Source organism: Dermacentor andersoni, chromosome 8, assembly GCF_023375885.2.
Source record: "Dermacentor andersoni chromosome 8, qqDerAnde1_hic_scaffold, whole genome shotgun sequence".
Lineage (NCBI taxonomy): Eukaryota > Metazoa > Arthropoda > Arachnida > Ixodida > Ixodidae > Dermacentor > Dermacentor andersoni.
Window position 1 is genome coordinate 102593504 of NC_092821.1, and position 59007 is coordinate 102652510.

The window sequence follows — 59007 nt, forward strand, 5'->3', positions numbered from 1 at the left end:
GATACGGAGAACCTAATTTTTGGAGCGCGTACAATTCATACTTACCTGACCAAACCATCCAGATTACACATTCCACTACTGTTGCCATCCAAGGGTTCCCTGAATTTCTGGTGGCTCCTCCGTTATGCCGCGCGTGCTCACGCTATGCGCAGCAGCCGCAGCAGTAGAACGCCCCCTCTCTCTCCCCCGGTGTCTCGCGCGCCACGGAAGACATCACGCTTCCTCTTCACTTTCCAGCCTTGTGCCCGCAAAATTGATCCGCTATCGTGGACTAACCTTTGCAATCTTTCTCTCTCACATACAAAATACGGCGCGCGGAAACGGTGCTATCGCCCTTACAGCACTGAGACGCTGACGGAAGAAATGCGCCTGGAGTGTCCGCATGATTATTATTGCATTAAAATTAGTGGTCGATGCTACTGTACTGCGGGGAGGACGGGATACTTTGTGACGAAAGAACACTCAGATGGAGATAGAAGTTTCCGGTGTTATGGAGGGCACACATAGGATCCTATTGTGGAAGTGAACTCTATAGTATAGATTAAAACGAGGGATGTTTCTCCCGTTTGCGAGAGCAGTAATGGCTGGCGTGGCTTTCACGACAGGGACGCTGCCAGTTGGGTGATCATTGAAAACGAATAAAGGGACTGACCTGCTTTGTAATCTTCATAAAGCATTGGTTAGAGTTACTTGACCACAGTGTCAGAAAAAACCGAATATGGTGTCTCAAACAATGTTTGCTTTCTTTTCTTTGTTGAAAGGCTAGGGTAACATTTGGTAGTTTACCAGGTACATGGTCATGATGATGCTATGTTTTGTTTTCTTGTCTGACGCAGCCTGCTCCTCACGCGGCGGCGGCTGCTGCTGCAGCTGCTGCGGAGGCGGCGGTATGCAATCATGAGTTGGTATGTGAATGATTCTTTGGTTCTGTCGGTATTCTTGCGATATTGAATATAACAGTCACTTTGCGTCGCCTATGATTTTCATCCACAGTTCAGTTCCGTCAAGCTTGCGGCTGCTACGGCGACCGAACGTCATCGTAGATGGTCTCTCGCTCATTTCTATTTCTGTGATTGGGATTTCTCTACGCTCGTCGCAGAGATCTCTTACTAGTTTTGCATGTTTGCTTTCATTAGCTTCAAAGCCCTTGGCGGAATTCAGCGGGTGGAGGGAGCACATATTAATTTGCATTATTATAATGTAAAAGATTATTTGTAGCGAACAGTGATGAGATAATTAACAGAGTATCTACACAAAGCAAGATACAACATCGTCTTGATATTTAAACATTGTGCTAAATCTCTCGCTGACGTTGTTCCAATAAGAATGACTGATTGAGTGCTACGCTAATGCAATACGTTCTCATTAAAATGTTCAGGAAATGTCAGTCAAAGATCTCCCTGACGTATTTCTGTGTCGCTACATCATATACGTTCATATAGAAACCTAAGGTTAGCGACATTAAAATCTGTCAGAACAATTAGAATAAAATGGTGTCACCTTTAATACCCTATTTCGCGCGTCATGCACTTAAATGAACAACCACAAAGCAGATAATAAATGCCAGAATATATGTAATTTTTTGCACTAATTTAATGATTTCTTATGAAGCGAATATAACTACAAAATGGGACAACAAATTCTATATCTTGCAGCCACGACAATATTTTGAAATATTACACGTTCACATGAAAATTAAAAATCTTACTCAACATCTTTCTCAATATATTTCTAGCGCTCACATTTTACGAACTACATCAAGACGCCAAACGCACCAAAGTTAGCTCAATATATGGGTGTCTACTGAAAAAGCAGCCGGTATAAGCTACTTCATAGTGAAATGAGGCTTATCGTGTGGGCGTAATTAGACGGTACGCCTAGTGTTAAGACATACAATATTACGGCGGAACTTGAGCACCATGTCTTCATGTACCGTAGTGACGCGTAAAAAATAATTACTGCATTAGCAATCTGCGTCTAGTGCCTAACTTTCAAGGTACTCAATTGATCGAAAGCATTTAAAATGATTTTGCCTTCTTCATATAAACGCTGCGCCTGGCAACAGCAGACTGGGCGTGATTTATCATATCTTCAAGCGAACGTCAAGAGCAAGAACATGCCAGGAGGGCGGGCAGAATAACACATTTACGGTGCGTCCTCTGATATAAAAATCGTAATAAAGTAAGTAATAGTGCAAAAAGTGCGAAGAACCATTTCCGCGCGATATGTATTCTGATCTGGAGTTATTATATTTTTGCATGACTTAATAATAAATTTTTCATCATGAAGATGAGTGAGGCTGGGAGAAAAAGCTGAAAAGCAGACTGAGTAGCTCCGGCTTGCCTGAAGATACACTTTGGCAACCGCAGAGCGTCCTGAAAGTTAAATAATCAACATCACAAGGTGGCGTGTACAGAAAAGCACAGAAAGAACGGTATAGACTGAATAACAGCATTGCCACCATCAATGCAACCCATCTTCATTACAACAAAACATTGAAAAGAACACACTGAAACAAGTTACATAGTGGAATTGACACTTTACAAACCTATATATTCATGATGTCTGCCAACTGCTGACTTGAGACATAACTGCCCAGTGCTAAAATGTTTTCTGAAACATAAAGTCGACAGTATTGTGTCAGCAATAAATGAATATACGTAAACAACGTATTGCCACTGCCGAAACGAGTTATTTATGAGACGTGTTCTTCAGCACGACCCCTCTTTCGGATTTCTATAAGAACACTCTGAGTCATTTCATGTGGCCTCCGAAATTAATGACGCGTTGAAGTCTGTGAATGCTCTATATACCATTTGGACTATGTGAACACAGTCCTAATAGCATGTGCTCCTTGATATTACTTTATGTCAACAGTTTATTTGAAGACCGGAACAACTACAGAGGCCCATACCCAGTGTACCACGTTAGCGTGGAAGAGTTTCTTCGTAGAGCCAAGCCTCCCAAATTCCTCGTCTAGAGCAACGCATAACAGCGTGAAAGAGGTTCGTTGAATAGCGGTACGTTTGTACAAATTTCCGCACGCTCATTGACCAAAGCTGGTGCCTTGGTCAGCTAGGAACTGTGTTATGTCCACATAGTAGCATGAACCAGTACCCATTCGACCCCGGACTGCCAATCAACACGGGCAGGCGCAAAAACGGTTGGGTACAAACGCAGATAAAAGCGCAAAAATAAGTATAGTTAGCTCCTCAAAAATGCAAGTCCTCAACGCACACAGGACGCAAGACCTGATTCTGCATGGTTACTTGTCTTGTTCCACGTCATTTAACGCTAGCTAAATAAGAATCAGGTCTAAAAACAGAATATTTAGTCAGCCATTTTTCTCTGATTGTACAATTTGCAGCCGCAAGTCACACGAACAAGACAGAATAAGCTAAGTTTGTTGCCTGGCTCTCCGAATAACATTCGTTACTAAACGATCACCGCTTGGCCAGCTCTCATCTTTACTCACTGTGAAATTTAAAAGTGGAAGCTCGACAGCTGTACACAAGATCCTATGCAGTAAAATGTCTACAGTGTCGTAAATGGTGGGCATCGTGTTCCAACATGGCATTCAATTTCCGGAGCGCTAAGGCGCGTTATACAACTGTCAGCAACTTAGGTACAGTTATAAGGAACGTACACAGCGTACTTTACTGCACCATACGCACAGCGTATCACATGTCCCAAAATAATGATACTATAGTTCAAGCTTCGTAGATAGCCTCTTATAAACCACCAGATCGAAAGAAAATAAGAACGCAGTCTGGCGCATATTCATCTCAACAAGGGTTTGGTGCGAATATGCCAACCGCTGTTACAGCACGTGTCCTCACTGCTTCTCACACAGTTGTTGTCGAAAGTACGAAGCCCCCTGGGATTCCGAGCCATGAAGTTAAACCCAAAATTCTAGTCTCGTCTCAGCAGTGTTAGTTTTACGACAGCCATGATTTCACTGGTATTGTTGCGCAAAGCAGCTGCTCTCACTTGTTTCTCATATACTTGAAACAGAAACATGGGCATATAGAAGACAGTGAGAGTGACCATGAAAATTAACGGTGTTTTTGACTACGCTTGAGGTTATGCTGATTCAAAATGTTTTTATTTGTCCATGATTGTTGCACAAAAATTACGAAATAGCGGGAATAACGGACAGGAAAGGGCATTTTTGAAAGGAGCCAATATGCGGTGGCACGAAAGCTCATATGAGTTTTTTGTAATAAGAAGGGTGAATTAAGTGCCAGCATATAGTATGTTTCCTTCTACAAGTGAGTTTAGTTGCTTCAAACCACGTCTTTGGTCACGTGGATGTATATTGTTTGATGATATCTAAGTCCGTTTCTTCTTTCTTTTCCAACATTGACATAAAAAAACATTTTGGGTGAGAAATATTGGCGCCCTATAACTACCCCAACATCACAATTTGTTAAATAATATATACTTATTTCTCCATTTGAGCTGTTTCCCACTTCAAATATTGCCTCATCATGTGGCCTAATCTGAAGAGGCAGAAGCACGGTGTCTACTGTTATGACAGCACGGTATTTTCAAGAAAGCACTATGAAATGTGCTTGCGGGCGGGGGTTGCAGCGGCTTCATCAGAAGGGTCATGCATGCCTTGTATTCCTCATGTTTTTGTTTTTTTTGTAACAGATATCGCGTCAGCGGTCCTAGAAATATGTGCTCAGCTAGCTACAGCTGCGTGAATATGGGGGTTCCCCTTCCCTGTAGCCTAAATTCAACGCTGGAGCCTTCTGGAAAACGTTTATAAAAACTTATTGAGATTGTGGTCATTTTAGGTTTTAAAAGAAAACCGTTTCATATATCCCATTGGAAATACCGAAAATCTGCAAAACCAGCTATTTACATAAGGACGAAGGCATTATTTACAAGAGATATTGCTGATTGATGGCTTAATGAATCACTTGGTCTACTTTAGTATTTATCTACTTTTGAACACGCCAACATTTCGCAACATTGTGCCGTGAAGTAATAGGTAAACATATGGTCTGGACAAATCCTTTGTTTATAGCCTAGTTACAGAAATGTATTCACTTTACTAGTAACACGTCTTTCAAGAGTGAAAAAGAAGCTTTTGTTTATGCTACCATTGTAAAATTGTTTATTTCGAGAGCAGTTACTGCTTGAACTACCGCCAATTTGTATTCAGGTCAAGTTCCTTAGATATATCAGAAATTATTGTGCACAGTTGAGCATATTCTGAAGGAGGTCCCAAGGAAAACTTAGTCATTGTTAGCAGGACCTCTTTTTCAAGTAAATTTAGTATAACAACAAAAATAAGAAAGCAGACGAAAAAGAGCATATAAATTACAAAAAACGCATATATGAGTCATTAATAGGGTTCGCTGGTAGATGGGATTATTTATAGTTTCAAAACACAAATTGTTTCAGCATTTCAATATTGCACCTTTGCGAATAACTTCAGAAATACAACGTGCACTGACCTATACAATGCAATCAAGATAACGGTATGTACCACGGCTGTGGCATGACGGCAAGAAACGCGACGAAGATGGCGGCATGGTGAATATGGGACGTTAAAGGAAAATGCAAAAGTGACCAATGAACAATCACGGCATAGACGGGGAGGCAATCAACAGATTCATACCGACGTCTGAGCACGCGTTGTTGAGTGTTATTAAAACCCTTGGGAACAAGACCTATGTTACAAAAAGTTTGTTTGATATGACCTGCCGTTGTTGCTTAATGGCTACAGTGTTGCGCTACTAAGCACTAGGTCAGAGGAGCAAATCCCGGCCATGGGGGCCGCATTTTGATGGGGGCGAAATGCAAAAACGTCCGTGTTCCGTGCGTCGGGGGTAGGTTAACGAACCACAGGTGCTCAAAACTATTCCAGAGTCCCCCGCTACGGCGTGTTTTTAAAGAGATTGTGGTTTTGGCACGCAAATCCTCATAATTTATTATATTGTTTTATAAAGCCCATAGAAAACATGCCTTTTCGTCAATTCCATGTTTCTTTAGTTTAAGTTTTTCATGACAATGAAATATCTGGAGCCTCATAATCTGTTCGATTACCCTATTGTTACGCACGAACTAGCTCGTCAAAGTAGTATGGCTGTGTGAATTAAGGCTTAGCCATAGAACGCCAAGAGAGAGAGAAGGGAAGGAAAGGCAGGGAGGTTAACCAAACTGACTCCAGTTTGCTACCCTACACGTGGGGAGAGGAACGGGGAGTGAGAGAGAGAGAGAGAGAGAGAAAACATGAGTCCACCGCACTTTCACATGCACTCAGTTAGGTGAAGGATGTATATAGTCGGGCACTCAAGTCTGTTGCTTTCAGGTAATGATGAAGCGCTCGAACTGCTTTCTGGGCTAATGAACAGTGAGGCCAGGCTCCCAAGATTTTTGCTTCTGTAAATTGCTTGTCATCCAGTCTATTCAAGGCACACCGGAGAGTCTGACGTTGGTTATCAAAGCTACAACAGTGGCACAGAAGATGACTCATGGTCTCTTCACACTTCACACGCCAAAAAAGATCTGCCTCATGCCTGCTGCTTAGGCGACTATACGTCCCATATGAAGTTGCCTCCCCCCCGCCTCCCTGAATAGTACGAATAGAAATAAACTCGTAGGAGCAAGGAAGCGTGAAAGCAGCATTCTTCCCCGCCTTTTTTATTATGTGGCACAGGGGTTAAACTGAAAGCCGCACTCTGTTGTGCAACATGCGCAATCAGATAAACGGAAAACCTCTCATCATTTCCTTCGGTCTAAATGTGCTCTCCTATAACCACGTACCCCAATACTTATAAAGAGCCCATTCAACTTTAATATTACAAAAGCTGCTGTACGTTTTAGGTAACACACAACGTAATATTGCTGTTTGTTCACGTAATAAATGACTTAGTTTTAGTTTTCTGCACTGGTAATGTGGCACTGGTCAGGGCCCCTCGGTTAACCCCCGTTCTTGACGTTTAGTAAAAGTGTAGGGTGCTATCTTTCTATCTCGCTCTCTAGGTCTCTTTCTCTCTGTCGCTCTCTCTCTCTCTCTCTCTATATATATATATATATATATTCATATATATATTCATATATATATTCATATATATATATATATATATATATATATATATATATATACATATACATATATATATATATATATATATATATATATATATATATACACATAAATAGGGAGGTCGTACCAAAGGGCGGTATGTCCACAGGGATGTTATATCTGCGAAACCCTGAAGAGTTATTGGAAAGTGTCTTCATATCACGTATATGATGTACCGTAAAGGCCTAGAAAGCAAAGGCGTCCTTCCCAATCGTAAGTGCGATATTGTGCAGTGAGCTATCTTGTGCCTACTGTGAAACTCGACACCTTTTGTGAAGCTATAGGAACGCTGCTTTCAATTTTTTTTTACTGTGCTTACTACCGCCGGCTCACCGCCTTCGTAATTGGGAAATTATGCTTTCGGTAGAGCTGAACGCACTATGACTCCTTTTTGTAGAAATATTTAAATACGGTTCTTTTAAATCTTGCGAATAATGACTGCCTTGCGTACGATTCGTTTACATACCACCTGCGCCATTTATATCCAGTGCCATACTAGGTGCTGGAGCTCTTGTTTCACCATTATTCGTCACATGTACGTATGTCTGGTAAACTCCACCTCAACGCAATCCACTTTTACGGCTGCTGGGATATTGCCAAAACAACATAGTGACGTATTTTGAACAATTTCGAGCGTCGAAATTCTCAGGGGCTTCTTTCAATACTTCTGACAATATAAAAACTGCGGCCGCAAGGAACAAACTTGTTGGTAAGTGCTGCCATTTTATGTCTCAGCTCTCAAATACAGAAAATATCATGGGTCCGTAATGAAGAGAAGAAAGCAGGCAGGTTCACTCTACCTAATTCCAATAATTAGGCGGCAGGGATAAAAAGAAAATTGGAATATCTAAAAAAAAATTTCGCTACGTTGATGTTCATATCATGACGCTGGAGTGGCAACGATGCAATGACGGCAGTGTGATGACGACTGCGTGAATAGCATTGGATGACGCTGCAGTGACGACAATGGTATGCCGACTTTTCGACGGCAATGCCTTGAAGACCTTGGGATGACCATTATGCAGAGGCGACACTGGGTCCGGGACTGTCAAGGAACAGCGATGACGTGAAGGCAATCGTGTTACGACAACGTAATGCCCATGTTGAATAAATGTCGATGGCATTGCCACCCCGGCATGACGCCAATGATACGACGATGATGCGCGACGTCAAATGGATGACGACAATGGGATGGCGAAAGTGGAATCATTACCACAAAATGGTGACGACAGGACGACCACGACGGTGTAATGGCAAGCGTATGATAACTACAGGGTAATGACAATGGCTTGACGACAATGGAGTGATGAAGATTCATTGAATATGACGAAATATCGAGAATAGCTTGAAGAAGGCGCCGTGATAACAATATGACAATGAAGTGATGGCGGCCGTGAAAAGGGCGAGAAGATGACGACAGCATAAGAACGAATGAATTATCATATCGGCATGAACGCAATGAAATTACGACGACGGAATGGAAGTTGCAGTTTCGTTCGAGAAGGACAGAGCAGCAACGCAAGCGGCGCAGGGCCAACCGACAGTGAATCGGCCCCGAAGTCGTTGCCAAGCGCCTGGTACGAGTGGACAAGTGCTGCCGGGACGAAACGCGCCAGCAGCGGCAAGCGAAGTGACCTTCGTGCTGTCTATCATCTGAGCGCAAACGGAGTGGTGAGAACACAGCATACACAAAGGTATGACCCGTCTGCACATAGCGTTCGAGATACGGCGTGGGTCGTAGTGCAAGCTAGGCAGCTGCTGCCAGACTACAAGCCATCCGTCCCGCACTGCCATCGCACCCCCCTCCCTTGCGCACGATTCGGCAGCCCGTCACATTATATAGAAAGAAATTCAGCAAGAAGGGAAACCCGGTGAAAACTGATAGCAAGCAACGCGTCATATCTGGCGTTCACCTCATCAATTAGCTTCTAAAATGCGCGAAACAAAATGTGAAGTGTGAACTGAGATACAACGTTTTATTTTTTTTACATTACTATTTCCTGCTAAAACTAAAAAACATTTTGCCTACGAATGAAATTTTAATTTGACATTTATTTATTATGCGTCACATAGCAACAAGCTAATGGCACGCCAGGCGGGCCAGGTGCATGCCAAGGTCGATCCAAATAGGTCGCGAAGCTTCGGGCGAAAAGCTGGTCAGGTGCGCTATTCTGGACATTTCGCCATTTTCTTCGATGCGTGACGTAAACGCGACGCGAATAAAATGGCGCCGATGGCCCCACTTTTCTTGCGTAACGTGACGCCAACTTGACGTTTTCCCTAAGCAACTGAAATGAAGGCGCTGAACGTAATTTTTTCGGTAAAGCAAAACAGTTTTCCTCCGCTTTAAAAGTAAAGCAGCTAGCTCAAAGCGCATGATTATAACGTCGAAAACGCTTCTTGCTTCCGTCGCCTGCTGCGTACAAGCCGCCGTCTGCTTCATTAGGTAGGATGCGTGTCCCCGGGAAACGGAATGAGTCATCGTATGTTGGCGCGAACACGCTCGTTTTCTAACTTGAGACAACATACGCGACCTACCAGTGGTGATGCGCGCGCGTTCTAGGCCACGTTATCGCTATCTCGTAAAACGCAAGTGACTCAGCCCGACTCGGCTGGCTGAGAAATGGCCGAATATCACCGATAGCGTTGCGCGCGCCAGAGATATCCACTAGCGCGACGCAAGCGCCGGCGCTGCCATCTCTTCTTCACTTCGCTGGTTACTCGCGTCGCGGTAGGAAACTTCGAGGCGCAGCCTTGCGTACATTTCTTTTTTATAAATCAGAAAGACGCCGTTGTCATAACTTTTGATTGTGCGAAAAGGCTATAATCTTGATTACAGTACAAATGCAACAGTGAAAAGTGGACAACATTGCCGAAAGTTTGCTATGTTCAATCAATATTATTTCTTATAAACGCGTTCTTTTAAAAAAATGATGGCCAAAACACAAATGCCAACACCACCCGAGAGCGATGCAAATACTATGAGCATGCGTTATAAGCAAAATATTTGTATAGCGCCAAACGACGGGGGAAATGTGGCGATACGTATTCCTCTCGGCTGCCATTGCATATGGCTGCTCATTAGCATAATTCGCGCGGCTCGTCGCACTACAAATTATGGCGGAAAATCTCAGCAATGGCGGCCCAGCGCAACGTCACGCATCGTCAAAATGACGTTTACGAAGCAGCCCTTCCTGTGACGATCCTCACGGGAGATTCCTTCAGCCAATCAGCAAGCTGGCATGACGGCTATCTTGGATCGCAGCCACATATTCGCGAGATTGCTGATGCATTGCACTGGCTTCTGTACGCTACCGCTCACTTTCTTTTGGAAGCGCTAACGTCGCAATATAGCCGCCAAGGACAAAAAAAATGTATTAGTCGATAAAATTTGCAGCTCCACGTCACGTTTCGTCATCCTGATGAAAACGCAAAATTGCATTTCGCCAAACATCCGTTTCCCGGCACAAGTTGGAAGGCACGTGAGCTCTCCGCAGCCAATTATAGAGTAAACATGACGGATAATCGGGGCCGTGCAACCGCCATGCGTGTAGAGAATAGCGCCCCAGTATAAATTCTGAACGACGTCAGCAAGGGTGGTTATGGGAGCAGCGATTGAACCGCGACTATGTTTGGAGGGAACAAACATTGGGAAAGAAAAAAGCGTTTTTTTTTTTATTTCAAGCGAGACACTTAGGTTCATTCAACGAAAGTAAAATTCCTGGTGAATTATACACATTCGTGGTGAGTTAGGAAAATACAAGTTATTTCATATTATTATTAATAATTAATACATTTCTTGTCAGCGCCCATCGTTACAGGCGGCGTTGACGCCGCTATCACTCGCAATGCAATGCACCTCTTGAAGGGTGCAGAAAGGTGCGCTCGTAAAACTCCCCTGTTGAAATACGCCCCCCTCACGCGTTCTGCTTTTTTGCCTGTCGAAGTTTGTCCGAATTTGGTGACGCGGGTAGATACATCGCTTCATAACCTGTTCAATCAAAAGTAGCCAGTTCCAAAACCAGATAATAGTGTAGTTGTTTTCGCGCCACTGCGCTGGCGGGCGGGCGGGACAACCGACGACAGGATCACCACTCTCCACCTAAAGGTTTCGTCGGCCTCCAAACAAAGTATGTTCTGTGCAGCTGCGCGATTTTCACAACCGCTGGGCTGGCCTTTTGCTGCATCGCATTCCGCGCGGAAAGCTCGAAACGCCCATCAAGTCGAATGGTGGGGCATTTGAATATATAGATCTAAATACAGGCCAGCAAAACTAATTTCGCGCCTCCGAAAACAAAGTGACGTCACTTCTATTTTTAACGGATATGGCATCACATTATTTTTTCTTCTGCCGGAAGGTTCCCTCTACATACAGATGGCGCTAAGCTCCATGAACCGCCGATGAACCGCCATGTTTTGAACGTATGGGCCAAGGTAAATATACCTGGTAGCGAAGCTTCCATTGAAGCCCATAAGCCCGGCGCAGTCGCACGAAAACAACTGCACAATTATCTGCCTGTCGCAACTCACTACGTTTGAATGAACAGATTAAGAAGCGATGAAGGTACCCGCGTCAACAAATTCAGCCAAACTTCGACAAGCAAGAAAGCACAAACTGTGAGGGGGGCGTTCTTCAACAGGTGAACTTTACTAGTGCGCCGTTCTGCGCATTTCAAGACGTGCATTGCATTGCGAGTGATAGTGGCGTCAACGCCCCCTGTAACAATGGGCACCGTAAATAAATGCATTTAATATTAATAATGAAATTGAATAAACTTCTATTTTCCTAACTCGTCACGAATATGTAAAATTAACCAGGAATTTTATTTTCGTTGAATGAATCTAACTTTGTCTCGCTTCACTTAAGAAAACGCGTTTTTCTTTCCCGATGTTTCTTCCCTCCAAACATAGTCGCGCTTCAATCGCTGCTCCAATAACCCCCCTTGCTGATGTCGGTGACAATCTGTGCTGAACCGCTTTTCGCCCGAAGCTGCGCGACCTATTTGGATCGACCTTGTATGGGCTCTTATGGAAGCTTAGCTACCAGGTATATTATTCACCTTGTGTATGCGTCATGCGTCAGAGACGCCAACGACGCGAGCGAGGCCGGCGGCGCATGTGAACTTCACTTGTTTGGTGACCCGTCTCTTTGGATGTAGCCTGTGTGTTGGCCTCCCGGCGTATTCCTTCGTTCCTTCTACTCTTCAACACGGCTCCACTGGATTGTTGCACTACGACTAGGTGAGAAATTTTGGCAGTCTGCGACGCATTACCAGCCACTTAGGCTTTTACTGCACGGAAACAAGACTTGTGACGCACTTAGTGAAATAATTTTCTTTTTTTGGAAATGCAGCTTATCCAGCGTATTTTCACCTACATGCTACACTGCAGGGAATCGGACGCACAGTGAGTGATAAACAGCTCGGCCATCCTGGCATTGTTTGAGTTGACGACTCCTACTGCAAGATGTTACTGACGCTTTTAATGAGCCCCAACATTAGTGCAGCTTGTTTCGGTAGTTTTTGGACACCCAATGCTCACCGCTGTCTGCTTTGTGACGAGGTTAGCGAAAAACAGCTCGGCTGAGTGACGAGGTTTCGCGTGTACTGAAGTTACTGGGACAAGTTTTGCCGCTTGCTTCGACCCCCAACATTATTGTAAATAATTTCTTCACTTTTTCGGCCCCTTTTGAAATGAGCACTGAACTCACAATACAGAATATGATATCCGTGCACAAAATAAAATCGTCATTATGAAAGGTGATCGTAAAATTGCAAGTGTATGCTTTGGATCAGCAGTCATCCCGGCATTGTGCACTGTAACCAGTTTTTGACGATTTATTTAGCCCCGCAACATATACCTTCTTGCAGCACTCACGCGGCTTGTCAAAAGTGCAACGAGCGGTTGCCAAGATCGATAACGCGGTAGTGTGTTGCATCGGCTAAACCCGCAGAAGATAACGCCAAGGGGGGAAAGAACCAAGAACTTGAACATTCTCTCTTTTGAACGGCTGAAAACAGGATTTGCACCCGCTTATTTGTCTTGAGTGCGAGTAGAATTTAATCTGCGAGCGACTAGCATGTCCGGCTGAGAGCCTGTGTTGTGGTCACCTCTTTGTATGTAGCGTACCATCGCATTGGCTGAGGCCAAGCTGTTGGAAATGCGCAGTTGCTAGTGTATTTGTGCTCTTACAATGCAGGAAATAATTCCTGGGAATGGGGGAATGCTTGCAAATCAGATGATTTCTTCCTATCTTATAGTAATATTGGTGATGAATCGGGCATTTTCTATGCCTTGTACGCAAAGGCGAATTGATTTTGTTTGTGATGCCGTCCGTTCACCTCTTTCGCGCATTTCGTTTCTGCGCATTGTATTCCTGTAAGGTCCAAATACCAAAATTACACGTGCGGGTAATTTATTTTTTCAGCTCCTGCCGTCCGGTGGAGCTTCGTACGAGAACTACTGCTGCTTGCCTAGTGCCACAACGCTGCATAAATGCACAAAGTGCCTGGAACGAGCATTTATATAAAGCCAAATAAACATTTACTCATTTACAAGGCATCTTGCCTCTAACTCAAGAAACTGCACCAGGCACAGATTCGATATGGGCTTGTAAAGAGCGTTCGCAATCATTTTTAAAAATAATAAAGTGATTGGGCACTAAGACCGCGTGCGGTTGAGCACCAGAAGGAAAAAAAGTGCCGCGCTGATCTGTGCAGCCGGTGTAATGGGTGCTAGCTGGCGCTGAAAACGCGTGATCCTAAATCAGAAACCGGAAGTGTGGCTAAAGTGTCAATCCCATCCGTTTGCTGCACTACAGTCAATTCGCCCTCCGGGCTTTATTGCAGCGGCCGCTCTTGTGGAATGTGTTTATCTATGGCATCACGCTTTCCCTCGCACGTTCAGCATACGGCTTACGATGTCAAAACCCTTGGACTTTATATGGAACATCGCAGCGACAATGATAGCAGAAATGCTCCTCGAGTGCCGGTATCATTGCTATCGCGATTATATAGGAATTTCACTCGTAACTTTTGCGCTACCCGCATTCATGACATGAAACGCCGCTATAATTTGAAAGCGAAAGCTTTACCACGCCAACCAGCCATCCATTTCGGCTCGTTGCGTCGTATGCCGTATGCAGATAGTGATCTAAAGAAGGGAAAAGCTTGATTCTGCAACCCGTGAGGGAGCACGGCGAGGCGTCGCGTATGCAGGCAGCCGTAAGTCTTATGCCATTGGCCATCGAACGACCTTGAGCCGCCATCGCCTAGCAACGCGGCAGCCGCGCTCCAGCAGATGGCGCCGCCATCAACGCCGCTGCCGTCGCCGCTCGATCCACCAGATGTGCTCCGCTGGGGTAGGAGAGGAGGCGTCACCTCACTAGGTTATATATATATATATATATATATATATATATATATATATATATATAGATAGATAGAGTCATATCATAAGAAGCCAACAAAAGGTTCCCACCGAAATGGGAAGGTTGTGGGTTCGGTTCCCACCTGCGGCAAGATGTTCTTTCATCCACTTTAATTTCCAATAATTTATCGTTTCTTTATTTCATTTATTAAGCACCAGTAATTTCCCCTATGTTGTCCTTGTGTGTCAGTGTTTGTTGGCTTATGATATGACTAACGAAAATCGGGCCCCTCGGTTAACCCTCTTTCTTATCGGTTACATGTATATGCTCTTCGCCTCAGTGTATTTAGTCGTTATGGAGAGCGCGAAAGATGCGCAACAACGTCAGAACGAAGCGAGGAAGAGACAACGCACTCGAGAGACGCCAGAACAATGCGCCGCACAACTCGAGAAGCGTCGTAATGCAGATGCAGCTAGAAGTGCCACGTCCCGTAACACTTCCACTGCGGAAGAGACCGCGTTGAGTTCTCAAGAGCGTAGGAACGAGGTGTCTTGTAGACGACGTGCTGAGGAAACGCAGGAAGAACGTCCAAGAAGACTCCAGACGCTGCGGCTGCCCGATGCAGTTAAGCGAGCTCGATTGCACTCTGCGGCAGCCCAAGAACCCTCAGGGTCAGAGCGTCGGAATGAGACGCTGCATGGTGGTGGTACAAACTTTATTTAGTGAAGGCCAAAACAAAAGGAAATTAAGATGCCGCCGGTCCGTGGGTGGCCTTCAGGCTGCCGGTCGTGGCCACCAGATCATGTCTGGCGGCGACTTCCGCTGCCCAGATCGTTAGCCGTAGCTGGACATCCGGCTCCGAACTGGCCAAAGCAGCCTCCCACAGCTGCGGACTAGATACATGCCAAGAGGCAGGGGGTGAGTGTTTAAGGCACGAATACAGAATATGAGCATAGTCTGCTCGTGGGTGACTGCAGAGCGTGCATTCAAGTGAGAAGGCACCGGGGTGAATAAGGCCAAGTCGGGCAGGAGAGAGGAAAGTGGGGGCCTGTAAATGGCGCCACGTGCTCTGTTGGAGCTTAGACAGGGATTTGTGAGGGGGAAGGAGGGATAGGCGAGAGTTGCGGTAATGAAGGGTGATGTCATGGAAGGTGAGGAGGGAGTCACGGGTGTCCATCCCGGAGTGGAGGGGGCCAGCTCGGCCTGTTATCTCACGAGTGATGGAATTTGCCGCCTCGTTGCCAGGGTACCACGCGTGAGCCGGAGCCCAGAGGAGTTGGATACGACGAGAAGGAGGAGGGGAGTGCTCAACGATGCTGAGCGCTGAAGAGGAGATGCGACCCTTCGCAAAGTTGTGGACTGCAGCTTTGGAGTCGCTGGGTATGAAACGGGCTGGGGTAGTGGCAATGGCGAGCGCAATAGCTGCTTCCTCTGCGACAGTGGAGGTGGGGGCAGGTATAGTGACAACGGTCAGGGGAGAAAGTATATGGGAAATGGTGGCAAGGGCGTAGGCGGGGTGGGAATTGTATGGCGCCGCATCGACATACACAGCGTTAGACTGTGTGCCGTGTTGGCGCCAGAGGGTAGAGGCACGGGCAGAGCGGCGGGCGGCATGATGCTCAGGGTGCATGTTCTTGGGAAGAGGGTTGACAGTGAGCATGGAAGATACAGAGGAGGGTAAGGGGTGGGTTACACAGACAAGGGAAACAGGGGTCAAGCGGAGGGAGGAGAGAAGGGCTCTACCAGATGGGGTGCGAGAAAGGCGGTCGAGTTGTGCCGTGCGATGGGCGTCCACAAGCTCTGAAAGAGTATTGTGAACGCCCATTGCCAGCAGACGAGATGTGGGGGTGTAGGTGGGGAGCGCAAGGGCAGACTTGTAGGCTTGGCGCATGAGGCAGTTCACCTTGTCTTCCTCGGCGCGAGAGAGAAAGAGATAGGGGAGGGAGTAGACAAAGCGGCTGAGAACGAAGGCCTGGACAAGACGACGGAGGTCGTGCTCACGCATGCCGTGGTGCCGGTTAGCGACACGTCGAATAAGTCTGACGGTCTGGTGGACGGTGGTAGTTAGGCGGGAAAGGACGGCAGTGTGTTTGCCGTTAGGACGCTGCATCAGAGCGTCGGAATGAGACGAGTGTCTTGTCGTGTCTGTACAATAGAGCTAAACCAAACGCTTAACCACAAGCTAACACCACAAGCATACCCGTGCAGCTCTTGCTTTAGCAATTCAACTAGGGTTAACGTAAAGCTAAACTGCAGGCAATTTTTTTAAAGCGAGAGCCCTTCTAGACTCATGGTGAAGTTTGTGTCAGCAGACCTGACCACCGGTGTGTCCGCCACTGCGTCATCACGCCATATGAAGACAGATTAAAGCATGAAAAATGATTCATAGTGACAGTTAATGAATGATGACGTTATAATAGAGATTGGTAGAGGGTAATACTGATACTGTAATGACTAATAACGACTACTAATGACTCTTAATGAATACAACTGACTCCGAAATGACTAATATGTATAACTACGGCTTGTAATTAGTACAATTGATTAGAAATGTCTAGTAATTAGTAGTAATGACTTAAATGACCACAAATTACTTGTAATGACTACGAAATGACTAGTATGTCTAACGACAGCTTGTAATGACCACAACTGATTACAAATGACTGAGAATGCTTACTAGTGAGCAGTAATGACTAATAATGAATGAAATGACTTGTAATGACTAGAAAAGATAGTGAAGTTACCGATATCTCTAACGACAACTTGTAACGACCACAATTCATTAGGAATGACTTAACATGCTTAGTAATAACCATTAATGACTAATTATGACTCAAATGACTTGTAACGACTGTCTTTGACTAGGAAATGACAAATATGTCTAATGACAAATTAAACTACTGCAATTCATTAAAAATTACTAAGAATGCTTAGTATTGACTAATAATGACTGAAACAACTTGTAGTTACTAGTAATGACTACAAAATGGTCAATATGTGTAACGACAACTTGTAATAACTACAACTCATTAGAAATGACTGAAGATGCTTAGTAATGACCAATAATGACTAAGAATGACAAATGAATTGTAATGACTACTAAGGACTGTTGTATGACCAACATGTCTAACCACGGCTCGTAATGACCAAATAATTACAAATTACTCAAATGCTTATTATTTACCAGTAATGAGTAATAATGACTGAAATTACTTGTAATGACCAGCAATGACTAGGAAGTGACAAATGTCTAACGACGAATTGTAACGACTACAATTGATTACAAATGACTAAACATTCTTAGTGATGACTAATAATGACTGAACTGACTTGTAATTACTGCTAATGACTACGAAATGACGAATATGTCAAACAACTTGTAATGACTGCCCTTCATTACAAATGAATAAGGTTGCTTATTAATGACCAGAAATGACTAACAATGACTGAAGTGACTTGTAATGACTACTAATGACTATGGAATGACCAACATGTCTAACGAAGGCTTGTAATGACTACAATTACAAGTGACTAAAAATGCTTGCTACTTAGCAGTAATGACTAAAAGAAAGAAGAGAAAGAGAAGAGGCAAAGACAAAGAGATGAATGATAAGAGGAGGAAGGGTTGGCTTTCGCGATACACCTCATAAGCGAAATCTTCAGCAGAGACCCTATAATTTTTATGTGTGCCCTAAGAGCAGCAACAAAATTAATGTTCCTGTTAGGATACGGTAAGGCGCAGTTTTTATAGCCAAAGGAACATTGTGAACAAGATTAAGTCGACGAGTAGTTGCTTGTGTGATCACTGCAATGTAAGTGTACCAATAGTGAAGCTTTGTAATAACTTTAAGCAAATGGACTGCGCATACATTCAAGTTTTTGTGCTTTATTCACAGACTGCAGTGGTGAAGAAAAGAGGCAACTATCAAGATGCTGCTGCTTGTTGTCATGCTATTTATATATGAGGTTTTACTTGTTACGGGATGTAAGTGTTGTGTTCTTCGAGAAAGTAGCCGTTAAGGCGTTCCTAAAATTTTCCTCGCATGAAGCGCTGAAGAGCTGCCCATAGTTGCTAAATTGACCTTGCGTCACACACACCCGCCTAATGCAATTGCTTAGAAGGTGATAAAAACAAAGATGCATGAATAAATAAACATACATAAGTAAGTATTTCTGGAAGACACGAAGTTTGAATAGAAAGCAAACATTCTGAGAAAGGCAACTTGCTGTGCTAAGAACAATAATAGTATTTCTTGAAATTAATAGTATTCGCGCCTCTCCTCAAGAACGAGAGACAATCAAATCAGTGTTAGTGGCGGTAGATTGCATTGTTACTACATTGGAATATTTACAATTATACGTATGTACATTGCATGACAATGTTTTCTAATTATATTGATTTATTGAAAAACGCATCATACACTAATGTATGTCTGCCAAAGCAATCTGATAAGATTTAGTGGCAATACACGGTAGATGATCAAGTTCGGTGTATACATGTCATATGCATTAATTGTGCTGGCACTAAAAATCTGCAATTTACAGAATAATTGCACAGAGTCAATAGGACTGATGTGCAGAATTTTTCTACAATCGCTTATCAAATTTTATGCGCCATCGTAAGTGGCTACGTGAACTGGCGGACGTCGAGGTGTAGTGTGAATCCACGAAGGAAGCAGAAGAGGAGGGCATCTGCAAGTGGAGAAGAGAATGAGGTGCAGGGATAATTACTAAGGAACGTGGCGCGCGCCAACGAACACCACCTAGAGGAATGTGTCGGTGGCGTTGAGCGAAGCGGGTGAGGAGAAAATAGGCGAACCATCGCAGAGTAGGAGGGTGGGCGAAGTGCGCTAAAATGACCTCCTCTGGTAGTTGCTAAGGGTTGTTGGTGCGATATGGAGGTACCGGGTTCGTCATGTGAAGTTGCCGAGAGCCATGCTAGAAGGACAGAGCAGCAATGCAAGCGGCGGCAGGCAAACCGCGAGTCGATCGGCTCCGAAGTCGTCTCTAACCTTTGCGCATGAGCTGAACAGTACTGGTTTAAGGAAACGTGCCAGCCGCAGGAAAGGAAGCGACCTTCGTGTTGTCTATCGCATCAATGCAAACGAAGTAGCGAGAACACGGCACGCAGAAAGGTATTAGCCGTCTGCACATCACTTTCTAGATAAGGCGCGTACCACTGCGAAAGCTACTTGCTTGCTACCAGAGTACATATAGGCGCATCCAATTCACGCTGCCTTCCCGCTTTCCACCCATGAGCGTGATTCGAGCGTAAGTTCGAGACACCATTGTCTGTTCACCCTCGCGCGCTTTCACTTGAGCATTCAGCATACGGCTCGCCGCGATGACCTTACCGCCCTTCGACTTTACACGGAACATCGCGGCGACTGCGAGAACAGAAACGCACCTGGAGTTTCCATATCATTGTCATCGCTACTATATTGCAATCGTACCTATAACTCTGCGCGTAACGGGCGTTGAGGAAGTGAAATACCCCTGTAATTTTTACGCGCATCAATTCCTTAGATAATCTAAGGTAAGTCGATAAGCACCATAGGGGCGTATGGCATTACCGATTGGGCATTCTCTGTCTTGCTGTAAAGCGGTGCCATACGAAGCATGATCTGTAACAAAGCAGACAAATCTTATACTGGGGGCAACATTGCTAGACCAGAAATATCTTAGCACAGCGGCTTGTCTCATCAGTTGCGATCACATGCAAAAATCACATGTGCTGCAATGCTAGCTGGAGAGGGTCGGGTGGGTCCCTATTGCGGGACTCTGTAGGACAGGTCTGCCGCCGGCGCCGGCTTCAAGAGGCTCCATATATTCTAGAGAGCGGAGCTGGACAAAGCCTTCTCCCACCCATCCCGCGTCGTCTGCGTAGTTTGTGCGATGCTGCTACTACCTTGGCAGGAGCTAAATATGTGATAAAGGTCAGCCCGGCCACTACAGAATTTACCTGTCACGTGAAATTGTTCCGGATCTATTTTGGCTGCAGCATGGCCGCGCTGCCGTACGACGTTGTTTGGAGCCTGCGCAGAGGACCGTCATCTGCTTTAGTAAACCCGTTTGCGGGCGAAATGAGATTTCGTCACCGCAGGCAATATAGTTGCAGTAACTATGTTTATGCTGTAATTGTTGCTGGTAACTAAATGCCGCGGTCTGAGGTTTCCGCAGACAGAGCCCGGGGATGGAATTATCTGGCCGAATTTCCTGCTATCTCCTGATGGCCCGGCACCCAGATGAGCTGTTTTTTCATGGCTCATGTTCGTGCCTGTCATAGAATGGCGTGAGCTGCAGGGGAAATTAATCCTGTCGTGTAGTTACTGTATGCTACCTTAGAGTCGTAATCATATAGCCTGCAGCAGAGTGCGTTGCTATGAGGGCGATGGTGGTTTGTTCGAGAATCGATGCATCCGAGGAGCTTACTGATAAACCGTCAACTGCCCAATTTTGGTGGACGACTGCTACTGTGCCCATCCCTCTGACTGGGCACACAACGTCTACGAAGTAAGCTCCCGATGCGCTACGGTAGCGTTCATTCAGGGCTTTAGCTCGCGCTGCTCTGCTTCCTGTGTGGTATTATGGGTACAGGTTGCGCGGTAAAGGCAATGTCAGAAAGCAGCCCCGCCACCCGCGGGCTATGCCTCGCCTGTCTGACTCTGTAGGAGAAAGAGAAATGTGGAGATCAATCAGGACCTTCATCCGCGCTTTGCTAGTGGTCATGCGCATCATTTGGTTCGTGTGGTGAACCTCGATGACCGCCGTACTCGTGCTGCGTGTACCTAATTTGAGAAGCCGGAATGTGTAGGTTTGAGGTGGCAGCCACAGAATTGCTTCTGAAACAACAGGGCAAGGCACTGAAATTGACTCATTGAAGCACAGACGAAGCAGTGCCCTGAAAAATAATTCGGCAGAAACACTTTAGACTGCCTACATGCGTGCATGCGAGTGCATCAGAGTCTCTTTCGTGAAATGTTTTCGACCAATGTTTTCTACATGCAATAAAGTTCTTTCTGTTGACTCAGTGTGTGCGTTTGCGTACATAGCACCACAGACTGGATCATTTTATATAATCATGACCTGGCGTCGAAAGTCCATTGAAGTAGACATCGCACCGATGAAATCCAAAAAGCAAGAGACGCACAGGAGGCAGCGCGCTCATTTTATGCACTCAAGACGTGGCACCGCATCCTCCCCATAGGCAGTGGTTGTCGGGGACATTCAAGTGACCTTGAGTGATCTTTTACTCCCGATTTATAGAACACCTCATACATACGCGAGTTAATTCCCCAAAAAAAAGTTACAAAACGTATTGCTTCCAAGTTCTAAAAATATGCTTGTAAGAAACATTTTGCCTGTCCCGTTTTCAAATTCAACGAGTTTCCGTTGAAACTGGTGAAATCTGCAAATACATTTTGTTCCGTGCATTTTCTGTTCATAAGCAGTTACGCCTGCTCGTTTTGCAGCGACGGAACAATGTGTCCATTATATTTAATGTTTTTCTTGTGTTATCTTCATTCAGCCTGTCCAGAAAATGAAGAACCAGCTTTTTGCTATGGTGGTGCCTTACTACGGCAAAGCTATTGCCCCGGAGTTAATAAACAAGACAAGTGGATTTGTAAAAAGACAAGCTATGGAAGGTGTGCATGCAAAGGTGGTCTACACAGATCAATGCACGACCAATGCGTAGCTAAGACACAATGCGGTAAGGAAACATACCAAGGGGTTTGGATGAAAATTTGCAACAAGTGGAAAATATTTAAAAGGCGCTATAATATTCACTTGTATTGATAAAAAACTTGAGTTAACGTCATATGCCGGTCACATGCGGCAATGCGTACAACATGATAAACAATATTCCACCTGGTTAAAGCTCCTTTCACAAAGCCATCACCTTGCGAAAGACGCGTCAGTGACCTATATAACTTTCGACATGTATTAATTGGCTGGAGTAGAAATATATGAGTAAGAATATTCATTCCTCCCATTTGATAAATTATGCCTGTTTGGAAGGAGTTGAAATATTATAAGTACCATTGCTAACATCCTCGATTTCTCAGATTCTTTCTCAAAAGTGCATTTTGGTTCTCATTTTTCGCAAGACGCTTCGTGTTGCTGTTTATTTGCTTTATCTGAACTTGTTCACAAAACGATAGAAAACCTGGCATAGACCTTGCAGCAATCCGCTTCTCTTAAGGTTAATTGTTTTTATTACAGTGTCTTTTTCTTTTGAATTCTGAGAAGCGAGGATTACACAGTTACCCAGCGTTATGAAGGGGTCCGACAGATGGAGTATCACACTGTAGCATAAAAGGTACAAACCGGTATAAGGTGCCTGAGAAAGGCTGGTCTACGTTTCGATGGGTGCACCTATCTTTGTCAAATGTGGCGTTGTCATTCTCGGCAGGTTTATTTTAACAGCTTACTAGGGTGAACTCATGTACGATTGTTGTCGGTGGCGGCTGGCTCTAAAGGAACACTCCGGAATGAAAATGAGTGCTGTTGTTTAACGCTTCGAGGCATAGTTTCTAAGACAAGGGGACAAGAGCACGAAAATGGGAAGGTGGCAGGAGAAGAAGAAAGAGTGAGAGCGCAGCAGGGAGAGGTTATTGAAGGACGGAGAGGATGGGAAACCTTCAGAGGACTAAGCTAAAACCGTAGGTCTCGTAGATGGTGTGCTTTTAGAACAGCCCGTCCGTGCGGTAGTAACAAAAGGACATGAGTTGAACGAATGACCTGAGAGCTCAGCAGAAAGGTCGCGGCGAATTTTTTATGGTATTAGGTTACCGACATGGAGACTAGGGAAAAACAATGTGCCGGTTGGAAGTGAGCTGATTGGTCTTTCAAGGGACGACAACCTCAGTAGTTCGCCGTGGGTACGTCAGCTCGGTATACAGAAGTGGCATGAACGTGTGTGGTGGAGGCGCCGTAAAAAGCACTGACGTTTGGACTTTTGCAACGCGTTGGTGGAGGCTCAAAAAATCATTGAAGATAAGAAATAAGAAAATCGGAGGGAAACTGCAAAAGAAGCAGTCGGGGGCCGTTGTACAGGGGATCAGGTTTATATATGCGTACAAGCGTGAAGGAAAATAATAAGTCAAAGGGGATGGACAGGGAGGAGTGCAAATGGACGAATGGGTAAGCTTAGGCACGGAGATTAGCTGGTGGCATAACATGTTCTGGCACCTTTGCTAATGATATAATTATGTAACGTTGAAATTAGAGCCTTTAGAGATTTTAAGTGATGACGTGACAAATATATGGCTGACGAGTATAAATATTAGAAATTTTGTATGAGGTACGATTCCGTATATGTCCTCTCGTTTGGGGAATGAAGATTTGTTTTTGGTATAGAGGGCCTTGCGTCATCAAATATATAGGCGTGTTCATCAATGTGACTGGATACTGCTTTAGGTAATTTCTCTTTTGTATCTGCCTGACGGCCATTGAGTCTTGAATGAATTTGCTCTCCTGTTTCACCTATGTATGGATTGTTACAAATGCCACGCTCTAAACACTAGAATACGTTGCTTGGCCTGTAGTTGACTAGAAGTTATCATGAGAAGGTAATCTCACGCCGCCGTAATTTTTACGGTAGGAGTGAATTGTCTATGTTTGCATGTGGCGGCCACTGGGACCAAATGTTCTTTTCGTGCTTGCCCTTATTTTGGAATGTACAAGAACGTCATCAAAGTTAGTGTTGGGTCTGCCGGCGTCTCTTGGCAGATGGGGAAAACCTAAGTTTCTGGTTGCTTGTCAGAATTGGATAATACTTATTCAGGACATTGTTCATGTTTGGGAGTGCGTTTGAGAAGTTAGAAGCAAGACGAGGCGTCATTGTGTTCTTAGGAGGGCCTTTGATAACACCGGCTCGCACAAGTTTGGTTGTCTCCGTGTAGGCTTTTTCAAGGCCAGTGTTGAGGTGGTTCCTGTTGGATAGAGATTCTTTATGGTGATCGAGTCTATCTATGTAATTTTTGTTTTCAACACAAATACCAGGTAGTCGTGTGGCTTGACCGTTATATATGCCTTGTTTGTAATGCTTGAGACTTCTTACTGGAATGTCGAGCGAAGTCCGACATCTGGTCGTCATCAACAATTGCTACCTAATTCTCACCAGCAAACATGAACTTAAAAAAAACTTTGGAGGACGCTAAAGCTTCGCCTTTAAGATTGCCACGCGGTAACATTCAAAGATCGCTGACTGCTTCTAACGCTTTGTGGCAACTGGACCTTATGAAACCGTAATGTTTACTGGAAAACGCTGGCGGCAAAGGCTATGCAGGAAGGCGAACTTTCTGGTAGAAAAGCTGCCTTTTGCGTGGGACGCGAGGCTGTGGAAGCAAGCACCATCTAGAGGTGTTGAAAGGAACCGGGCGCGCCACTTTATGGCCTTTGAGATTTGTGTGCGCAAATCTGGAAAGCCATGTCCACTGTAGGAATGGTAGAAACGCTGGAAAAGGGTTTGTGTTCTTTTAGTTTTCGCGTAACAGATTTATCATTTCTCGAATATTCAAATCACAGTCCGACGCCCTCATGTCTGTAGGTTCCTTCGATTACACTACGATCAACCTTAATGACATGTTCACGGTTCCCATTAATGAATGCTCCTTCCTGGGTGTTATTCCTGATGTCCATTTGAAGTAGAACCACATTGCGCCCATACGAAGAAAACTAGCTTACGGCGTTATAATTTCACTCAGACCACGCCCCTATTTCAGCACTCCAACCTTAATTACACTATGCTATACCTGTATTCACAATCACAAACTATTGTATCACGAGGTGCGGCAATACTTAGCCAACCGATTTGTCGCCAGTAGAACACATGTAAATCCAAGCCATTACTATACTAACGTTGAATCCTCATCGCAGCAGGGCCTCTACGTTGCTTTATAGTTCTGACATATTCTCAGTTTGCAGTTTATTTAAATGTCGCCATGCCATTATCCTGTTCAAGTCATTAAATCATCATATACAATCAGGTGTATTTTCGACTGTTGGTCTTTTTACCGCTTATTCCACTAAATTTGCGTCAGACGGAATTATTCTAGCCCCGCTAGTTCGGACTAATTATGTCCGACCATCAGCAGACTTTCCTGTTTTATCTGTTCGAAGTGCCGTAACAACCTATCTCAAACACTGTTCATCGTTTGGTGAGTCTAAGAAATTATTGTTTTCAAATTTGCTGAAATATCAGGTTTATATAAATTTTCCTCAAATAATTTTCATTGTTTACAGTTTTCGTGTCATATCTTTATAATTATCTGCATTTATTTTCCTGTCTAATGCAAGCACGTTTACTGCCGGTATAATGCTTTTTCAGTTTACCCACTATTCTTGTTTGCAGACTAAACTCCAGCTCCACCTGCAGCCTAGTGCTGTATATTTATTTGGGCGCATTTTTTTGCTACTAAGTTAATAAACATGAGTCTGATTCTAATGAGAGAAAGTGAGAGGTTGTTAAACCAACCGGGTGGTTTTTTTAAACTACATCGATTTTCTTTAAAAAGTATTTGCGTGGATACGTTTATTGGCAATACGGACCTACTCTGCCAATAATGACGTGAGTTTCAGTAGAAAATATTGCTACGTGTAGGCGATGCGAAAGCCCTATAATGTCCCTTCCTTCAGAAGAAACATCCAGTGAGAGAGGCGTCACCAGGCGTTGATTCGAGCCGGTTGGTGAGGGCTCAAAACGAAGAACCTTGACTTTGCTAATTGCTGATCTGAAGCAATTGTGAAACAGACAAAACTGTAGCGGTGGCATCCGCATCTTCCGCTTCTTCTTGGGGCAGCGGGACAAACAATATGCATCCTAGTGCGAGCGTCCCTTCTTATTTACGATGGAGAAGATCTATTGTTGCAAGCGTAAAGCCCAGCGTGAGAGTCGTCCCATGGGACCTTAAAGCAAGAGTAGTCAACAAAGAGTGCGTTATCAAAGATGTCACAGAATGAGCGTCCATACAAGAAGGGAGAAAAATTCCAAACTGCCCTAGCAAGATCGGGACACTCGCGCTCTGTAACTGAAAAACTGCGCCCGGCGGGCGATAGTAGTCCGCTGGCACAGGCTATAGCGCAACTATGTCCACGCTCGTGTTGCGCTAAGTGCTCCTATGGCGAGGTCACTGGCATCCGTTCCAACTTTTGTTGGTGCAGACGGATCAAAGTAGGCCAGGATTGTAGGCGTGGTAAGGAGAATAGCTAGATAAGAATAAGGCGCGGCATAATCAGGACCCCAAGAAAACGGGACGTCTTTCTTCAAGAGGTCGGTAAGGCGACGGCAAGTGATCGCAAAATACTTTACTATGTGCTTGAAATAGGAGCAGTGCCATACAAAACTACGAACGTCCTTTGTAGACTTCGGGACGGGATAGTTCGTTATGGTGCGAATTTCGTCCCGATTAGCTTACCCGCTTCTTGCATCCATGAGGTCTCCAATGACGGTGATTTGGTGGCGAGCGAACTGATATATTGAAGAGTTCAACCGGAGACAGGCCAGCGAAACACGTCAAGAATCACAGAGGGACGATCAATCTGCGTGTCCATTGTCGGCGAGAAAGTGATGACGTCGTCTACAACATAGCATAGACAGGTGGACCACTTGAGCCGATTCATCAGAGTCTATCATTCGTTCGAAGGCGACAGAGGGCGAAGGGCATCACCTTGAACGTATAAAGACATTCACGGTAACAAATGCAGTCTCTTCCTGGTCCATGTTGTCTACGGCAATATCTTGCTAGCCGGACCGCAGGTCGATAGAAGAAAAATAGGTGGCACCGTAGATGTAGTCTAGACCGACATTATTAATTGTAAAGGGTCGACGTGCTTTTTTGTCCTTTTGTTCAGGTGGCGATACACACAAAAGAGCGACTTTCAGTTCTTATTTTTGACATTTACAACGGGAGAAGCCCAAGCAATACAGAAAGGCTAGATAAAGTGTTTTGCCAGCATCCTTTCTTTACTTCCTGTTGGATAACTGCTGGTTCCGCCGTGGAAACACAGTATGAACATTGTTGAATAGTATTTATAGGATGGCCTAAGAGCCGATTGTGAAAGTAAAAAAAAAATGTTGCAATAGTCTTCAAGAACGCGGCACTGGACTTAAGGTTGAGAAGGTGTAAAGTGAGAGGAAACCATCTGTAAAGTAAATGACACTGCCGTGAGATGACGTACCGGCATAGGCTGAGCTGCTTCCGGTTTCTATTGTGAACGGCTCGACCTGATCATCCTGAAGAGCTCTAAATTGAGCCAATGAGATCCCTTGTCAGATGACTTACGCGTTTAGCGGGAAATATCGAAGGGGAAGGGATATGTGCGGTTGCCAGTCATTGTCAGCTCAGTGTGTTGAATGGTAACGCCACGTTACACAAAGGGTTACGCTTCTGTAGAAGGGCCGGAATTGATGCGACTATGTAAGTGCCGTCAGGTACAGCTAGTGTTGAAAACAAGTCAACGGATGTCACAGATTTTGGCGGGAGGCGTATAAAATACATGGAACTTAAACGAATGCGAGGCGGGTCCATAGGGTCGGCAAGCAGAGATAAGTCAAGGTAAAGTGAGCCGGCTGAACTGTCCTTGAGGGCAGAGTGAGTGGCGGGATAATGCAAATCGAGAATGAGTTCGCGAGGACAATGCTCGATGATCCTGAAGAGAACGGCGGTGATTCTCTCAGCAACGGTGAGTCGTAAGAGCACACGCCAGCTGAAGAGGAGGAAGATGACGAGTTTTCCATTGATATAGGGTCGCCATGTTGGCCACCGTTGGTCTGCGTGTAAATATATCGTAAATAGCTTGTGCATAAGCTACACGTAACAACACACACAACATTTGTTACGTAACCTTTATTAGAGCCTCAGAAGCATTTGTTTAAATGACAATCTCGTAGACACTTACACGTAACCCCCCCGGATTTTTAAGCCTTCCAAGTCTCCCCTAATCTTTCAAATTCCTTGACAAACTTCAACGATAAATTTACACGATATCAAAACCAAGCGCCCCGAAAGAGCAGTGAATGCCGGACCGCTTTTACATGAGAGGGAAACGCCTAGTGACAAAAAGCGCGACGAAGATCGAAAAAGAACCTCGGCGCCAATTTCCCGAGGAGGCATTTGCATCTCGTGCAGCAGCGGCGCTCGCTCAATTTTGTTATTGCCTGGATTGAGCACTCAACACTCGTGATGATTATATCCAATTACATGCGATTTTCATTGATTATACGCTCAGTGGCAATTAAACGGTATTTGCGAGATAAATGCGTGAGCATTTATCTCGCAAGATGTAAAACCTCTTTTAGGAGTCGGATGTAGGAGTTAAGCCGCGTTCAACAAGTTCCAAAGTGTTGTTCAGGAACTCTTGGGCACACATGCATATGAGTTTCTTCTAATGTGCAATATAAACTGCCCGCCCCAGCGTTGCTATAAGAAGTAATCAACGATGTTTGTTAATTAGTCATCAGAAGACTACTTTATTTGTATGTTCACTTCACCTGTTATCTTTCTTGCATAAACCCCATGTTTCCTACTCCCATAACATTCTTGCGAAAATTGTTACAACTTTAATAAATACCCCGCAGACTAAATTACTTGTTTTGTCAGTTTCTAAATAATAAAGGCTTTGACACCTATTATCTTTTGCGCTTGGTTTGTCACGCGGCATAATGTCATAAAGGAGCTAAGTATGAGCATGCCGGCCCGTTTCGTGGATATACTGTTCAGAGATCAACGTCCAACGTTCCTTGTATTGATGAAGTTTCCCACTAGCCAGGACCAATACTGTCAGGTTACCGTGGAATCTGGGAAGAGTCCAATGCCAGCTGAGCTGGCATACTCTACAAAATGAGGTATACCACTTATATAAGAATAATCAATGTAAAGACTTGAAAAGAAAAAGAGGTGGAGAATAAAGAAATAGCTCCTAATTCAAGAGCATTTAAAAAAAAACCTTTGATAAAGAACCACAGGGTGTTAGGAAGGCCGGCCTTTATGCCCGCAGAAAACCAGCAATACCTGATTGTGTGCCCTTCTGTTATTATGAAAGAATTGTGCTGTTTTCAGGACGAAGTTATGACTAAATGGTTTCAATGATTTATTGCGAAAGCCAAAATGGCCTGTTCTTAAGCAAGTCCTGTGCTCAGTCCAATAACCTATTCGGTTTCAACAGCAGGACTGCCGGGAAAAGCGGACAATGATGCTGGAAAAGGGCGTGAACCAAAGCCGGAAGAATATGAAATACCTGAGCAACTACAGGGATCCCCAGAAGATGCTCGCAAGGTTCTCAAGGTAAAATAATTAATCTCACAATAGGCGCTGTACAAGCTGTAACGGCAACCTTTCGTCATTTATGAACAGCCTAGACATGAAAATGGGTGAGCTACTGGCGCACTTGATCCCCTCCTGAAAGAAGAAACCACAAGTGATAAGAGAACACATGGCTCTATAATCGTTTTTTTTTTTTCAGATATTTATTTAAAACAAGAACGACCCATTGCATAGATGCTTTTGTTCACGGCTCTACCCTTGAGATCGCGGCCACACTGGTGGGAGAGCAGCGGTGGCAGACCGCTCGGGAGAAGCTTACGTGGGCTTTTGCCTTCATTATTTAGAAACACCACAAAAGCTGTGCTTTGGGCATTGAGTAACAGATACCTGAACAATAAGGAGTATATGAGTAACAAAAGCTAAAGTAAAGAAATCACATTATCAGCAACGTGTTAAAAGCGAAAAAAGAACCACGGACTATACGAGCAGACGTAAATATATTTCGCGAAAAAAGTAATGACTACAAAAATGAAAAACCTAACACACAATGCGCTATATGTGGAAAGTGCGCACAGATGGTAGCGGTACGTTTTACGCTCTGTTACAGAAGCAATTATTAGGAATACTATTACACTGAGCTATGACATGGGCCCGAGCACATAAATTCAAGGCAGGCGTCTTGCCTAAAACGCGCTAGAAGCTAAGATGACTGCGCGATCAAGGTGGGGGTGCGTTCAGGGCGCTCAAGGGGTAACGATCATAGTATATTTGTATAAATCGAATGTTTATTTTTTGTCTTAAGGGCAATGTTGCAGTAAAAATATATTTAGTTTATCTTTATTGACGTATAGTGCCCTCTCGTTTGGAGAAATTGCAGGAGTGCATAGAAAGGTTCTTACATACGCAATAAACTACACTTAACATAGCATACAATAGCACACATGCAAAAAAATAAAGCCGCAGAAGGTTAGAAGCAACAGAAGGGCATGTTACATATACCCGTAGGTCATAACAAAACAGAATCGCGTGCATAAGAGCAAATGTTGAAAGGTACCGACATCCAAATAAATAAATAGTTTACACAAGTTGGTCTTAAAAATTCATGAGATATGCGATGAGGGATTTAATTATTATATTTTGTGGGAGCTAATAGCGGAAGTGATTGGTGACAACCCTTGGAAAGTTCGACTGTTGATCGGAAAAATGAAAACCTAAAACGGTTCAATCCTGGTTGCACTGGAACAAGGTTAAGGTGAGAAGCCACGCACACAAGAACCTTTCTTTAAATTAGAAGCCAGGATTTAAGTAACTTAGTGTATTTAGCTGACCCAACGATCTAAAGTAAAAAAAAAAATTCGTCCTATTTTTGGCAGGTAATTCCTGTCACAAATTTTCTTAATATATCAGCCGCACCAGCAATGTATTGTTGATTGCTAAATTTTATTGAATAATATACTAGTGAATGGAATAACGCTTTTGGCCTTCTTAAGATGAACGTAGGAACTATGAAATGAACTAGCATTACTGTAGTGTGCCAAATATAAGGGAAGTAATGTGTGAAAACTAAGCAGATTGAAAGAAATTGCCCATTCGGACCTAATTTTTCTGCAAAATGAACTGTTTCTTCAAAAATATTGCAGCAATTTCTCTTGTCCGAGTTTGTAGCACAACCTCTAAGTGCAGAATGACAGTGGAAAATTTCATTTCCACATATTCGGTCAAAAAACCTTTTCAATGTTTGCGTATAAGGTGGCTCAAAATCTTTTCTTGAGAAAAACGTGCAGATATGCTGTTAACCATGCCAAATATGTCAAAAAACAACACAGAGAGGCTGCTTTATAGAACTTAAAAGAATAACAAATGCATAACTAAGTACAAAAATGTGCAAAAAAAGTGTAAACACAAACACCGGTAACACACGCTCCAACACAGATGTGCGCATGGGTATTCGCTTGGCAAGGGAGTCGACTGGTGTCGTTGGAATCTGTCCACTATGAGACCCATCTGTGCTGGTGTCATGGGCGGAAGCCTAAGGTTGCCGCTTCCATAGAAGACGACTCGCCAGACATTTCCCCTGCCGCTTTGACAACGCCTGTACCGCAAGACTTCACGAAGCTACGGTGGTGTTCCCGCTAGCAATGGTCGTGCCTTTCCATACATAGCAGGAGCGCCAAATAAAGGGATTTCAGAAACATAATGGACCATTCACGTGCCTAAATGTTTAAGTGATCGCACTATTGACCAATTAAGTAAGACCGACAAGATGCGGACCACGTCAGGTTTTCGCAACTTTCCGTTAAACATAGGCAGAAAGGCAGACCAAAGATAGCTTGTGGTCCCAAAACAAACAAAACGCCGTGCAGGTTGAACGCACTGCTGCAATTCGAGAAGTGGTGCTTTTGGGAAGTTAAGTAAATGCCCCGTAACTCGATCATTATGTTCTTCACAGCGTTTTACACCATAGGTTTTACCTGCCTTATAGGGAAAACGGCTAGACGCAGAAACCACGTGACCACGCAATATATTCACTGGTTACTTTTACGTCTTGCCTGTATTAAGTTTGGGCGCGCCAGCTAGAGCAAACAAATCCTGAAGATAGTGCAATAGTAAGGGGCATTTTAGTTGGCGAACGATCGATTAAAAAGACGTGCCGAACCCCAGACCCCAAGAAGAACACGTTTCAAGCGTTTGTCGATGTCAACCTGCGTATTTGTGTCACGTCTTTTAATGCGTGAACAAGAGGAGTATTGAAGCGCAATAAAATGTAAACATGTACATGAGAAGTGTGGGAAGTCGGACACGTTGTAGGTGCTCATAATGGATGGGAGAATTCAGGAGAGCGTATATGTATAAAAATAGATACATATTGGTACTTCATTTTAAGGCAAAACCCGAGTCCTCCCTGAAATTTCCTCTCCCTCATAATAAATAGTGGTGTCGCATAACGAATTTACGCTGCCTTTATCTGTCATATATATATATATATATATATATATATATATATATATATATATATATATATATATATATATATATATATATATATATATATATAATGTGTTTTGAAGAAGACGCGCCAACGCGTCTTCTTCAATCGCCAACGCGCGGCTCGTCTCGGCTCGCGCTGTTGATTGCTGGCGTCCGTTTAGACAGTGCTTCGGGCTACCCGCCGTTCCCGGTCGCTGTGCCTTCGAATTAGGTGCCGCCAATAAACCTTTTCTCAATTGGTGAAGGATCCGCAGACTCGGCCTGCGGAACAACTTCCGCACATTCCGTGTCATCTCTCGACATGGACTCCTTTGCCACCGTACAACGTCGTGACCCGTGGATCGCTTCTCTTTTCGACTATCTTTCTGGATCATCGACCATCCCTGTATCCCAAACCCTTCGACGCCAAGCAGCTCATTTCACCATTCGTGACCAGCTACTGCACCGACGCAATTACACTCCTGAAGGTCTTCGGTGGCTTCTGGTGGTTCCCCGCAGCTTAAGGTCTCAAATATGTGCCGCTTTCCACAACAATCCGCAGTATCGCCACGCCGGAGTCTTCAAGACGTACGAACGAATTCGCCACCGCTACTACTGGCGCGGCATGTAAAATTTTGCACACAAGCTTGTTCGGTGCTGTCTTGGCTGTCAACGCCACAAATCACCGCATTTACGCCCATCTGGCGCTTGCAGCCGCTCCCGTGCCCTGCCACACCCTTCGATCACGTCGGCATCGACCTATACGGCCCGCTTCCTATGACGCCACAAGGCAATCGGTGGATCGTAGTTGCTGTTGACCATTTGACACGCTACGCCGAAACTGCTGCTTTACTAAGTGCCACAGCGCGGGATGTAGCCTCTTTCGTCCTACATGGCTTCGTGCTTCGACACGGCGCACCTCAAGAACTCCTCAGCGATCGAGGTCGCGCCTTCCTCTCCGAAGTCGTCGAACGTTTGTTTTCGGAATGCCACATTATTCATCGGACAAGCACGGCAAACCTTCCACAGAACAACGGGCTCACAGAGCGATTTAACCGCACACTTGGTGATATGCTCTCTATGTACGTGGCACCTGATCATGGTAACTGGGACCGCATCCTTCCATTCGTCACGTTCGGGTGCAAGACCGCGATCCAGGCCACTACGGGATTTTCATCTTTCTTCCTCCTGTATGGCCGCGATCCTACGCATACCATCGACACGCTCTTTCCATACCGTCCTGACGCCTCCGAGTGTCTACCTGTGTCCGACGTCACCCCACAAGCCGCAGAATGCCGCCAGCTAGCGCGCTCCTTTACGGCAGACCAACAGCAGCGCCAGAAAGAAAACCGCATCGACACGCTTCCAAGCACCACCTACGCTCCAGGCGTTCTTGTGTGGTTGTGGGTCCCTTTCCAAACGCCGGGGCTTTCCTCGAAACTCGTCCGAAAATTCGAAGGGCCTTAGAGTCTTGGAGCAATCATCCCCGATGAATTTTCTCATTGAGCCCCTGTCACCACCTGAAGACTTGCGCCGGCGTGGACGTGACGTTGTCCACGTCTCGCGTCTCAAGCCCTACCATGACGCTCTACCTCCCGAGTCTTAAGGCGCCAGGATGGTTCTTTTGTCCGGAGGGAGATTGTGAAGAAGAAGACGCGCCTCGCGGCACAGCCGCATCGCCAACGCGCGGCTCGTCTCGGCTCGCGCTGTTGATTGCTGGCGTCCGTTTGGACAGTGCTTCGGGCTGCCTCGCCGTTCCCGGTCGCTGTGCCTTCGCATTAGGCGCCGCCAATAAACCTTTTCTCAATATATATATATATATATATATATATATATATATATATATATATATATATATATATATATATATATATTGCTTTTACAGCGGAACTGTTCGTCTCTACTTAATCGGCATTTTTCGCGGTGTCACCCTCAAGAAAAAAAATACCTTTCGGTTATTCAAGCGAGAAGTGCTTGCGTTCTTTGGTATAACCTATAGAACGCAAAACACGTCGTTCGGTTCAATAACGAAGAAGGGTCCAAACCGCATTTTGTACGTAAGATGCTCCTGATAACAATGCGAATCAAGTTTCGTTCCCCGTATACGCTTCCAGGCAACGATTACTGTTGCGCAAGCTGGCGCGGCGAAGGCAGCTCGCGGCGTTTCATATATAAAACAACTAGCCTAGCAATTGATTTCATTGTTGTTGGAGCACATATGTGTAGGCAATGTTTAATTGCGACTCCTGAAGGGTAGCTTGGATACGACGAGTGGCAAACGCGAAAAACGGCAATACGACCAGCGGGGGCGTGCTGCCGTTGGTTGCATTGTCATGGAATTCCAGCACAGGGGAAATCCGCGCGTTCACATTCTCTTGTGGCTGAATAATGCACCGAAGCAGGAATTGAGAACTTAAACATTGTATTCCGCTGTCAGCAGTTGTAGTGCTGGTTTCCAACAGGTTTGCTTGACAAGCGCTTTTGCAGAGCAGGGCAGGAGAGTCATTTTTTAGCAGCCGCCTCTAGTAAACAATGCTGCTTTACATCGCATTCCCGCACGTCACACACTATGGTAAAGCACTTTAATCCGAAATAGGGGAAGCGCTCACGCTGCTCCGCATTGGGAACGTTCGCTGTTGCACTGAGAACTGCATTGCGTTCAACAAAGGCTAATACCGTCATAAATGTTGCAGCAGTGCATATTGGCAAGCAATAAAACATGGCAACAGGCAAGAACGGAAAACCCGACAGGACCCCTCACGCCAACCGTCCCTTCGCCCCCCCCCCCCCCCCGTTTACGATGAACAGAGAAATAATCCCAATGCATATGATAACGTGGTAGGGTGTAATATGTGATAATGTGTGATAATGTGGTGTACAAACGATCACGGCTTGCAGATAAGAAAAAAAGCATCACACCACCTTCGAAACATGCCCATGTGCACTGATTGATTGTACTTCTTTCATTTGTGTAAAAACACACAGCAAACAATATAAAAGAAAGGAACCACAATCTTGTCTCTATTTGCTCGTTATGCTATTGTGGTTTCTTTCTTATGCGGTTTCTTGTGTTTCTGAAGTAATAATAATGCCTTACAAAGGGTGGCGCCATGTGAGTAGCCCGCAGCGACATTTGCGTTACATGTTCCTATGAGTGATTTCACTTGTTAAAATAGAACCATTGCGTCCGAAAAAGAATTGCTTACGTGTATGGCTTGAAAATGGTACGAAAAAAATGCCGAGCTTTTAGTTGCTCAGACTACAAAAGCGCCGTTATCGCCAATTTTGCTGTCCCACAGCAAAAGCCCCAATTTCTCTCCGGTTTTTCTCTCTAAACTTAACACCCCATTTTTATACCCAGAGGTTCTAAAAATATAACAAAAAAACGCAGGGCTCAGTGTCACGCAATTCTCATCTGTCTACTCCTGACCACCATCAATTTCACCTCGCTCCTCGGAAAAGCAGGGCGTGTCTTGAGTGAGCTCCTGTAAGACATTTTTGAACGGGAAGAAGACGCGTTAAATCAAGGGCGTTGGACCTCAAAGAGGGGCCACGTAAATCGTACGCAGTTCTCTTGCAATCTCCACTGAATTGCATGGTATTTTTTTATCCTTCAGATACAAAATACGAATGCGTTCAAAGGCGTTCTATTCGCGTGCTACTGCCATGGTGGAGAATATGGTAAAACTAGGAAGTAATGTTTTCAGTGCTACCTGCTTGAAATGTAGTTTGTAATTCCAAAGTTTGCGGTTACCTGTGACGGTGTGCAAAATTTAAAACTCCGAATACCCCTCCAATCCTTCTTTCTATTACATCTGCATTTGATAGAATAATTCACTGTTAGATATTGAGGAATAGTTCTGCCTTTCATTTAGTGATGGATGCACCTCGAAAATGTTTGTTTACTTACCGGTTTAACTTGACGTTCGCTTTGTTCGTGTTCTTAGTTTCACAATATTTCTATTTGATATGTTTGGAGCTGCGCCATGTAGTAAATTCGCATTAGCGTAAAACAGACTCTTGGGAGCTTATTTTAGGCTCATCCTGTGAACTTATTTACAGGACGAGTTACTCAGTTTACTGTGTAACACAATATTGTCTTCGCCGCCCAGACCTTTCTCGAGCCAGTGCTTGAATGTCGGTTTTGTAGAACACTTGTCAATACGTTAAGGAGTTTACTCGAAATAGAAGTGAAGGCTTTTACAGCGAAAGGTGTATATGACTAACATTCCCTACCTTTTGCGGCGTCCGGCAACAGAAATGAACTTTGCCACTTCTAACGAACTCATACACAATGAGTTTCATTGTTTGCTTTGTGTGCGATCACGCATAGATGTAGTGCGGCAGCGCTGATGTGGAAATTCAGGGCAGATTAGAACGTTCGCCGTGAAAAATAGCGTAACATCAAGGTTATCGCAGCATATAAGCATGAGAGGCATAGGCGCTAAAGACAGCTGCAGTGTCAATGAGGTGGTCACGCATAGTTCGTAGACCCTAAGAATAACATGCGTACGAGGAGCGCAGGAGCGAACAGAAACGAGAACGTAAACGGCACCGGCACGAAACGACCACCGATGAACAACGCTCCCACGATGCTGAACGAAAACGATAATCGTGAACCCGTGCCACCATTCCACTCTGGGAAGAGGGAACGTCAGCGAGAACACTTTGCTTTACCATTGAGAGCTTTGACTGTCGTCAGCCTTTGCTGCCGTTCCATCTTCACAGAGAGAAATGGTTGTCATTTTTTCAGTATTTTTCTCTCGTAGACATCCTTTCCGTGTGCATTTCACTAGGTCTCAATGAACGCCTTTCAGTTATAACTTGGGCCTAAGTTTTTCCAGGAAGGTAAATACGTTTCAAGCATGACGTAAAAACTCTAAAATAGATTTGATATTTCTAAATGCGCAAAATCCGGTAAATAATTCGACTAAAACCAATTTCATTCAAATTGTTTCAGAATGAATCGGGGCTGAAAAACCACAACAATGAAAACAATGCGTATATTCAGAACTACATGAAGTGTTTACGTCACCATTGTATTACTTAAACCCCAGAAGTTACTACCTATTGACTGAATGAATTCTGGGCTTTTAAGTGCCATAATATTATGTACAATAATATCCATTATTTCTATCAAGTTCCATTAAAAACCACATATCATAAATATTATCGCTAGAGTGATATAAGGATGATTTGCATATTTAAAGGCCAGTTGTTGGCGTCCATTTCGTGCTATACGTATTCACAGATTGAGGTTTCAAATGATAGATGAAGAGAACGCCCACACAGGAATGACAAAATTTTCAAAATAACCGGGCCGTCATAACATGATTATCGCAGTGGCATTATCTGGAAGCGCACTTGAAAGTTTGAGGCATAGTACCATTATTATCGTCCACACTGGATCATCGGTACGTATGAATGTAAAAGTACGTAGTGTGAATCAGGTAAATATAGTTACTCGATCGTGGTATCGGCACCGTATGTGGGTGCACACTACAGCCAGGGTAACGACAACGTATTTTCATTGATTGATGCAATAGGATTGTGTCAATTAGCCAAAGCAATTGGTAGGAAATCGATGCCCCATTTTTAATGCTCCCGTTTATTTCTATTGTTTCAGTTCATTCAGAGTACGGAAACTTTCTGCCTTCTGATGGTTAATAAAGACCAGCTGCCCTATACTTTGAAGGACTACAGCCCTTGCTTGAAATCAAGATACATTAAAAATACTTCTTCAGGAGCTGAGCGCACGTTAGAAGGCTACGAAGAAATGAAATTCCCGTAAGTCTCATCAAACTTTGTTTTTAATCAAGCTTCTAACAAGGGCATAAAGGTGGGTTCAAATTTCAACATTCAAAACCTAAATTGACGCAAGGATATCCGTGTGACTTCATTTTATAGACACAATAAACCAGAAATTCTTCAAATTTTATTAGTAAGCCATCGTCGCCGCAAGAGGCCTGTACTAGCTCTAGCGTTTAGGAACAGGAAACACCAGTTTTCGAGCACTTGAACATATTCAGCTGAGTCGAATCTTTTTTCCCTACCTTAATTGGCCAATACTGCCACATTACCATTTTCTCCAGCTTTAACTGGATAATCGCTGTATTTATGATCCCACCGGGCTCAAATACTCACTTTTCTAGTGATGGTCGTATTGGTGCGTTGTAGCAATAGGTGGCTGTAGCTAGCGATCAAGGTCTGCAACCTCTGCGGCTGTGCTTTTTTATTATTTTATAACGTTATTGCCGATTTCACACCAATAGACGTGTACCGAATGTGGTGTATCTCAGGTGTATCTAACGCGTAAAGCGCGAATAACCTTATGTCAGTAGGATCTTGTTGTCGACTTGCCCTGTGAGTTAAGATTCGACGGCAGACTGCTTATAACTCGAGTGCTGCTCTTTTTTATGAGGAAAGTTTGATCTAATACAATTTTCTTACTCGATTTGTACTTGCTGTTTCTGTTCAGTTTCTGCTATTACAGCCCGTTGGCGCATAAAATGTAACTTATCAAGCATATTAAAATGTAATGCGGTTATAATAGCCCCTGAGGAGAGTACAGCATTGACAAAAATTGGTTGATCCCTCTGTTGGAGCATTTGATCCCTCTGTACGAGCATCCGTTGAAAGCGCCTCCGTTGACCCAGTGCCTTCGGCGCTTCACCCTGCAAACCAAACGAGCAATTCCTGCTGCCGGTGGCGCTGCTTTATTTTTTAAGGCTCACCCACACCAGGCCGACGCGACAATGATTTCGGACTGCCGACTCTCGGCGCCTCTGTCGCATTGTACCAACGCCGACAATGTGCTGATGGTCGGCGGATAGCTTGGCGTTGGTACATGTGACAGAGGCGCCGACACTCAGGTAAAAGAAAACGCTGTCGCCGACAGCCGGCAGAGCGAGATCGGCAGACTGAAATGCATGGCCATGAGACTCGGCTTTTGTCATCCCAGTGGCGCTGGAGTCAAGCGCACGCGCCCATAGGGCTCCCAACATCAAGTTTGCTGACAGACGCCAGCGCGATTCTTTTCCCTCGTGGAGAATGGCGAAAGCATGTATAAGGTCACCGGTGGGGTAGCCAAGAGGCTCATTACTGTCGCGTCGTGAACTGCCATAACAGTGACAAGAAACATCCGGAGCCTGAGTGTCCAAGGTCCCGGCTTTCATTTGCACCGAATTACATAGTATCGAGAATAACGACATGTAAGTATTCTCATTGCAAGAAATATACCTCATCAAGTGCACATTCAAAAAAAAATAAAGCAGTCATTTCCAAACATTCTATGCCTACTTTCTTAGGCACTAGGCAGACGCAAAGCAGCGAAATGTTGCCGTGTCGTGGATTTGTACGCTTATGATTCTGTAACGTGAGTACGTGGGAAAGACTTTCGCTGGAGGTCGACACAGTGACGGAATGAAAAGGGACACAATAACACTTGGGTTGTTTTCTGTACGATCGCGTTAAAAATGTTTACCTGAATTGTAACCTGGCCATACTGAGTTGCGCGACCTATCGCACGAAAGAAGGCGTTTAGGCAGGCGGATTTCATATATGCTGCAGCAGCCGAAAAAACGGTATGTATACTGCATCATTTCCATGCCGCATCAAGAAAGACTACCTCACTCAGCACTCTGCGGTAGTACGCAATATTGGTTTATGTAAGAAATGTTGGCCACCAGATGCTTGGAGCACAGACAATGCACTACAGGTGATCGTGGAGGGCACGAATAGACTTGGTAATTGGGAACGATCGCTACTGATACCTTCATAACCCCTGTGGGTTTAGAATATTGCGATGAATATTTTTTGACAGTAAGCTGACAACAATCTTACAACCTAACGTTGAAACCCTGCGCCTGAAACCCATTTCACAACAGCGGTATCACAAAAATTTGAGCAATATGACAAGGTGACGGTTTCATATTGGTAACGGCGTATTTCTCTGAGAACACTACTCTCGTTTTTCTATTTGCGGCCTACACAAATACCTGTGTAATCTTGTCAATGTAATTAAAGCAGGAGCAATGATGGGTATAGTAAGTAATTGACAAAGCAGATGGAAGCATTTGGTAGTGCTACCAGTGGTAAGAATCTTTAGGTCTATATACGTTCGTATCGTAGCGCAGATTTTTTATTTCGTTTCTTACTAGACACGTGTTCAGTTGCAAAATTCGAAACTAGAAAAAACCAGCCATAGAGTAAAGGGATTTCAGCCAGGTAAATTCGTAACCGGTGGTGAAGCCGCAAGGCAAGTCAAAATAAGCAATTTGTTCGATAAAAGCATTCAACATAACACATGGAATAAACTAGTATCTGGGGAAGAGTGAGAATTGGTACCACGAAACATGTGTGAAATTGCAAAACGTCTACAGCAAACAGAGGTAATAAAGCAGTACAAAAAATTTAAGAAAGGAAAGCAATCCGTGCCTGCATTCTAGTAGGTGCATCCCGCTGGTACGCCGTCGTCTTTCTTTTTTCGCGATCACAAAATCAAGCTTTGAGTAGTGCTGATAATTTGGAACCCCTTTTGAGAGTACTGTTCCACACACGCGACAGGCCATTATTAATTAATTCTCTTCGCATTTTTTTCGAACTTAGCTTCATATTCTTGTTAATGTATTGCTGAGCAAGTTCTAAACACCTTAAAAATATTTGGATGTAATGTTCTGAGATGGGAAGTTAAAAATATCAAATTTTTGAATGTGATTCCCAATTGCATATTTGAACTGACGAAATCATGCAAGCATATACTTGACAAATACATTTCGCTAATGAGCTTATATACTCCCTGGTTAACCTTGTAACAAAACACCATGGGTCCCATCGTCATATATGGAAGCAGTGTTCTATTTTTTTAACTTCAGCTGTGTTAGCTGCGAAACACGGTATAATAGGTGGTGAAAGTGTAGGTTTTCTTTTTCAAATTACTTTCTGGTAATGACTAACTTTTCATCTTCTTGGAGCCGACCAGTCTGACATTTTTATTACATCGAAACCCATGACTTAAGCCGCTAATGTTTATTTTATTTGACAAGCACTGCCAGCCTTGTTACCAGGTCTTAGGCAGGAGTAGGCATTTGGAACAAAAAAAAGAGTATGAAATAAGATCAAACAAGATAACAGACACTGAACAAGAATCTGAATAACAAACAACATATGAGAAACCTTTTCACAATCCCGATTTGACTGGTAAAGATGAGGGATGAACGCTATGGTTTATTCACAAAGTGGAAAAAGAAAGGATGAAACCGTTATACAGTCGACAGTTGTGGCGGGTAATGCTTCCATTGGGAAATCGTGCGCGGGAAAAAAGAACTTTTAAATGCGTTGGTCTTGCAGGAAAAATCTCTAACCTTTTTGTTGTGATAAGAGCGCGTGCTGCGGTGGCTAGCCTGTAGAATATATAATGTTTTATCTATTCCTAATTGTCTGTTACAGAGTAAGAAGAAAAATTTCATGTTGTCCCGGTAACGGCTTATTGCAAAGTGTGGTGTTCTACCAGGCAGGCAGGAACCAGGCGGTTGAAGGGAAAGTACGCAAAAGGAATTTCTTTATTCCATGGACAAGGTAACTGGCGAGCGCCAGCGCAGCTGAGTCGCTGCCTGTGATAAGCTGAGAAGAAGTGAGCGGGCTACGCTCAGCGCCGTGGTGTATAAGCCCTTGTCAAAGGGGTGTGTCGCAGTAGCGTACGTGTCGGTTATCGGTAGACGTGCAGCCACAACGCAAGGTTTTCCAGTTCTGCGCCGTCTAGGAGAGACGATGAGGATGAGAGTCAGCTGTACGAATTGAAAATAAACCTGGCTGATTTTCTTTGGACTTCTTCAATTTTATTGTAGTTGGTTTGTGTGTGCGGATACCAAACAATCGCAACGTATTCTAGAATGGGTCGTACCAATGTTTTATCTGTCAGAAGTTTTATTTCAGGTGGAGCGTTTCCTATTGATTGCCTGAAAAAGCCTAGTTTCTTCATTGCTTTACTATAAATGTATCTTACATGTTCATTTCACCTAAGATCTGATGTTATTGCTACTCCCAAGTATTTGTACGTAGATACGACTGATAAAGACTGGTTGTTAATGCTATAAGTAGGGGTAAGAGATTCTTTTTGCGAGTAATGGTCATTGCAACAGTCTTTTTGAGGTTAATAATCATCTGCCATTTCGACCACCATGTTTATAGTGTAGACAGCGAGGTGTTTAAAGCTTCCTGATCGTATACATTTTTTTTGTACAACATGAAGACATCTGCAAAAGCTTTATCTTCACGCGTATGTCACTGATGACGTCGTTGATGAAGATAAGAAAAAGGAGCGGCCCTACTCACTGATCCGTGTGGAATGCCTGAGTGTAAACGTTAAATAATTTCATCCAGGTAAGTCGGCAAACTAATTAGTATTTCGAAATTGTTAGCTTCATGGTATCAACAATTATTTATTTTCCTCTTCCCGGATTTTGTGAATGAATCGTGCGATAAGTCCTCCGTTAGTTCTGATTTCTCAACGTATAGAAAATTTAATGGATATGTAAAGAAAAGCATTGCGTCTCTTACTCAAAACAAACTTGTCATATGAACAGGAATCACCGAAAAAGTAGCATCTCTGAAATGACGATGGGGCTGATTTCAATTCTTAGGCCATATTAGTATTTCTACAAGTACAAAATTTTGTCTATGACGAACGCATGCGGGATTCACTTTTAAATTCTTGCCACACTAAAGTGAATTATTTCCCTTCGAGAGCACCGGATATAGTTGCTAATTTTTGTGGAGTCAATACACTTGTTCATTATTCGCGTGCCTTGAGTTGCATAATTTCCTCCGGCGCTACCATTTGCTAGCAGTGCCGTCATTTTAATCTCTAGAGAAGCTACTCGCACAAACGGGTGTTCTGGGCTTTGATGTCAGGAACATGATCTGTTTTGGATGCCAAATGGAGGTGAAAGAAAATTCGGAGATGTTTTAGAGTGCGTACATATCACTCTGCGACAGTAACAAAATGTTTTGCTAAGCTGTGAATTTTTACTATGAAAAATTTTATAGTTTCTTCCTCAGTTTTATGCAATGTTTTGTGTGGAACAATATTGAAGAAAAGAAGCTTTACTTACTGTTGAATGCATATTATTTTTTTGCAATTTGTCTTTAGTTAGCATGGTAAGTGCCACCAAAATGATTAACATAACATCTATAAAAGATTTCTTATTTTCAGGGCCACACATTTCTCAATGCCGGTGAAGTAAGTATATCTCAATCAATTTGTTCTTTATTTCAGTGTCCTAGCATTGTACCAAATCAGTGGGTCTTTCATCAGGGGATTCATATTCAAGCAATTTTACATTCTAAAATACACAACATTTTCAAACAATCTATCCGCACCTTATGAATGAACTTCTATATGTTCGAAGCTTCGATAACCATTATGGTATTTTCATCTGTATCCGTAGCAGTTGAACATATTGGTGTTTAAGATTAAATGCGTAAATTCGATTAGATGCAACCATTAGCCATTTTAAGCAGGAGCACCATGTATTTATCGCACAGTCACGCTTTCTCTATTTCAGGCAAGAGGTGCTTATTCAAGAATAACTGATCTTACCCGCAGTAGCATCAGATGAGCATTACTCTACTGCACCAATTGAAATTATTCATTTGTGTCTCTTTATTTAAACAGTACCGCAGAAAATGAGCTCACTGGATAGGGAATAGGGACACTTCCGGTCCACTTACTAGGCATCGACGCAACATAAGCGCAACTGTATCAGTTTGTATAAGAACGTAGGGTTACGGTGTAAGAAAGAAGCATAGAAAGCCATCGCTAGGTATAGCGTTGCCATCCAGCTTCTTCGGTGAGGTTCTGAAAGTACTAGAGCTGGTAGGATATGTGGGCGCCACGCAGCCCTTGTGGCCACTGCTGCGGTTGCACAATCTAAAGAGTATCGCAAGTACAAGCCATCTCATAATGCTTGTATATTTCAGAACAACCACAGCAACGTTACTAGCGAAGCCCATTGATTATGCTGTAAACGAGACCAATGCAAAATCATCAGCGTTTCTAAGCGCCCAATAAAAAGATGAGAGACCTTCCACTGAACGTCTTCGGCTCATTGCACGGACTAGTGTATTGACCACGGTATGATATTAGGCCTGTGCAAAGTTACCAAAAGTTTCATCATGATACAAACAAAAGATTCTGATGCCAAACAGTCGGTACGATCTACTTGGTTCCAGAAAACGCTGCAATAAAAAAACTTAGGCGTCGTGTTAAGAGACTAGAAATGAGTGGTGTAGTACCAGGGAGCAAACGCGGATAACTGTTGTCCTAGTTATTAAAAGGAGAAAAAAAGAAACTTTATAGGCCGTGTATAGCCTAAGGTACATAATCGATGGTCCAGCAGAATCACTGAATGGCTGCCAAGGGAAGGGAAGTGCAGTCCTGGACGGCAGAAAATGATCTAGAGTGATGGAATTAGAAAATTTGGAGGGGTGCGAGCAGCATTCAGCCAGCGCATGATAGGAGTATTTGGGGATTGGTGGAAGTAGCCGTCGCTCTGCAGTGGATATGAAACTACGGTGATTATCATTATCCTAATTATGATGAAATTATTATGAAACTGAGGCGTTAAGCGTCGAACGAGCTTCTTCGCCTGGAGAGTTCACCCTTAAACAGAACAGTGTCGGGCGGCGGTGCCTGTGGCCATTTTGATAAGACATGAATAACCAGTGGCCGCGTGCCATTGAAACCACATTGGCCTGCTACCTAAGCATACACGCTAAACATACCAAATTGCTAACGAATAATCTTTAGGCTTTTGCAGGCTTCATTCTACGTGGCTTTCGCCGTGGCGCGGACAAACACAAACTTAGCATCTTGCGCCTCACTATACACCTGGCTCAACGAATCTTACCAGCGTGACATTAAATATATATCAGCTCTTCCCGAGGCACCTGGCCTCGAATTCGTGTTTCTCAACTTCGTTCGTGCTTGCATTCTTCGTATTATATAGGCTGATTGTAGATGCTGTGCTTTGTAGATTTTGTAGATTGTGATTTTGTGCAGAAGTTGTGCAGGATCAAGTTCCGCTCAACATTGATTTAAGTAATCCTGATTGACTCACGTTTTCGAAATGGTAACCGTTGTCGTTATTACTATTTCTGTGAAGGTACGTTATAGGTACTGTGCTTTTTTTATTTTTATTTTTACGCCCACTTTGAAGATTCGCGATGCGGGTGTGCGAGGCTGAGCGATAAAAGATGGGGCACCTCCAAGAGTGACGTTAGGGGTGCACTTGAGTGGCGCTGCGGATGACAGTACCGGCACGGCTGGCACGATGCAAACTCGAACAGGAAGCGCGTTTCCGAGTGGCTGGCTTCAGCGTTCACCATAGGTCAGCGTTCGGAGAGGCCCTTAATCAGTCCTGTATCGGCACTTGGAAAGAACAATTATATATGCAACAATAAACCAATTAGATAAAAAATGACGCAGGAATCAGAGAACGTGCGCTGATCCCAAATATCCTTTAGATAATCATTTAGATAACAATATAAAGAATAACTAGATAAAGATGACGCCAGAAATGAGACTAAGTACGCTCACGCGAAATTCGGGTTCGCTTCATTAAACGAGGGTCATTTTTTGCTTTGTTCATATGTTCTCATCTGTATATGTAAGTGTTTCATGACATATTCACAGCTATAAGATTTATGTGAACCTAATGCAGTGATCTCTTTTCGCAAAGAAGTTTTACATACACTGACCAGTTTTTACGATATCTGAAAGACACAGCCAAGCAGAGTTTGAGCTGCTTCTTGAACATGGATGGATGAAAATAACCATCAACCTTGGTGAATATGGTAAGACTTTATTAAAACTGCTGCTCTGTGCATCGTGTTACATTCAGCGGTGGCAGTTTGCATTGCTATGACTGCACTTAGGCCAACGGGCATGGAAAATGTTTACTGCGCTCAAAACCCCGCTAAATTCTTGCCATGATAATACATTTCAGGATTAATTCTTGTCATCACAGCATCTTTGAGGTGCCCCCAATGCACGGGACATGGTCGTTTCTGCGCGTGACTCCTCAACGTAATGCTGCCCCCGAGGCCGGAATTTTATTTCGCGAGCTCGTGATTAGAAACGGAACACGGTAACCACAAAGCCACCGCGGTGCTTAAGGCGCATCTTTCTACGTACGATAACTTTGCAACTGCGGTTAGGTTGCTGCCGACTCACACTCCATTGTTGTCCTGATCGTGGGGCTCATAACACAACAAAATCAGGCCCGGCAGAATTCAAAGAAATGAAATCTCCTTAGGGATTTCCCTTTGGCAAATTTCAGAACTATAACAAGATGACACCTCCTGCATAGCTCTCTAGCTTTCGGGGGCCCTTTTGAATCGCTATCTTATGGCAGAAGTACTTCAGCCCATCTATCCTTAAGCTCCGACTCAAAGCTGCTGCTACATAATTATTGATGACTTGTTTTTGCTTAACTGGCACAAAATTAGTTGACTACATGTCCTCAGGGTTAAGCAGCAGTGAATAGCCATGCTATTTTGATTTCATTAAAACGTTTATGGCAAGTTCTATTATTTTGACGCACTAATTGAAAAGAAGGATACAGCGGATACAGCGAAGGATACAGCCTGTACCTGAAGGGGAGTCAGAAAGGTTTATGACTATTTCAATTGCATCCAGCATGCCGCTCATTAGAAGTCGGTGTTTTCCTCCCGAGGGAAATATTTCTACAGAATATTATGATTATAACGAGAGGATAGCCGATGTACGTCATGATATGGCAGCTTGTGCATGCGCCTGTTATTTCAGAATTTCATCTGAACGATATATTTCCGTGGGAGTGACTGCTGTGCTGTTGTTGCATTAAAAACAAAGTGGGCAAGAAGGGGTGCTTTGCCTATGTGTCCAAGATTAATTTGCGCTAATATACCATAATAATGATATCTGAGCGTGAAGAAGGATGCCTGCATTTGCCTGATCCTATGTTTGGCCCGAAACCATTGGTGATCCAGTAGTCTTGTTCATCGGCGAAGATTTGAACTTGCAATACAGACAACTGCGACGAGCAGTCGGCATTACGACGGAAGCTGCCTAATGGAAACTTTACAGTTGTCGTGTAGTACATCGTCCTGTTCGCCGGCTGTGAAAATTTGTACAGTGCTCAACTTGGATCGCGTTGCGGTCGGCGCTTTCTCCAGTTGCGCTGAACTCCTTTCCCCTTGGTATTACATTTACGGCTGACTAATAGCCTAGTCAGATCAACTTCCTGGACACGATGGTCTACATATGAAACGGCAAACTGAGAACGACACTAACCGGAAGCCCACTGATAGCCGGCAATATATAGACTACAACAGTCATCACATGCCACACTTCAAACAACGAATTTTTGTCGGACAAGCGAATCGAATAAGAAGAATCTGCAGTGAAGACCACGATTATATACACCACCTAATTGACCTTAAAACAACGCTAGCCGAAAGAAACTATCCCCAAGTTGCTATCGATAGAGCTCACGATGCCACGTCAACATTGAAGAGATAGTCGAAATTGGCGAAGAAACAGCCCCAACCAGAATCCGACAGACCACCGGCCTTTATAAAAAAATATTCTAATGCACACCCAAACATTAACAACATCCTACGAAAACACCACCCTATATTATCAAAAAATGAGCGTCTGAGAAAAGCATTCTAGGGTGTACCTAGGGTTACGTATCGCCGCTACAGGAACTTTAAAGGTATGTTAGTGCACGTAAATTCAGCCAACAGCATTCCCCGGAAATGAAAGTATCTTGTCGCCCCAAGTGCAATACCTGCAGGCACCTTCAAAGTGACATTAAAATTAAAAGCACCGCAAATAGTTATACGCACGAAGGGAAATGCAGCTTCACTTGTGGAAGTTTGAATGTGATTTATATGCTTGAATGTTCTTTCTGTAAGAAACAATATATCGGTGAAACAGGACAATCAATGAACGTCAGAATAAACCGACATCGCGTGCACACAGCTAAAACACTTGCCCAAGCCATGGCCGAGCATTTCAACCAACCAGGTCACAACTATCATAAACATAAACTCTGCATCTTAGCCAAATTTCCGTTCTTAACGAGAAAGAAAATACAGAGTCATACCTTATCTGTAAGTTCAAAACATTGCAACCAATAGGCATAAACGTTTCAAAGGGGGCTTTAGAATGTATTCGTTATGCTAAATTTCAAGCTATAAGCAACAACACTTAGTTTGGTTTGCTCCCGTTCTTTTTTCTTTTTTTTTCTTTTTTCCCGCCGGCGTGTCAGACGATGTTGACACGCCGGCTAACACGCGGCGTTGACACGTGTTTGACAGACGGCCGGGTCCCTGGCCTTGTGCACAGCATTCCTTCATTCTCAATTCGACACGCTAACACACCTTCGCTGGTTGCCGCACCCACCCGCCTTACACCCTCTCCCCTTTAGAAGAACCCCACCTGTATATACTGTGGTGAGGAAAACGTATGTCGCATCATTGAAGAAGACAAGTCAACTTGTCGAAACGTTGGCTCCTGTTTCACCTTGTTCTCGTTTTGCTCGTCGTCTTGAATTTCCATCTCCCGTTTTCCCCGTGTTTTTCCAAGCTAATTAATCGTGGTACTTACCATGAAGGTGGGAGTCCTTGTGGCACAGTGTGATTCCAATTGGTCCTCAATAGACGACCCAGTGAGATTGGGTGGCGCGAAAGGCACTGCCCCCCATGAGCACCGAGTATTGCCTCGCAATCGCTGACCAGTGAATATGGATGAAAAACATCGATGTTAAAAAACTAATTGCAAGAATACGTGACTATAAAATCTTGGCTGATCATTATGCATACAAGAGACACAATATGAAGTGGAGGAAAGTGCGCGCCAGTGCCAGAGAAAGGTGAATATGTCAACTTTCTTTTATGTAGTCGCTGTGTGAAAAGTACATGAACTACACTATAAGTTGCAACAATGTGATGGCAATGTAAGAGAGTTTATGTTAGCTGCCTGCGTCACACGCTCAGAGGCCCCTATGACGTAAAACTATTGCAATATGTTCTTATTCGAATCTCCTGACGTCCAATTTCCGTCGCCACCGACGCAAGCATCGAGCGGTGACTCAAACGGTTGTCTAAACAGACCAATCAAACGCTCTCCCCGTTGATAGGAAGTAACTTTCGTTTGCTTTAAAAACGAATAACATTGCCTACACTGAGCGGCTTAGGTTATCTAATTCGCTGACAAGAAGCGAGGCTCACGCTCAAGTGGAGAAGAATTTGATGGGGCCGAGCCAGTGCACTGAAACTTTATAACCGAATGAAGAGGGTAATGGAGTCATCTGCGATTGGTCCGCTTTCCCTTACTTTTCCCTTCCTTTACAGCTTGCGGTGGCTGGTTGAAAATTCCAGCAGCATGAACGGAGGGTAAGGATGCCGCTGAAGCAGATCCTCAGCAAAGAAGAGTTGGCAGTGCGAGGTCGTAATGGCGCCGAAAATGCTCGAAAACGCTACACGGCCACGCAGAAGGCCACGCTCAGGCTGGTTCGAGTAGCCAAGCCTGAGCGATTGGCAGCAGTCATATATTATTCCTTTTGGAACGGGGCAGCCTGCAGCTACTCAGAAAAAGAATCAGTTTTGTTCGGCACGTTAATGCATCTTTAACGCGTACACGTCACTTTGACGCGATTAGTTTTTGCGGTTTGGTGACGTCGCGTGACAGCCAGGCGAAGTGGGCGCAGCTCGAAATCTTTTGACCAATCACTCAGTTCTAGTGGCCAAAAGACTCGAATCAGTAATTATTATTGTTTTCTATTGTTCGGTGCAATCATGCATAATCAGTGTGCACACGTCAAATGAGATGGGCAGCTATCGCGGATTAGGTGACGTTGCGAGAGAGACTGGCGAAGTGGGGGTGCCCCAAAACAATTTTAGAGCAATCGCAAAGGGCTGATTGTAGAATTGTAATAGAAGAGTTTGGAATAGCTTAACGTTATAGCAAAGCTGTAAGCAAAGCTGTACTCGTTGCTCGCAGATACTCAGAGTACATGTTTTGTAACCTATCTGCATGTCGTTAAAATATACAGAATCAAACATAGTACGTGGCATACAGTCTACAGCGAGTTCATTCTGACAATAAAAAGAGTGCAGCTCAGCACACGAACTTGTTGAACACCAGCATGTTGCATAAAACCACGAAACAAAACGTTACCAACTCGGAACATGGCACGTGCGATGAGAGAGGTAGCTCTGAATCATATTCAGTAAGTTGCCTCAGACTCACATTTCACACCGATAACAGAGAATTCGAAAGCGCCCAGTTGTGTCCTATGGCGTCTCCAAATCTTTAAATAGTGATTAGAAAGTCTGTTTGCGGACAAAAGCTTCATGGATATTTGTCTCGGTGCAAATAAAGTGTTGTGGGGCCTTATGACGTAAAACTATGACATGTTTTTATTTCAATCTCCTGACGTCACATTTACGTAACATCCCACGCAAGCATCGGGCGGGGCCCCACAGCGTTGTCCGAACAGCCCAATCAAACGTCTTCTTATTTATAGGAGGTCACTTTCGTTTGCTTTGAAAACGAATAACATTGCCTACATTCATCGGTATTTCTTATCTGATTAGCTGACAAGAGGCTAGGAGTACGTTCAAGTGGCGCGGGCTTGTTGGGGCCGAGCAAGCACAGCAAAAATAAATAACCGGATGAAGAAGGTGCTGCCAGCGTCCGCTTACTTAGCTTGTGATGGCTGCTCGAAAATCGCAGTGGCGTGCAACGGAATGTTCAGAATGCCGTTAAAACAAGTCCTCAGCAAAGAAGAGTTGGCAGAGAGGCGTCGTAAACGTGCCGAAAGCCTCGCTGACATTTATGGCCACGCAAAACGTTTTATCATACGCAAATAAACCCATGCTCTCCGGTAGGTGCGAGTAGTTAGTGGCTGAGCGATCACCAGGCAGCCACCTTCTACTCTATTTCCAGCGCGGCAGTCTCCGACTGTTGAGACAAAAATTCAGTTTTGTTCAGCATAATAATGCATATTTATCGCGTACGTGTCACCTTGACGCACTCAGTTTTTGCGGTTTTGTAAAGTCGCAAGACAGGCAGGTGAAGTGGCGCAGCTCGATGTCTTTTGACCAATCGCTGAGTGCTTGTGCCAAAAGTGCTTGAAGCAGTAATAATCATTTTTCTATTGTTGGGTTTCAATTAAGCATAAACAGTGTGTACACGTAATATAAGATGGGGAGTCTACGCGGATTTCGTTTGTCGCGAGGTAGACAGGCGAAGTAGGTGTGGTGGTGGGGATAACAACTTTATTAAAAAACCGGCAAATTATCTGCCTGGGCCTCGGCCGGCTCGGAGGAGGGCTGGAAATCCTGTCTCCTCACCACCTCACGGGCTTGCTGGATGGCTCATAGTTCATCTTGGAGGTTTGAGCTTTGAGCTGCGCAACGCGGCCGTCCACCACGTCGCAGCTTCATCAGAGGAAACTGCGTTTTCTCTGCATATAACCTCACATTCCCAGACAATGTGTCTAAGAGATGCGTGAGCCCTGCAGCGTAGTTTGCAGTTATCGTCTGAATAGACGCCTGAATATATCCTCCTGAGATGGACGGGGTTAGGGAAGGTCTTGGTTTGTATCTGCCTCCAGTCTACCGATTGGGTCCTGTCAAGTTTAGGGTTAGGGGGTGGATAAACACGCCTGGAGTTTTGATAAAAGGTTTTAATATTATAGTACCTGGTTTGCTCGAAAGCTTTTTGGCCAATCGCCAATGTTTCTTGCCTTATTGGAACGATCCATGTTTTTATTCTAGTGCAAGAGTGCAGCTGGGCAAAGCGTCTAAACTCTCCATTGAAACACTTTTCACATAAGTGGCAATTAATCGTGTTGTATGAAAACATTAGTGCAGAACACATTTCACAATTATTGTCAATAGCAACCAGAAAAGCAATTGAGCAGTGGCGGCAAGTGCAGTGACAATCCATAGTTCTTAAGTGACGTTTACTCAAGAGCTGTAGCGATAATTCTGAGACCTTGCTTGCTTGGTAAACATGCAATACACTCAAATGTCGTCCAACGTTTCTAAGCCACTCGCTTGCCAAGGCCGCCCGTAAGCTTGGAATCATGGCGACTAATCTATGACGCTGACGAAGTGACTATACGATACCTATCGAAAGACACAGGCGCATACCGGCTATGACATCACCACAACGAATTGTCGATTCTCAAGTTATGACGATGGTATAATGACGGCGACATGAAGACAATGAGATGTCGGCTAAGTGATGACGATGGCACAGCGTGTACCAATGACGATGGTGCTACAAAAAATGCTTGGTAGCGTTTTGTGACGACGACGCAATGACGATGATGGCATTTCGGCTGCTGCCTAATGATGATTCAATGAAAATAGCACGATCACGACTTAATGAATAACGAAAAAATAACATCGATAGGTCAACGAAGGTAGTATGACGACGAGGACATGGCGAAAATGGCATGGCAAAGGCGGCGTAATCACCACAGAAAGATGACACTTTGATTAGGATAGGCCGAGGAATAAGAAACGATATCGCTGCATCCACTAAGCTGGGATGACAACGACGGCATGACGGCATTGAGATAACATTACTGAAGTGATGAAGACGGTGAAACGACAATGTGACGCCGACAGAATGACGATAGTTGGATTTTGATGGTACAATGATTACGATGGAGCGACCGCGATGGCATCCTGACGAAGGTATGACAACGAATGCAGGACGAGACGACCTCTGTATAACCACGATGCAGGCACGATGATGATGAACCGGCACTAGGATAGGGGGATGATGACGAAGGCATGACGAAAATGGCTTGAATATGTCTGTCTAACAAAATTTGTATAGCGAGAATGGAATCGTGGCGACTGCATGACCAGTGTCGGATGGCCGAGTGACAATGATGAACCTACCACGAGGTCGAAGTGACTGTCCGACGATGAGGTTCGCTATGACAAGGGTGGAATGATCACCATTGAATGAGCAGCCATCAGGATAGAATGACGCAGAAGAGTAAAGTCGATTGTAGTAAAGTCGATTGGAGTAAAGGCCTTGTAGCGTTGGCATCGTGAGGCCAATAAAATAATGTTGCTGAAATGATGACAATTAAAAAAATGACAGCATAACGATGATGGCATGATCACATCCAGGTGGCGTTGCTGGAGTGATGGAAACGGTGGCCTGACGAAAACGGGATGAAGTTATTGAAGGGATGATAATGATAAAACGACCGCTTGAAAACAATGACCTGGCTTCAATGGGATGATGGTACTGAAGTGATGGCAATTATAAAAGGACAGCACGACGTCGATAGCATGACCACAATGGGATGACGTTATAGAAATGATCGCAGTGATAAACCAACCACGTGACGACAATGGGACGACGTTAGTGTAGTCATGGTAATGATAAAATAACAGCTTGGCGACAATCGCATGACTACTATTGGATGACGTTACTGAACTGATGGCAAGGATAAAATCAGAGCATGACGACAGTGGCACGACCACAAAAGGATGACATTATTGAAGTGAATGCAATGATGAAATGACAGCGTGACGACGACGGTATGACTACTGCGTGATGATGATGGTAAAGTGAGGACATCTTGAGGAGAGCCGGACGACAAAGCTGAAATAACGATGATGCAACGACCACGATGGCGTCACGACTCCGAAACCAGACCTAATGGCCCACGCTTTTAGACAACTTGAAATAACTGCATCGGAGTGAGCGAGTGAATGAGTGAAAACGTTATTGCATATAAACAAAGTAAGGCACGATGCTTGGGGCCCCTGTTCTAGAGTCCCACTGGCACGAGCGGCTCGCTTGGTTTGGTCCAGAAGAGCCAATTGGCTCTGCTGACCCTAGTCAGCAAGTCTTGCCGCCCACTGCCTATTATTCATTAGTGGAGATTGCTGTAATATGGCGGCTGTCTATTTGCGGAGGCCTCCTGGGACACTCCCATGTGATGTGTTTTAGTGTGGTGTGTCTGTGTACCACTGACACTCGTCAGTGAACCTCATGGGGTGTATTCTATGTAGGTGGTGCGGGTTCGGGCATGCATTCGTCTGAATACGACGCGAGTCCCTCTCCTGTTGGTATCCAGGTTGATTACGTAAAACTGTGAGTATTGATTGGGGTGCCGTTACATTGAGAAACAGGGGTCAAGCCGCTTGGGAGTCCAATAATATGACAGCGGATTAGGTTTGGTGCTCGGCGTCCTGAATGGCAAAGGCGGTAGCTGCAGCATCTACCACTTGTGCCGAGCTCATTTTGAAGGATACCATTGTTATGTTGTTGTTACATGTCGAGGCTATGGGGAAGGTGTCTGCGCTGGTTCGACTGGCATCCGTATATTACACTGCCAGTCCCATGTGAAAACGCTTGTGAAGAATCTTTACACTTGGCATGCGTCGTCCGGGATGGTACTTGGGGAGCATGTCTTTGGGAATTGGGGCCATCGCGATGTGCGATCGAACGTTGTGGTCTATCTGTAAAGTATCCTCTGCGCAATACTAGGGTCTCAGGAAAAAGCTTAACCACGCCAATACTTCCCTGGCCTGAGTTGAAGAACAAAGTCGATCTTTCTGAGCGTATAACGTCGCGACTGCCTACTCGTCGAAACTGTTTTACAGGCACAGTCCCTCGAGTCTATCGGTGCTAGCGCCTTCGGGGAGACTAAGGGCGGCTTCGAAGGCTTTTCTTATTGTGTTTGGCAGTGTAATCTCTAGGTTTGTCAAGGCCTGATACGGAAAGGCGTTTGTGATGCGGCTAACTACGAATGCGTGAACCAGGCTGATGGTCTCTCCCTCAGTTAGGCCGTCTCTGCTTTTTGCCACTCTCCGTATCATTCTGGCCATGTTTCCTCTGACCCCCTTTAGTTTTCAAAGGCTACGGGATGTTCCAGCATTCTCCTGTATTCACATCACCAATATTCTGAGTGCCTCCACTTCACGAATCGGTGGCCCGTCGAGAGTCAGTGATTAGCACCTAGTCCTTTCTTGCGTATTTCGTACGCACCCGAATGAATTCCGATTTTTTGAGTGCGCATGCCATGTCCGCCGCCCTCGCGTGTTCCGCGACTGCATCTATAGCCTTTTGAAGAGTTTCTTGCTTGTCTCGATAGGACCCCTGGTGAGCTCAGAACGCGATGTCATCGGCATATATCGCACATCCGAGATTCTGGTGTTAATCTACCTCCAGGGCTAGCTTTCTCATTCCAACAAAATAGCAGCGGGAGGAGCATAGCTCCGTGAGGGGTGCCTTTGTCAGGACAGTTGAATGTGTCGGACCTCGTGGCGCCTACTCTTAGAGGCCATGCGGTCACTGAGGAAAGAGCGCGCGTAGCTACAAATTGGTGTTCCGCACTACACCGCTACCAATACATTCAGAATAGTGTCGTGGGAGACGCTGTAAAAGTCCTTTTTGATATCCAATCATTACAAATTTGTCGTAGGCCTTTTGCTTGGGTGCAGGACCTCGTGCTTTAGTATTACAAGAACGTCCTGCGCCGATACGTGGGGTAGAAAACCGATCATGTTAGAGGGGAACAAGTTGTTTAGTTCTATGTGTTTCGAGAGCCCGACCTGCACAACAATTTTGAACAGTTTTCCTTCGCATGACGTTAGGAAGATGGGTCGAAGGTTGTTGATGTTACGAGGCTTGCCCGGTTTAGGAATGAGAATAATTTTTTGCTTCCTTCCATTCTTTTGGAGGGACGCCGTCCACTGTCCAGACCATATCATTAAAGAATTTGGTCAAGCTATTTAGCGTGTCCTCACTTAGATTGCAAATCATTGCGTTCGCGATCTGATCTAACCTTCGGGCCGTCTTTTTCCTGAAGGAGTGTGCCGCTACATAAACATCATGAAAGGTTATGGGGGCGTGCAGTTACGGTTGGTCCTGATTTCGCAAACGGGTTTGGTGGATTGCCCGGTTGGAACAGTTCCTACGTATATGTTTAATTTTGTCGGTCGTGTCGGCTTCTCGATCTTCAAACTCGTTTTCCAGCAGCTTGAGTGTGCGATTCGCGACTGTTTTTGGTCCTCCCGGGTCAATCATACTTCGATGAATGCGTCATGTTTTATTTGTAGTCGACGTGCCCCGAAGTGTGTCGCTAAACTGACGACAATTGCTGTTGCTTAACTTTTGTGCCTATTCGTTAGCTTCCTACGCTAGCTGAGCGATCGACATCCTGAGTGTGCGATTAAGATTCTGCCTTTTCCATCTTTTTGTGAGGCCTCTCCGGACTTGCCAGAGATGTAAGAGGTGACTTTGACGCCTCTGTTGTCGTTTTCATTGTTTTCGTGACCCGAGCGTGAATAACTCTGACCAGCTCGGCCCATTCTCCTACGTCTGTTATGCTGCCGATCGTTTTCTGTTCTTCACGAAATTTGGCCGAGTCCGATAGCCTTGCCGTGTCGATAGCTCTTTGAACCCTGGCTGCATCAACCGATATGCTTAAAATATAGTAATCGCTTCCTAGGTTTTCACCTAGGTTCGTCCATCGCGTCTCACTTTCGATGTTGGTAAACGAGAGGTCGGGAGAAGTGTCCTTGGACACGCTGTTAGCGATTCGCATTGGAAGATCTAGTTGGGTTAACTGGAAAATCCGTAGCGCTCTACGACGTCTGCTAACAAGATGCCCTTGGCATTTTCTCTAGTATAGGCCCAGCTTGAGTGTTGTGCATTAAAGTCTCCTAACAATATTAATTTGTCCCTACCTTGAGTGAGTCGCATCGTAGTGGCCACCACGTTTACGATATCCGCCTGTTTTTCCCTGGGAGCAATATAAACGTGGTCAACAATTGTTTTAGGTTGGCGCCTTTTGTGTGGCCAAATCGAGATTATCTGTTGCTGAATAGGTTCCCACAAAAATTATTTACGGTAATCGCGACATTCTTCTTAGCAAAGGTGTCTATTTGAGGGTAATCTGGGTGAGCATAAAACTCGTATCCGTTGAGTTGTTGATTTTATTTTCCAATTTCCCGAATACTGATAACGTCGGGAGGGATTCAGGCCGATTCTATGCAGTGCCTGAAATTAGCCAATTTATTTCGTAGCATACAGCGATTCCATTGCCAGATTTCATTATGTCCGGTCTTTGTGTTTTTGCCATTTTATTCATGGATAACACTGTCGCTATCAGTGTGCTCTATAGCTTTCGGTGTCGTGGTAGGAGTTCCCGGACTTTGACTGACCCTCATTCAAGGGACAACTGCGGCTGTTGCTTCCACACTATGTACCATACGCTTTAGCTAGTGTATCTCTGCGAACGTTAGTTGCATGTTTTGTGCTAACTGTTCCAGCGTTAGCGAATGGGCGCTGGAGGCGGTAATTTGTTGCATTGATGTCTGCGGTGGTGATTTGGAAGTGTAGTCTGCAATTTGTATGGGTTGCTGTGAGGTGCTGTTGTTTACCATGCGCTTAAAAGCTTTAAACTCGGCTCGTAGCTCGGCTAAATCATTACGAAGTATTTTGTTTTCTTTTACTATTGTCTTGTACTTTGGGTCTTGTGTGATTTGTTTATCTTTGCATTCGCAGTGGGCGATGCAACTTGTGCCAAGCTCACCTGATTATATTGAGGGGTGCTGCATGCAAGTAGGGCCCCTGGCAAGTTGCTTCTAGGGGCATCCTTTTTTTTTTGGCTGATGTTTTTGCTGCTGGGGCACCTTGGGTCGGGGTGCCGATCGTCTTCAATGGCCCGGCTGCCCGCAATAAGCTCGGCTCCGCGACGGCGAGCAGGTTCTGGAGCGACTGCAATGATCTAATCCATCACCGGATGGAACTCCAGCTCGGAGTCCACGTCTTCAGTGGTGAACCACCGTAGCAGGGTCTTGGTTGGTTTTTTGGGCCGCGGTCTTGATATCTGCCTGACTGGCTTTAGTCTTTTTGGACATGTGCGGTCACCCGTTGGGTGATCACCCCCACAAATGGCGAATTTGGGGGTACACGCTTGTCCACCGGCAGGCTCACTCCACACGAGCGGCACACCTGTACGTGGGGCTGTGGACATACGTCGGTGCGGTGCCGCACGATGCTACAGAAAAGCTCAATTGTACCGCATTGTGTCAGGGTGTGCAGAGTTTCTCCCTACCGAAGTAATAAGCACACATTGTCACTTGGCTGCTGTAGAAGGTTAGCAAAGCACTTTGTAAGTTGCCCAGCATTCTTGCGTCGATCAACTCCAGTCCCTGCGTTCGGATACGTAGGCTCAATCAGAGCACCACAGAAGGGCTGTGTG

The 59007-nt window shown here is 44.5% G+C and overlaps 1 long non-coding RNA gene across 1 annotated transcript; it reads left to right on the top strand.

Moving 5' to 3' along the window:
- The first annotated feature begins 12134 nt into the window (after positions 1 to 12134).
- LOC129384249 (uncharacterized) lies at positions 12135 to 42561 on the top strand. The gene is made up of 5 exons (XR_008611991.2): positions 12135 to 12343; positions 12456 to 12508; positions 29640 to 29758; positions 38331 to 38491; positions 42152 to 42561. It is a non-coding gene; the product is annotated as an uncharacterized lncRNA (long non-coding RNA).
- Positions 42562 to 59007: the final 16446 nt, after the last annotated feature.